We start from the raw sequence: 72089 nt of genomic DNA, 5'->3' as shown, positions 1-72089 counted from the left end.
TTCTTCCACCTCTTTGGCTCTCTCTCTCTCCCCCCTCCCCCCCCCTCACACACACACACACACACACACACATTAACACAGATAGACATACCAAAATCATATGATCATTTAGCCGAACCACACTCCCCCTATTGGTGGACATTCTGATTGCTTTGGGTTTTTCCTTATTTGTACACATGTCTTTATACACCTTGATAAATTAAAAAGCCCTTTCTCATGCCTACATCCTTTGTGGCCGCAGAGGGCAGCTGACAGAAACTGGAAGAGCTCTTTCCAAGTTGAATTCTTAGAGACTGGGGGCAGCAGCGACCTGCGGTCATGTGCCGTGCACAGCGGCACAAAGCGGCAAGAAGTTCTTTTCTCTACTGCTACCAGAACGCCCCGTAGCTTCAGGGCTCTGCCCCTGGGGACCATGCTTGCACGTTAGCCCTCTGAAGGTGAGCCCTGCAGCACCGTTAAGAGGGAGGGAGCAGTGACTTCTCGGTGGCAGGCATCTTCAAACCACCCCTCTGAGAGCAGAGGCTGGGGAGCACACTTGCTGAGAGGGAGAAGCACCACATGAAATATCCACCAGGGAGGGCAAAAGTAATCTAGACAATTATCTGAACTAGCAGGTGGAATAAGACCACTAAAATATGGGCAATCACTCTTAATGTAATAGTTTCCAGAGGCCAGTATTGATCTGGGGAAACATGAGCACTTATATATATTGCCTCATGGAAATCCCAAAACAACTTCACATAGTACAGCTTGTTAGTATCTTAATTTTAGGGGAGGCAGGTATCTGGAGCACGGAGGGGTTGAGTGGCTTGCCCATGGATTTGCACCCAGGTCTTGCTGGGCCAGGATTCTTGCTCTTCATCATGTTATGCTGCTTGCTGTCCAGTTAAACAACAATTCACTTGACGGGAAAACCAAGTAGAAACTGACCAATTTTATTATTAATTCTTTATTTTTGTTTTGTCTCCATTCTTCATTGAGCTAACGGGCTACATGCTTCCATTTACCCACTGGGTACCCATATGAACATTGGCTTTTTCTTCTTGAGTTTCTGAAGTATTTCACGCTGCTTTAGACCTCATATTTTGTTATATTTTTGGTTGATAATCTGTTGAGAAATAGCTTATTAGACAATTTCACCATCATTACTTGTGTTTAAGGAGTATCACTAACCCATTGTGGAAAAATTATGGTTACCTATAAAATAATAACTCTTAAGAAGGAATTTGACTTAGATTGGGGGATATCAGGAGCAATTCAATTTTGATTAACAGCTTCCAGGGAATTGTCTCTTGTGAGGATGAAATTTTCCCATGAAGTGTCACTGGATTCTTTTATCTTCTCTCAATGGCGTCTGTCTGTTCACTGGCTTTACCTCCCACATCTGTCTCTCCTGGAGAGACAGTTTGGTAAACATTCCTTCTCAGCTGCTGGACTTGTCTCTGAAGGCAGAAATACTTTGGAAACTTCACTGCTTTTTTTTTTTTTGTAAGGATGATCAGTCCTAAGCTACCATCTGTTGCCAATCCTCCTCTTTTTTTTGCCTAGGAAGACTGGCCCTGGGCTAACGTCCGTGCTCATCTTCCTCTGCTTTATAAAGGACGGTGCCACAGCATGGCTTGACAAGCGGTGCGTTGGTGCGCGCCTGGGATCTGAACCTGAGAACCCCTGGCTGCCGAAGTGGAACATGCGCCCCGAACCACTAGGCCACTGGGCCGGCCCCAGAACTTCATTACTTTCTAAAGGAGAGTCTTTGGGAATCATTCCTTGGGTAACTTCATCCTCACTGACCTCATTCTTTGATGCTGTGACTTTCATTTTTGTTTGCTGAGATATATTGTCGTTGTTAATCTTAGTCTGGAGTTATCTCCTGTGAAAACTTTTGAAAAGATTATTTTTGAAGCACTAAAGGTAAGCAAATTAAACTTTAAGTGGTGAAAATCTTCATGCCTTTATGGCTGGAGTGGGTCATGAAATACTGAAGGAAGACCTCCTTCTAAAGCTTTAGCCTGGGTGACACAGATGACAGAGCTCCCACGACACAAGGACATGGGTGGGAATACTTGCTTGGGCTTACTTGACCTTGGTTATCTGTTTTTCCTGGAAAGAGATTAATTGAGATCATGGAATTTCCCTCAGGAGAGGTAATTTCTGCCAGAGAGACACGCAGAGCACTTCTTCTGACGGGCTGCAGGCACATGGCCTTGTGAGCTCAGTGGTGGCCCAGCCTCGCTCCAGATTACTCTGATTCCTGATCCCATTTCTCTTGCCTCTCTTTCTCTAAAGCTTGTCTTCCTTGGGGTAGTGTTTGCCAGGAACTTCACTGGTTTGGATCCTCTCCGTAGATTTTCTGACAGCATTTGCTGGGGAGAATTGCCCTGGTTCAACCTATTCAGCATGTGTTCCTCTCCTCTAGAATTGCTTGGAAGATTTTTTATCCTGACTAATCTTATACTTGAATCTTTTTATCTCTAGATGGCAACATTTGACTGGATGTATATACTATTATTTGTGGTGATGTTTGTTGAGAAATTTGTTCTTTAGTTAGGGTTCTGTATTTAGTAGCTTTACCCATGACAATGATAATTCTTTTAATATTTTGTTTTGAAGGGATCTGGATCTGGATACGACTGTGCCTGAAGGCACATTCTCAGGATTATTACCTTGCAGAATCTCTTTGGTAAACCTGGCTACTCCTGAAGAGTAGTCCTAAGAAACTCTGCCCTGGGGCTTGCCCTTATATATTGATTTAATTCCTCCTGATTTCAAGATTTGCTTAGTTTTATCATTTCTCATTGAGTCAACAGACGTCCTTCAGAGTCTGCCTCTTCTGAGGTTTTGTTCTGAACATCTTGATCTTTGGGCATCATTTTTCTATATGAATTTTCTGGCCATCTTCTGTTCTGGCCAATCCTATTGGTAGAAGCTTCTCTTTCTAAGGCCATTTTTTTCTGGTCATTATGTTCTAAATGTAGTACTGGAAAGGCTTCCTTCCAGACCAGAATTTTGGGGGAATTTCTCTCTGGATTTCTCTGTCAATTTGACCCAAATGCTCCTGAATAGACTTGTGAGGAATCGTCTCTCGGTCAAAGTCTTTTTGACATGGTACCCCAATGGAGGAGCCACCTGGGGAATTGGGTCCCAGTCACATTTGTCCATTGATGAGATATCCATTGATGTCACTCGAGAAAATGTGCCCCAATCATCTTTTTTTTTTTAAATAAGTTATACATATATTTTTAAGCATTGCTTTTTGAAGAGCCTTGTCTTGAATATCTTTATTTTATTTTATTTTTTTGTGAGGAGATCAGCTCTGTGCTAACATCTGCCAATCCTCCCCTTTTTTTCCTGAGGAAGACTGGCCCTGGGCTAACATCCATGCCCATCTTCCTCCACTTTATATGGGACGCCGCCACAGCATGGCTTGCCAAGCAGTGTGTCGGTGTGCACCCAGGATCCAAACCAGCGAACCCCGGGCCGCCGCAGCAGAGCGCGTGAAATTAACCGTTTGCGCCACCGGGCCGGCCCCTTGAATATCTTTATCCAAGGATCTCTGTCCTCCAAGGGACCCTCCTGGGCTAGTTATTTTGTGGCTAATTTTATTCCTGGAATCTCTTTTTTCAGCAACTGATTTTTGAGGAGTCTCATAAACACTGATCTTATGCATTGATTGTGATAGTGATGAATATTGAGGAATTTTTCCCTGGCTAACTTTTCTCATAAAATTACTTTCTATTGGCCATTATTCATGAGAGTTTTGCCTTGGCCTGGCTCATCTGTAGGATCCATCTCCCCTGGTGATAATTCTTGCAAAGTCTCTCCTCAGCTAGTTGCATCTGTATAGTTTCTTCAGACAAATGATCTGGAGGTTTTTCATTCTGGCCCATGGTGGTCTTGGACTATGTCCTCAATGGTGACTCTGTGTGTGTGTGTGTGTGTGTGTGTGTGTGTGTGTGTGTAGAGGGGTTAATTGCAGTCTGGCTGAAAATAGCCATGGGTTTCATCATTAGGGGTGTGGGGGAAGAGGGAGAATGCCCCTCTGCCCTTTCCCTTAAGGTTCTTATGGCTGGCCAAATAATTAACAAGATAGGTTAGCAGGAGAAAATAATACCAAGTTTAATAACATGTATACATGGGAGAAACCAGGGACACTGCATTTCTCAACACAATAGTAGAAATTCTCGTCTTAAATACCATCTTCATCTAAAGACAAAGGAAGATGTTGGGGGTGGGGGGAGTCAGTTACAGGAGATTACCACCAAAGCACAGTAAACAAGAGTAAAGTTATTATGCAGATTTAAGGCCTCACTTTCCACATTGATAAGTTTCTAGAAATGAGGTCATCCCCCCTCTTCCCAATACAGAGAGGGAGATACCTCTACAAATGGAGATTTCCTTTACAAATGTAAATGTTTGTCTGGCAACTCCTCGCAGGGCCATCCAGAGAATGAGGCCAGAGACAGAATTTCCTATAAGATGGGCTTGTTGGTGCCTTTCCTACTGTAACATCTATTTTACATTATATTACAGCCATCAGACAGAAAATCTGTTCCAGGAAGGAGTTACTACATCAAATTCTTTAGGCAGTTAGTGGGGGAGGTCAAATGTCCGTCAGAGAAAACAATGAAGGTAAAGAGATATATTTCAGGGTGACCAAATCTTGATCTCCCACAGGGCAATGATTCTTCATCATTTTCTCCCTTCTTAGGATTATATGTGGGGTTTTTCTTTTCTGGTGCCTCTTGTGGAGCAAGTTTTGCACCAACAACCCCTATCTGTGAACTGTATTTCTCCTAATATTTTTGATTATTTCATTTCACTTTGGCTAAATTTATCTGCAAGTGTGATATTTTCAGACAATGATATCTTTGGATCCTGTCATTTTATTCCTGAATGTCATCCTTTTTGACAATGGCAACTGAAGAATTTTTTCTTTTCTAATAATTTCTTTGGACTAGGTATCTTTTGATCATGACTTTAGAGGATGGGAGATACAAGAAATCTAATCTAGTGCCAGCATGACTTCTGACTACAGCTTCCAAAGGGCTGCTTTCTGGGAGCACTTCCTAGGACTCTTCTATCTGTGACATTTGGACTTGCCTTTTGTTGAATTAAGTTTCTTACTTTTTGTTTTGTACATTCCTTCTTGATAGATAGAACTTGAACATGAAAGCAGAAAGATTCAGAGAACCTTCCTTCACTAACATGAGACGTGCAATGTGACTCAGCTGTGAGCCGTCTTTGAGGAACTCAAGCATTGAGCTGTCTTCATACAAATCATAAATTTTAATCCTATCAGGAAAGTTGCTCACCAGTTTTTCTTTGCTGATGAGCATCTTCTTACGGCCACATTTTTAGTTGATTTAAGCCATTTCATTCTCATATCTGAAAATACCTGGTTGTGACATCATAGTTTTGTATTTGTTCCCTTTCTAAAGATAGAAAAGGGGGATTTATTTCCCCAGAGGATATACTTCAACCTTTTGAAAAATATTTACAATCTACCTAAAAATATAAGAATGATATCACTCAGTACTAATTATTTATTTATTTATTTTTTTTAAAGATTTTATTTATTTTATTTTTTCCCCCCAAAGCCCCAGTGGATAGTTGTATGTCGTAGCTGCACATCCTTCTAGTTGCTGTATGCGGGACTCGGCCTCAGGTAGCTGCACATCCTTCTAGTTGCTGTATACGGGACTCGGCCTCAGGATGAACGGAGAAGTGGTGCCTCGATGCGCACCCGGGATCCGAACCCGGGCCACCAGCATCGCAGCACGCGCACTTAACCACCAAGCCACAGGGCCAGCCCTAGTACTAATTATTTAAAAGGATGTTTTCCCTAGACTATTACTCTGTCGCTGGGAAGAACTTTAATTTATGGACCTTATCACTTATATGGTTATAACAGTGTCTCTAAAGGATCTAACATGAATTTTTGAAGTATCCTGTTTGGGATTGTAAATGCGTAGAGCATTGGTTAGTTTTGGCTGACAATCAAGACAATAAAATATGCACGAGTGAGCTTAAATGCTTGTGGATAACAATGATCATTTGAAAGCTCTTTGAAGATTTAATTTCATCTAAGAGGTAAGAAAAAGACTGTAATTAACTTGGAGCAAAATGTCCATGGACAGAGGAATTAGATCTCCTTTATTAGAAAGCCTGAGGCTGCACAGCCTGGCAGTCAAATGTATGGACTCCTGAGGGACAGACCCGGGTGCCACCTCCTGACTGTCTGACCTTGGGCTGGCCTTTAACCTCTGACCTTTGGTTGTTTCCTCATCCGTAACATGGGGATTGTTAAAGTGTCCACTCATGGAGTGTTGTGAGAATTAAATGAGATACTGTAATTAAGCACTTAGCACGGTGCCTGATGTGTGTTAAACATCCAACAAAAGTCAGATATTACTATTGAAAACTAAGATAATGCTTTTTAACTATGTCAGTTTCTTTCCTTAAACGTGTGTGATGGAATGAACTTGAGGGTAATAGAAGAGTGTAGAAAGTCTGATGAGCACATACCTTGTGGAGGAAGATGTGCTCCATCCTAAAGTCTAGCTCTTTCAGAATGGTCCTGATGTTAGAGTCTCTTCAAAAGCAGGCATTATTTTGGGGTAAATTTACTTGTCCCCTTAATTTTCCCCTAAACAAATAAAAGCAGGGAGGCAGTCCAGACTTCTCCCTCCCACTCCCTGTGGATTCCTGCTCCCCAGCCTCTCTCAGATCCAGCCCTCCCCTCCACCCGAGCCTCTCCGGCAGTTCCTCCACACACAGCCTGCTTACGCCCTAGTGAGGACTCGCTCCTGCTTCCGTGCCTTTGCGTGTGCCCTTCTCCTGGTCTGAAATCGCTTTGTGGTGTCCCTCAGCTGCTGTCGTTTATGCCGTCATCTCTCCCTGCACGGGACTCTGGCCGTGGTCCTTGAACATCTCCCGTGTGCTCAGTACTGAATCCCTTACTGCTCCTGCCAGTCACAGTGCCTTTGACAGGTAGACAGGACAGGTGAGGAGAGCTGCCAGCCACAAGTAGGAGGTGAGGGAAATAAGATAGCCTTTCTTCAGTTGCTCAGCAAGAGCAAAGCAAGGTCGTAGGTGAGATACATAATGTCACCTGAGAGAGAGAGAGACAAGAAAGACTATATCCTGAGTGAAGGCAGTCGGCTGCCTTTAGAAAGAAGTGTCCATCTGAATGGGGCAGCACCAGCATTGGCAGTGACCTCCAAGCATTGCCCTGGGGAGGGAAGACGGACCTGGTCATTTTGCTTTGCCATTTTCAATCCCTGGGCAAGGCTAGCCCTCGGTAAAGCCTGTGAGAGTCTGGTAACCAGTCAGGACCTGGTTGTCCTGCGCAGCAGGGTAGGACCGTCTTGGCTGGGAGAAGGCTGAGTCACGCTGCCTGAGCCTGGTGTCCTCAGCCACTGATTCCTGAGGCTGCTCTTCTGAGGGCAGCACTGGTAAGTCAGTTCGAGCCCTTACTTTGGAACCAAACTGTTAGGATCTGAGCACCGGCTCCCCCCTTTCTAGCTACTGGGCTCAGGCAGGCTATCCACTGTCTTTGTGCCTCAGTTTCTTCATTGGTAAAATGGGGATAACAACAGTATGCATTTGCAAAACGTTTATCTGATAAGGGTTCAGTATCCGGAATATATATAAAGAACTCTAGTATTTTTCATATATTATTAGATTGGCAGAAAAAAAAGTAAAACCACTAGCTCAGTGTGTCAAGAGTCTAAAGAAATGACCATTTTCATGTGAAGGTGTAAATCAGTCTAGCCTTTACAGATGACATTTTGGCAAAATTGATGGCAATTAAAAATAAAATTTTCTTTTTAAAATAAATAATAATAAATAAAAACTAAAATGCATTATTGGGATAATTGAAGATGTTTGAAAATGGACTCTACATAAATATGGTAAGAATTTTTTCAACTTTTTAAAACTTAAACTTTTTGAGATAATTGTAGATTTACATGCAGTTGTATGAAATAATATAGACAGATCCCACATACCCTTTACCTAGTTTACCCAAATGGTAACATCTGGCAAAACTATACAACAACTATGATATTGACATTGATACAATCCACCAGTTGGATTCAGATTCTCCAGTTCACTTGTACTTATTTGTGTATGTGTGTGTATATTTACTCTAACAATTTTTTTTCAGATGTGTAGGTTTCTGTATCCACCACCACAATCAAAATATGAAACAGTTCCATCATCACAAGAATCCCTCTTGTTGCCCACTTATAACTGTCCATCTCCCTCCTTCCCCAGCCCCTGTCCCTAAGCCTTGGGAATCATAATCTAGTCTCTATCTCTGTAATTTTGTCATTTCAAGAATCTATAGAAATGGAATCATGTAGTATGTAACCTTTTAGGATTAGCTTTTTCCACTCAGCATTTCCTTCAGATTCATCCAAGTTGTTCCTGTATCAATAGTTCATTCTTTTTTATTACTAGGTAGCATTCCATGATATGGTTGTACCACAGTTTGACTATTCACCCATTGAAGAACATCTGGGTTATTTCCAGTTTTGCCTATTATGAGTAAAACTTTTGTAGACATTCTCATACAGGTTTATGTGTAAACATAAGTTTTAATTCCTCTGGGATAAGTGGCCCAGAGTATAATTGAGTTTTGTGGCAGTTGCATGTTTAGTTTTATAAGAAATGGCCAAACTATTTTCCAGAGTGACTGTACCATTTTACATCCCTACCAGCAAAGTATGAGTGATCCAGTCTCTCCATCCTTGCCAGTATTTGGTGTTATTATTTGTTTAACTTTAGTCATTCTGACAGGTATGTAGTGATGTATCATTGTGATTTTAATTTGGGTTTCCCTAATGGCTAATGATGTTGAGTATATTTTCATGTGCTTATTTGTCATCTGTATAGTCTTTGGGTAAATATCTGTTCACATCTTTTGCCCCCAAAATGCAAATATCTTTTGACTAGTCAGTCCATAGATATATCAGCAGAGATTTGCTAAGATACAGGTACAAGAAAGTTCACTGTAACAATTTTTTAGTCATAAAACAACGACAACAAAAAAGCCAACCCCGGAAGCAGTGTAAAGAACACTAGTAGGGATTGACTAAATTATCACTGCTCAGTGTTGAGATTGAACTGTGGGGCCAAATAACAGGACAAATGCAAAAGTGTGGAATCCTTTAAAATAGCAAAGGTTACAACTCATCTGACACGGACTGTGATGTCTGAGAGACAACAGCTTCCATGCAGAGGACAAGCTTCCTGAACTTCACCTTCTCACTGGGGTGCTGCAGACACCACCTCATCCACCCAGGATTCCACTGGGTCCTCTACAAAGCTCCCTTTGCTTCTGTGTGTGGGATGTTGGATCCCTTGGCCTGTACCAGCTTCTCTGGAAAGTCTGGTGGCACGCCTTCCTGCCAAGAGCAAATTTGAAGTGGAGACCTTAGCACATGCCTCGAGTGACTAACTGAAAGATTGAGTAGGTCAAGGCCACTCAAAGTTTCCCAGGTTTACCCTCTGTAATGGAATCTGACTCCATTTTTTTTTTTTTTTTTTTAAAGATTTTATTTATTTATTTTTTCCCCCCAAAGCCCAGTAGATAGTTGTGTGTCACAGCTGCACATCCTTCTAGTTGCTGTGTGTGGGACGCGGCCTCAGCATGGCCGGAGAAGCAGCGCGTCGGTGGGAGCCCGGGATCCGAACCCGGGCCGCCAGCAGTGGAGCGCGCTCACTTAACCACCAAGCCACGGGGCCGACCCTGACTCCATTTTTTGATGTTTGACTGCTGACAGCTTTGAGGCTTCTCCTCTCCTTCTTCCCCTTGTGCCCACATCTGGGCGAGCTGATAAGCTCAGGAGATCCCACCTGGGCACAGCAGCAGTTTCAAACCATGCAAGCCCCTTCCCATGTACAGTGACTCTACCTGGGCCCACCCCCTAACCACAGTACAAACCCCAAGCAGTCTGCTTTCCTTGCTCTCTCAAGCCATTTTCAAACTAGCTTGGGAAACCTGTCCTGTTCCTCACTGAAAGCCTCATTATGTAAGTAATAAACTTTTTCGTACCCTCTTGGTGTGTGCACAACACTCTCCCTAATAAGTCCATGCCTGAGGCCCTATTCCTATAATCCATAGCTGAGATCTGTTCCTATAACCCATCCCTGACCTAAGATTTAATACTTTTTCACTGGTAATCCAGTAGGCCTACTCTTTTTTTTTTTTTTTTTTTGCTGAGGAAGACTGGCGCTGGGCTAACATCCGTGCCCATCTTCCTCCACTTTATGTGGGACGCTGCCACAGCATGGCTTGTCAAGCGGTGTGTCGGTGTGCGCCCGGGATCCAAACGGGCAAAACTTCGGGCCACCAAAGCGGAACGTGCGCACTTAACCACTTGCGCCACCGGGCCGGCCCCAGGCCTACTCTTTTTTTAATTTATTTTTTTAAATAAAATGTTTTTACATCTCAGACAGAAAAAAACAAATTGCCTTTCCATTACCACAGTAACTATCTGAAGTAAATGAGGAATCAATTATACAAATCACAGTATTTCACATTTCTTTGCCAACAAATAGTTTGTTCCTCCCCGCCACCCCCCACCATGTTTTAATAAAAGAACATGGTTACTAAGTAACCCATGGTAAAAGATTTGACTTTTCTCTAGCAGAGTGATTCTCAAATGGAAGCTATTTTGTCCCTCAGGTAGGGTGACCAGTGGTCCCAGTTTGCCTAGGACTTTACTTATTTTAGCACTGAAAGTCTGTATCCTGGAAAACTCTCCAGTCCCAGGGAAATTGGGACAGTTGGTCACCCTACCCTCAAGGGATATGGGTAATGTCTGGAGATATTTTTGGTTGTTACAACTGGGGTGTGGGGGGTGTGTGTATGTACTACTGTATCTAGAGAGTAGAGGCCATGAATGCTACTAATCATCTTACAACCTACAGACAGTTCACCACAACAAAGAAGTGAGTGCCAGTCCCACAGGGAGTCTGCTGTCTCATGGCAGGCAGAGCTTGAAAATCATTTTAAGGTATGTTTGTAATGGCATTCTAACCCCAAGGTGGCCTTGTCCTATGACCAGGCAGTGTATATCCATTTTAATATTGGCTTTAAAACATAGCTAAGAAGCTAAATTTGCTTCTGGAAGAGAAATGAATTGATGCTTTTACAAGCTAAGCATTATTATCTTCTAATGTCCAAGAGTACCTCCCACAGGATGTCAAATATTTAAAATAGTTAAACTTGGAAATGAACACTGTTTGCCATTTTCAGAGTTGAAATTCAGACCTTCTGAAGCCCCTTCAGATGATGTACAGCAAATCTCATCCCCTTCTCTGCCATCTTGCAGAAAATCCAGGGCTGGGCTGGGGTCTTTGGACTTTCTTAGGGCTCAGAGGAAGGGGCAGTGGCTCTGGGCTACCCTCCCTTGTGACATCACCCTGTCAGTCCCTCTAACAGGCATTATATACTTAGTATGCCCACACGTGTTCTTCCTCCTGTGTCTTTATTGCAGGAAAAGCCACCGCCATCTACCCATGTGACCGACTCAAAAAAGAAATCTGGTGGCCATCTTGGATTTCCTCCACCTCCACCCTCTTCATCCTGTTTAGTGAACAAATTCTCTTGACTTTACTTTTAAATTATTTCTTACATTATGTGAGGGCAGTACAGTGTATTGGGTAAATGAATAGCATTCTAGACAGGCAATCCCCAACATTAAAATGAATTATTGTCTATAACATGCTTTACCTCTCTTGTCCTGGAACAAGAAAGCATTTTCCATAGAAACACCATTCTAAATGGTATTAGGTTACTAGGCTAGCCTACAGCAGCCTGTTCAGATCATAATGTCCATGAATGGTGTTTGGGACTTCTTTCACTCTCCGGGGCTCTGAGGAGAGCCCATTCCCATCTCTGACCTGGGTTAGCCAACCACACCCATGAGACAAAGAGGGGACACTGTGGGAGCAGTGGGTTGGTTCCAAAGCTCTGAGCATTTTCCTTATGCTTTGCATGTGTGGGACTGCCTGCGCTGCCTTGGATTGATGTGTGTGTGTGCCCTGGAAGGCCAGGGGAGATCTCGCCCACCCTTGAGTGTATAGTGGTGTGACCTAAGAGCTGCCCATCCTAAGTCCTGACCTCATGGTTGGGGAAGACAAGGCCCCATCATAGCTATTCCACATGGGCAGCAGCTCCGGCAGGAGCAGGGATGGCCTCATGAGTGTAGGACCTGTGCAGCTGCACAGGGCCTGCATTTGGAAGGGCAGCACACCTTGTTTAATGCTCTGCTGTCATCATAATGAAATACATAATAATTTTCGAACAAGGAAGCCTGCACTTGCATTTTGTCCTGGGCCCTGCATATCATGTAGCCAGTCCTGGACTGGAGGAAGGGGTCAGGCTGTGGAATTGCAAACTAATCCTTGTGCCAATCAAAAGTGGCTAGCTTGCCATTTTCACGTCTGCTATGAATTTCCAGCCCTTGTTCAACTCCTTCATTCACTTATTTAGCAAATATTTATTGGGTGCCTCTTGAGTGCCAGGCACTGTTTTAGGTGATGGGGATACCAAAGTAAACATAAAATTCCTGCCTTCATGGAAGGGAAGAAAGTATGAAATGTGGGTGGCAGTATACATAGGATGTGTATATATATATATATATAGGAAGTGTAGATAGGATGGCCAGAAAAGGCCTCACTGAAAAGGTGATTCTTGAATAAAGACCTGAAGGAAGAGAGAATCTGCAGAAATGGAGGGCTGTTGGGGGATGGGAGAATTCCAAGCAGAGAGAAGAGAAAGCAAAAGGTGTGAGGTGGGACCATGCTTGGTGTGTTTGAACAACAAGGGGTCAGTGCGGCTAGAGTGGAGAGGACAAGATGGAGAGTAAAAACGTGATGGGAATCAGATCTTATAGAGTCTGGGAGGTCATTCAAGGGCCTTGAATATTTCTGTGACTGAGACAGGAAGCCGCTCATTAGACGTGATCTGACTTATGTTTTACCAAGATCATCCTGGCTTTAGTGTTGAGACTGAATAAGGTCAAGGGCAGAAGAAGGGAGACCAGTTAACAGGCTAGTGTAATAATCTAGGCAAAAGATGACTGTGGCTTGGGCATTCAAGTGGTTGAATTCTGGCTTTATTTTAAATAGAAAGCCAACAGACCAGATGTAGGGTGACCAAAAGGAGAGTGGAGTTGAGGATGACACTAAGAGTTTTGACCTGAGCACACAGAATAATGGAGGGAAACTTGTTCAGAGAGGACATCCGGGATTCTATTTAGATCAGGTACGTTTGCGATGTCCACTGGTCATCCAACTAGAGACGTCAAGCAGGTAGGCAAGTTCAAGGAAATCTTTTTTTTAATTGAGGTATAATTGACATACATCATATTAGTTTCAGGTGTACAACATAATGCTTTGATATTTATATTTACTGCAAAATGATGACCACAATAAGTCTAGTTAACATCTGTCACCGTAGTTACAGAATGTTTTCTTCTTATGATGACAACTTTTAAGATTTACTCTAAGCAACTTTCAAATATGCAACACAGTACCATTAACTATAGTGATTTATTTATTTTATAACTGGAAGTTTGTACCTTTTGACCCCCTTCACCCATTTTGCCACTCTCCCACTCAAAGGAATCTTGATTATCAAGATATAAATCTGAAGCCATCAGCATACAGATGATATTTGAATGAATACAGATAGGAAATAATAGAAAAAATTTTTTTTCATACTTTTGAGTTTTACTGTCACTGGAGCTGTTTCAAAATAGATGTTTTCAGTGACACAGGTACACTCCAGAACATGTGTGAACACTCTGAGAGGTCTGACTGCAAAGTGCAGCTGAAGTTAAGACATGAACACGTGAGATGGATATATTTTCACGGTCTGGGTCTGGTCTCCAAAAAAATGATAAAACGAGGAAAAAGTCTCATCCATTTGGTTACTTATTTTAAATCCTTATTATTAGTTTATCTTATCCTATAACTAGTTCAAATCTTCACATGATTCAGGGTTTTCAAGCCTATCAGCACAGAACTTGGGCTGGAGAGTCACTGCAGACACCTCCTTCCATAGCCACTCAAACCTAGGTTTAATCTGCATAGTTATCATCTTCACGTAGGAACTCTTCTAGCTGGCCATTTCTTAGTTTGCAGCTTTGACAGAAGCATCAGTAAAATCATCCATATATATATTTTTTTTTTGTGAGGAAGATTAGCCCTGAGCTAACATCTGTTGCCAATGCTTCTCTTTTTGCTGAGGAAGATTGGCCCTGGGCTAACATCCATGCCCATCTTCCTCTACTTTATATGGGACACCGCTATATCACGGCTTGACAAGTGGTGCGTCAGTTCATGCCCGGAATCCAAACCTGCGAACCCCTGGCAGCCAGAAGTAAAGCGCGTGCACTTAACCGCTATGCCACCGGGCCGACCCCAGAATCATCCATCTTTTGATAACCTAAGAAGGAGACTTGGAGCCAGAATGCATTTGGGAGCAATTTCATCCTGAAAAGCCTAGTAATTTATTTCCTGTGGAGTTGTGACGTTCCAGTCAGTCTAGCCAAGATGGCTCTGAAGAAATCTGTTGATGCATTCCTGGAATCATATTGGAAGTACCTGGCAGGGATTCCTGCTTCAAGGCCTCCTTCTCAAGGGGTTTTGCATTCTCCTGCATGACTATGGTCTTCTCTGTGGAACTAGCTACAGAAATCAGTGACTAAACAGAAAACAAAAAAGCAAAAGAGCCATTAGCAGAGACTAAAACACACTCGATAAGGACACAATATTGACATTTTCATGCCCAAGACTAAGAACAAAACTGAAATATATCTGCTCTAGGAAAGCATAAAACAAAAAGCTGATAGGATCAGGATGAGTCACCAATAATGTCACTGTCTGCCAGAACAAAACTCAATGCCTTTTACAGGAAAACAGCAGCATCTAGACTCTTACAAAGTATCATCCACAATGTTCAGCATACAAATAATAATTACTAGACATTGACGAAGTAGGAAAATGTAAACCATAATCTAGAGAAAAAGTATTTAATAACTAGACACCCCAAAATGACAAAGATGATGAAATTGGCAGATAAGGACTCAAAATAGCTATTATAAATATTTTGAACAATTTAAACAAGAAAAATAGACATAATGAGTGAAAAGATAGGGCACATCAGCAAAGAAAATGGAAATTATAGAAAGGAACCAGGTAGAAACTCTAGAATTGAAAAGTATAACATCTGAAATGAAAAAATTCACTGAATCTCTAACTAGGATAGTGGGCACTGCAGGACAAAGGGTCAGTAAACTTGATGACAGAGCAATAGAAATTACCCAGACTGAAGCACAGAGGAAAAAAGATTGAAAAAATGAACCCAGCTTCAGTGACCTATGAGACACTGTCAAGCAGTCTAGCATCCATATAATGGCAGGCCCTGGTGGAGGTGGGATCCTTGCAGCTTAAGCTCTACTGGTCGCCTCTACTGCCATCTTTGCCCTGAAGTCCCAGAAGTCCATTCTACAGTGGACCCTGTGGGGCAGTGCAGACAGGTCTGTGAAGTACTTGTCCACGTGATCTCTAAGACCCTTCTAACTTCAAAGTGTTATGAGTCTATGCAGCAAATATATGTATTGATTCTATAAAAATATATTTCTATATGGCTCAGATCTTTATAAACAAAGAGATTGCTTTCACACTTAGAAACTGAATTATGGTTTACTTATTCAAAGCTGCCTCTGCTTAATGAAGAGAAAACAATACAAGCGCAACTTTTGTTAGCTTTCTTCCAGGTCTGACTCAAATGCCACCTCCTCTGTGAATCTCTTCTTGATTCCTGTAATTGGATATGCTCTCCGCCACACACAGTGCTCTGTTTCTAATCCTCTTTTGACACATCCACTGGACCAGTAGTATTCAATCTGGGTGCATTCAAAGACTTTCTTCAGGTATATGCAAGCAATGATGGCTTTAAGATATTAAGGAAAATCATGCAAAGCTCTGAGTATGTGCATATAAGCCCATCAGCTCAATCAGCAGGCCTGGGGAAATCTTATGCAACCCATCCTGGGCCTATTTGACACCAGGTTTTACAGCACTAGTGACACAAAATCTGGTGGTGACCAATAGCAAGGAGTAGTTTGCAATTCACCTTTAGCCAACAAGAAACCAGAATGCAGAATTGCATCTTATTTGACGTACCTCCACCTTTTTGCACTTACCTAGCTCTTTCAACTTGTACTAGGAGAGTAACTTGCACCTGAATGACATGGCTCTCCCTTGCCAGGTAAGCCATCAATTCAGCTTTGTTTTAGATCACTCTTGGGTTCTCTTTATTTCCTTCTAACAAAGGGAATCAATTTCCATCACCACAATGCACTTGTGAACTCTTTCCTAAAACTGAGAACTTGCACATAGCCCAGGTATCATGCTGGCTCTCGTTTCCCATCTTCCCTTACAATTACCTTTGTCTTACACTTGGCAAAAGAATAGCATACATTCTACTCATCTAGATCCTGCTAAGGAATATTGCTACAGGGTGTAAAACCTGAGTACAGCACAAAGCGACAATTCAAAATACTGATGCAAGCAAAGCTTTCTCTAATAAAGGTACCATAAACCAGGGTGGAGTTTTGGGAGTCTTTCCCTGCCTTACGCATTTCTATTTCTATTAACAGTGAAGCAGATGTTAGAAAAGGATTAGAGGGCAGCAAGGTGATGACAACTTTTGCTTAATGATCTTGCCTCTACCATCTCCAACTGTTCAAAGAAGGAATTATTCCTGAGCGAGAGTTCCTTTAGACTACTGTCGAACAGTGGTATGAAATGACCTTTCTTTAGATTTAATTTACTTATAAAACATACAGACTTAAAAAATAAATCTATTAATTATGAAGGAAGCTGAGCATTAGTATAGATGTACATAAGCTTAATATTTTCATGTCTTAACCAAAGCTGGCTTTGGAGACTAGCAAAAGCTGGTGAATTGTACAAGACTGCATTAAAGATTTTAATGCACAGGATATAGTGATAATTAAAAAGATGTCAGGTATCAAGCCCAGAAAGTCAATTCCCTATCCAGGTATCACATATTTTGTAGAAAGCACAAAATGACCTAAGACATTTTTCAGAAGATTGTAGCAAAAATTGTGGGAGATAAAAGATACGCTTGTCAAACTAATGAATACACAGTTGTTTCCAACTATCTCAAGTGAGTAATTCATGACCATATTACAACATCACACAGGAGGCCTCTGTGGCTTGATACATAAATAAATAGTATGTAATAAATAAAATAATATGCCTGAAGTACATACTGATAACCATATTTGGTTTCTGAAAAATATTGAATAATTTTTGAAAACAGCTCACAGGATCTTCTGTGAAAATATATTTGATCCAGGTGACAGATTTAAAAAAAAATCTGATTTTGTAAACCAGTAACATCTAAGGTATCTCCTAAAACCTAAAATGGAATTGCCTTTTTTTTTTTGTAAGGAAGATCAGCTCTGAGCTAACATCCATGCCAATCCACCTCTTTTTTGCTGAGGAAGATTGGCCCTGAGCTAACATCCGTGCCCATCTTCCTCCACTCTATGTGAGAGGCCATCGCAGCATGGCCTGACAAGCGGTGCATCAGTCCATGCCCAGGATTGGAACCCGGGCCACCAGCAGCAGAGTGCTCACACTTAACCGCTAGCCACAGGGCCGGCCACTGGAATTGCCTTTAAACATTTTCTTTTTTCATTGACAAGGACTGTCAATAGGATTGGTTTACATACAAACATATAACTACGAAGGGCAAAGGAGGCTCTGGGAGCTGCATGCGCTCTCCACCGCGGCCGGTGGGCCTGTGGATGTCCTGGTGTTCATCCTGGGATGCGTGTGCCCAGGGCTGAGCTCCTCCTTCCTACCTCGGGATACTTTTCACACCTCTGTGGAATCCAACACTCTTCTTGCTTTAGCATTTCTGTTACTTCTCTTTCTTTGGGGTGATTATCATCTTGTCCCTTCACCTGGATCTTCTCTTGCCTCTCCTGGGGTGATGCGACAGAGTCGCATCAGGTCAGCGGGAAGCATGACCTGATGACACGCTGGGAAGCATGTCCCTCACTGGGACAGACCTAGGCCCCAGGCCCTTCAGGCCTCCTGAGTTTGCTCCTGTAACCAGCTTTAGCCTGTTAGTAGCTCCAAACCCACCAACTCCACAAGTCCTCTGAGTTGGATTCCCTCTTCAGCCGCCAGACTCCCCACACCTCGGGGACATCTGGACCTGTGTAACGCTCGCAAGTTGAATAAAGCAAGAAACCCCACAGGCCAGCTCTGGAATCCTGCCTTGGATTTCAGATTACTCTGGGAAGGCAGGAAAGCCCTCCCCAAGCCGACCCAGTGCACACACACCTCTTCTTTTGCTTTAGCGGTTTTCCTGTAATGATAAAGCCAGTGAGCCAGGTACTCTATGGGGTCGCTGGGCCGAACTTTTGCCACCTCGGCGAGTGCCTGGGCCAGGCAGTTTCCAAAACACCTCTTCAGGTAATCAGTTTCCATCCTTGTAGGCCTGGGAAACGTCAAAACAGAGTCACACTATTTTAAAAATCTAGCTGATTTTAAAAAGACACATTCTAACCAATTCAGATTCATTTCAGGACACACATGAGATGCTTCTGGATCCCGTCCTTCCCAAAAGAACCAATAAATGCATACTTGCCAATAGCTCTTACATTTAAACAGACTGTTTTCTGAAGCTCTCCAGCTGTCCCAGCTGAGACCATAGATCCTAGGGGTTATCAGGCCTGAGAGCAGCTTGATATATTGGTGGTTAAGGGTGGCTGAGGCCTCCACTGACCCACACATTCCTACCCTTGAGTAAGGAGAAAACAGCAGCAAGCAGGAGGTCCAGCAAGCTGTACTATTGTGAGGGTGGAAGCTACAGTCATCTATGACACAGATAAGATCGGCTTATTTATTTCACAAGGCACTGCTGAGAGGCCCCAGGGAGGAGAGCGAGGGGAAATGGTGGCACTGCAGCTACTGCTGGTCAGGGGCTCTGCCAGCACTGAACACAACATTCTACCCTCTGTTGCTTAAGCAAGAAATTACTTTAGTTTGAGTTGATGAGTTGATGCCCTTGGATTTACTATTAATCAGATTTCAAGGGCTGGAGGCAATGCAGCCTGAGTCAGACCATAAGTCAGGAGTGCAGCGTGGTGCAGCAGTGTGGATGCAGACTCCAGGATCAGACAGACCAAGTTCCAGTGCTGGGGCTACCTTTATTAGCTGTGTGATCTTCAGCAAGTCACCCGGTCTCTCTGAGCCTCGGTTTTCTCACCTGTAGAACAGAACAACAAAAGTATGTACCTCATAATTGTGAAGATGAAAACAGATAATAAATACATGTAAAGCACTTAGCCTGGCACAGAGTAAGTGTCTAATAAACATTAGCTATCACAGTGGAAGACTGTGATGTGAAATGGCCTAGCACCGGGTCGTGCCTGACCAACTCCATATTCCTGAAGTTCATATATTTTAACCCCAAAAGAGCTAATAATAAAGTGAATAATAAAGGCTCAGATCCAGTCTTAACATTTTCTGGAGGCCTTTTTAAGTTTAAGGGAGGAAAGATAGATGGATAGATACGAATACAGAAAAAAATTTTCCTAGCTCAAAAAAGAAATTTCCTAGCTCTTTCCACTGCAAAGATCTAAGAGCAAAAACACCTGAGTAGCAACGAGCACCCTGCGTGCACAGAACTTGTTTTTAAGTAGCCTTCACTACTTAAGAGGACTCAAGGCTCCCTGGAGACAGGGGTAATTCCCAGGGTGGGGCAAGAAAAGTCCAATAAGCCTGGAACATTTTGTTGTCCCAGAAAGTATGACAATGCTGAAAAATAAAGTGGTGGGGGACACAGGAGACAGCTTGAAGGCGGCTGCTACCACCCAAGTCTGGGGCAATTTGACCATCAAAATAAATAATGCCTGTAATGGATAATAACTGATCGAATAAAATAAGAAACCAGGAGTCCATATAATAAATAAATGAATGGGAGAGAAGGAAAGTCCTTTCTTAAAGTAGACTGCCAAGTAATAGATGTGAGAAGAATAGTGGAGTTAAAAAAAAAAAATCACCATTTTGGGTACCAGCCCTGTGGCGTAATGGTTAAGTGCGCACGCTCCACTGCTGGTGGCCTGGGGTTCGGATCCCAGGCGTGCACCGATGCACCGCTTGTCAGGCCATGCTGTGGCGGCTTCCCATATAAAGTGGAGGAAGATGGGCACAGATGTTAGCCCAGGCCCAGTCTTCCTCAGCAAAAAGAGGAGGATTGGCATGGATGTTAGCTCAGGGCTGATCATCTTCACACACACACAAAAAAGCATCACAATTTTGTAACCATCATAGTATAACTGAACCAAGCCAGAGTCATCAATGAGTGCTAAAACTTGGAGAATATTTGACAAAGAGGATATTTATACAGTCTCAAAGTCTCTCCCCACAAATTATGTATTGCAGTAAGCCCCCCTTAACCACAGGTGATATGCTCCAAGACCCCAGTGGATGCCTGAAACCGAGGATAGTACCAACCCCCATATATACTATGTTTTTTCCTACGCATACATACCTATGATAAAGTTTAATTTATAAATTAGACACAGTAAGAGATTAACAACAATAACGAATAGTAAAATAGAACAATTATAATAATACTGTAATAAATGTTACCATAGATCTTAGTGTCCTCAGCATACGCTTTTTTTTTTCTTTCAAGTCAAGAACTTTCAACTTTTCACTTAAGGGAAGCACCTTATGGCTTCTCTTTGGCATATCTGAATTGCCAGCATCACTACTCTCGTGATTTGGGGCCATTGTTAAGTAAAATAAAAGTTACTTGAACACAAGCACTGCGATACCGAGGCAGTCAATCTGGTAACTGAGACGGATACTAAGTGACTGATGGGCAGGTCGCATACAGAGTGGATACACGGACAAAGTGATGATTCACGTCCCGGGCAGGACAGTGCGAGATGGCGGAAAATTTCATCACGCTACTCAGAACAAGCAGGCAATTTAAAACTTATTAATTATTTCTGGAATTTTCCATTTAATATTTTTGGACTGCGGTTGACTGTGAGCAACTGAAACCATGCAAAAGGAAACTGCAGATAAGGGGGGAACTGCTGCAATTTCAAAAGGAAATACAGAAACGTTACGGTGTTTTGTAAAACTTGGCCAACACAACCTTGACCAAGTGATCAGACTAAGCATCACTAGTAAAGGGACAAAGTGACATCACATGTCTCCTGATGGGAAGCACTTTTTAGTGGGACATGATACATTTCTGTGGATTCCCGCCCCAAATGCAAAACTTGAATCTAATTGAGGAAACATCAAATAAAGCCAAATTGAGAGACAGTCTGCAATTGGCCTGTGCTTTTAAAAATGTCAAGATCCTGAAAGACAAAAAGAGATGAGGAACCATTCCAGGTCCAAGGAGCCTAAACAGGCCTAACAACTACATGCAAAACCTCATCCTGGTTGGACCTGGACCAGAAAAAAAGAATTCTATAAAGGATGTTGCTGGGAAAACTGACTGTGAATTGTAGAGTACATAATAGAATTGCATCAAGGTTAAATTCCCTGGTTTTGGTAATTGAAATATGCCTAAGTGTGAATTTTTCCTAGGAAATACACAGTGTGGTAGGGCTGAATAAGGGCTCCCAAAGGTGTCTAAGTCCTAACACTTGGAACTCATGAAATATGTTAATTTATACGACACAACGGACTTTGCAGATGTGATTAAGGATTTTCATTTGAGGAGATTATACTGGACTATCCAGGTAGGAACAATGTAATCAATCACAAGGGTCTTTATAAGAGGGACACAGTAAAGTCAGACAGAGAAGAGGGAGATGTGATGACAGAAGAAGAGGGAGAAAAGGTGATGTGGTTCAGAGCCATGAGCCAAGGAGTGTGGTGGCCTCTAGAAGCTGGAAAAGGGAAGGAAATGGATTCTTCCCGAGAGCCTCCAGAAGGAACCAGCCCTGCTGACATTTTAGTTTTAGCCCTGTAAGACTCATTTTGGATTTCTGCCTTCAGAAATTGTAAGAGAATAAAAGTGTGTTTAAAGCCACTAAATTTGGGATAATGGTGGAGGATGGGGTTGGGGGTGCATGATGTCTCCTTCTGCCAATCTGTGGCCCAGCTGAACCAGTGTGCCCAGATAACCTTCTACACCCCTTTTACTTAAAGTGTGGTCCATGATCAGCAGCACCGCATCACCTAGGGGCTTGCTGAAACACAGATTCTCAGGTCCCACCACAGAGCTACAGATTCAGAGTCTGCATTTTAATAAAATCCACCCCCCGGGGGGGGGGGGGATTCACAGTTACAGATTCACTTTGCCTCTGTCACTGTAGAACTGCCCTTCCCAGGGGGTGCAATCCCCAACTCTGCATTCCAAGGAAGCCTCTCCACTTCCCAGTCCTTGGGCAGCTGCCACACTGTGTAGGTGTCACAAACCCTTCCTGGAAAAAGCATCTGCTCTAAATTGCATATTTCCAACAATGGCCTCCATGAAATATGCTGACCTAACAATTACTTAGAGGATGCAAAGACAGTAGAGCCAGAATAACAGAGCCACAACCTGCAACCTGGAGAGGGAGGGGGCAAAGGGATGCCTTTTACAGCCGCTCCCCACAAACTCAGGGCACATTCACAAGGGGAAGGGGCTATTTTTTGGAGTTTCCCAGACCTCCTCTGAAGGTCTGCTTACACTGGCCCTCCTTGTTCACAGGCTCGCACTCAGTAAGTAGGGCAATAAGCACGGTGATTGTCTTTGTCCACACCATATTCCAAGTGCCAGGCAGACCTAGGTGATCCATAAATATTCCTGATGTAATCAGAGGAGACTCTGCCACTCGTGAGCAGAGGCAAGAGCTCCTGCTCCTTTCCGCCTGTCTGTGCCCACTCTGGCGCTCACCACCTCAACCAATGTCTAGCTAGGCTTCTCCTGCCCAGCAGTGCCCCGCACATAAATTAAAACAGAACATGGGAGAGGCCCCCCCCAGTGGCTTAGCGGTTAAGCACGCTAGCTCGGCTGCTGGCGGTCTGGGGTTCAGATCCCAGGTGTGCACCAACACACCACTTCTCTGGCCATGCTGAGGCCACATCCCACATACAGCAACTAGAAGGATGTGCAGCTATGACATACAACTATCTGGGGGGGGTGGGGGGGGCACCTGAGTTGGTTCTAAAAGGAACCAAGCAGAGGTCGCCAGCAAGTGCAAAGGTGCGGAGTGGTGAAAATACCGGGCCATCCGGCAATCGGGGCAGTCTCCTCCGCCCCTGGCTGTGAGGGTGTCCCGCCCTTCACCGACTGTAGCTCTTTGACGTTGCTCCCAAGAGCCAGCTGCCCCTTTATCCTTCCCAGTGCGCACTCGCCTAACCATCCCATCAATTCCTCTTTTCCGTTGCCCCCTCCTCACAGACTCTAGGCTGCATGTCTCTGCTCACCCACCCTCTTGCTCCCTCCTCTCTGTCGCGACCCCTCCTCGCTGAGGCGCGTTCTCCCCTCGGCCCCCTCCGCTCATCCACTCACGTGCCCCCTCCTCTCTGGGGGCACGTTCTCTCCTCGGCTCCCTCCTCGGCGCCCTCCGCTCACCCACACGCGCACCCGCTCCCCTCTGCGGCTCGTTCTCTCCTCGGCTCCCTCCACGCCGCCCTCCGCTCACCCGCCCGCGCGCCCTCTCCTCTCTGGGGGCATCTCTGGCACCCGAGGTGCGCGTGCTCGTTGCCTAGCGACGGGACGCGGCTCGCGGGAGGAGGGCGCGTGCGCGCGTCGGGCGTGGCCTCCTGAACGCAGGCGCGGTTTGGGAAGAAGGGTTCCTAGCGCTCGGCTGGGCTCCGGCGGCGCAGGCCGGTTTGGCCGTTGGACCTGGTGAGTGGTGTGGCGCTCGGGCGACGTTCCGGAGCCGGCCGCGGTCAGTTCAGCGCCGGAGGCTCCGCGGGCGCGTCCGCGGTTCCTCTTCCTCCTCCTCGGGGGCGAGCGGCGCAGCGCCTGCTGGAGGGCCGGACGTCCTTCCGCGGACCCGGGATGGGAAAAGGAACCTGAGCGTCCCGAATCGAGGGTTGCCGGATAAAATACGGGACGCCCAGTTAAATTTGAGTTTCAGATAAGTAAGGAATAACTTTGTAGTACAAGTATAGTATAATACAGATCATTCGTTATTTATCTGAAATTCAAGTTTAACTGGGCGTCGTGTATTTTTATTTGCTAAATCTGGCAACCCTACCCAGATCCTCTCCTTTCCCACTCGGCTGGCCAGCTTTCTCCCAAGAATGGGCCAGGGACGTCTCTTTCTTGTGACAGCTTCTCCAGGCTTGTTTCTGTGAGAAGAGGCTTACTGATGTTGAGCCAAGATGCCTGTTGGTGTGTATGACAGATAACATTCCTTACAACAATCTTGTGAGATGGGTATTATTATCATTTCATGGACAGGAAACATGCTAGGTGAGATAAGGAGCCTCCCCGGGATCCCGCTGATAATGGGATGCAGCGTCTGAGACGGACCCTGGATGGGGCCCTATTCCTGGGCCAGAGGTTCCCCTTTCCTCTGTATTATCCCCTTGCTATGTGTTATCTTTCTGGAGCAGCAGGAGGCTATTTATTTTTTACGTTACTCGGCTTCTAATGACACTGAGATGTCAGTGTAGTTATTTTTGTCTTTAGAGCATATCCCAGTGAAGAAGTACAGTGAAGATAACTGTGTTGCAAACTCAGTTGTAATAATTCTTTTCTCTATGTCATTGAGACACCAATGCTAGCTTGATAGGGAATTAGCTTCATTTGTGCCAGCGTTCAGCTTTGAGAGTTTTTATGACTACATTTATGTGTACACACGTAGACATTGCTTTCCCCGCTGCTGTTGCTACCACGGAAGATGGCATCCTATGTACAGTTTCTGCACCTTGCTTTTTCCACTTCACACTATATCCTAGAGATCACCCCCTGTGTTAGAGATTCTCCTCATTCTCATTATTATATATCCGTGCAATAATCCATTGTGTTGCTGTATTTCATCAGTCCCCTAATGATGAACATTTGGATGGGGTTCCATTTTAGTTTTTCTAAACAATGGTGCAAAATAACCATTTGCATATATCACTTCATATTTTTTCAAGTTAGGAGCCCAGAAATGAGATTGATGGGTCAAAGGGTAAATCATATGTAATTTTCTAGATATTGTCAAATTTCCCTCCAAAGGAGTTATGCCATGTTGTACTCTCACCACCATTGTATGAGAGAGAGCAGTATTGGGGTCTATGGATGAACCTCAGGAGGTCATTGTTTCTGAACTTTTATGCAGAATGTTAGGTGCATTTGTCCAGGGACAGGTCTGGACACACTGGCATTGTATCCCCAATAATTGCTCATGCCTGACATACAGTAGGTACTCATTATATATTTGTTAATGATTGTATTTCATCGGAGTCTGGATTCCATAAGGGTAATTTGAGGGTGATCAGTTTTTTAAATCTGAGATATAGTGGTTGCTACATTTCTTTTTAAAAAAAGTCTGGTCTAAGATTATTCTTGTCCATCTTCATAACTGAATAGACTGGGACATTACTGGGAGAGTGGAGGAACTCTCTCACTTGCCACCATAAAGAGCCAGCTGTGTCAGCCTTGTGATTAAAACCCTCCTTGAGGGGCTAGAGGAGCTTGTCTTCTAGTGGGAGGACAGACGTGCGTACAGATGGTGCTCAGGTAGTGTGACAAGGGCTGTGTGAGCTGCTTGGGGAAGGAGGAACTTTTTTATGTTGCCTGAGAAAGCTCAGGGAATGAGAGATGATCTACATCTTGCAGGTGAGGAGATATTTCCCAACTTGAGAGATTGTGAGGGATCATCATGTGCAAAAGTCGTGGAGATGCAAATGTGCGAGGTGTGGTCAGCAGAATGGCAGAATTTTCAGGATTTTCAGTGTAATTAGAGCCCAGGATATGCTGGGGGCAGAAGAGATGCCTGGAGCTGAGCCTGGAGAGAAAACTGGAGCCAGAGTGTGAGGGGCTTTAGGTGCTGTTCTTGGAAGGTTGAATTTTTTTTGTTCTTTGGCCTTGCAGATTCAAGGACTTTTTTTTTTTTTTTTTTTTGAGGTGGACTATTGTGACATTTTCTAAAAATGACTCTCCTGACTTGGGTGGAGCATCTTAGTACAGTCATTAAGGTCATGACTCTGGAATCAGGAGTTGCATGTGAATCCTACCTCCACCGTGTGCCACCTGTGTGATCGTGGACTGTTCACCCGTGCTCTTTGTGCTGGGCTTCCTCACCTGCACAGAGGGATGATGACACCCATATTTCAGGTGTGTTGTGAGGCATTGTTGAGACAGGCATTGCTTGGCATATGGTCATCTTGCAATCAATAATGACAGTATTCTTTTTTTGACTCCTGGACTTGAGGGCCCATCAGGATTTGGAAACTGTTTTAGTTGTAGTGACTTCTCTGGAGCCTTTTTGGAAACCGTTAGAAGTTTCCTGGGGCCGTCGTGCTTGTGCCATCCCTGATTGGAGGTGCCCCTGACTGGTGACAGGATGTAATGCTTTGTTGGCCTCACCGGACTCTACTTTTATTGTGCCTTAATTGAAAATGTTCTGCATTAATTCACAAACATTTATCTTTAAAAGTTAGGAGTTAGAAATGGAGTCGATATATCTTCAGAAGTACGTGGGGACGTGTCTAACTCAAGGTCTTGCAGAAGTGGCAAGAATTCGCCCTGTGGATCCAATAGAATATTTAGCATTGTGGATTTGCAAGTATAAGGAAAACGTGGCCATGGAGCAACTGGTAAGTATAGATCTTCTTTTAGAAAATTAGAAGAGTAAAATAATTGGTTCAGTTTGTCTGCTTTTTAAAAAAGGTCAATATTGTTATTTCTTTCTGTTATAAAAATACTATGTTTATTATACAAAAACTTGGACAAGATGAAAAAGTAGAAGAAGGAAACAATACCGAAAGAAGACCTCTATTTAGATTTTTAGGTATTTTCTTCTACTCTATTTTCTACACATCTGTCTATAGATATTTTTACATAGTTGTGATCATATTCAATGGATAATTTTAATTTTGTGCTCTTTATTTGAATAAAACATGCATTTCCCCAAATTATTATACAATTTCCAAATGGATAGACTATAATTTACTTATCCCTTTCCCTATTGTTGATAATTAAAATGCTTTCAAAATTATTTTGTCTCGAATTAGTCACGTGATATTGTTTCTAAACAATGCTAGAGACAAAAGGAAATGGCCAACTTGGAGCGTGAAAGAGAACTAGCTCTGAGGGAGCAGGAAATGATGGAGAGGCTCAGAGCAGAGGAGCTCATGTTTCAGCAGGTGAGACAAGTAACAGAGTTCAGAGGTGACTGGAATTAGCAGTGTCAACCTCTGTTTGGTGTAACCCAAGTGCTGAAAAACTCCCCATCTCTGGTTACTTAGTGTATGGCTTTCTTATATCTTCATCTCTATGTATGTCTTCTTTGCTGGAAAAGCAGCAGCAGTGAGGTAGGAGGAAACCAAGGAGTGTGCCCTCGTGGAAGCCAAGGGGAGAGAGCGTCTCAGTGAGACCTTGGTGGTGAACCATGTCTATTGCTGGTTGAGTGAGAGCAGGACTGCACAGTACCCATTCAAGGCCACTGGTGACCTTGGCCAGTGTGGGTGGGGGGCGTATAGCAGGGGAGATGGTGAGTATAGATAATGCTTTCAAGGAGATTTTTAGGGAAGAAGTTTTTTTTGTTTTTTGTTTTTAGGAACAGAGTGGAAGTGGAGGGGGAGTTGATGTTAAGAAATAGAGGGGATGATTTCTAGAGTCAGCTGTCCATGGAGACAAAGCTTAATTGAGTCTGGAACATAGGTTAGGCAGGTAGAAGGGAATTTCTTTGATTCAAGGAAAGAGGAGAGGATGGTGTAGGTACATGTGGGTTATAGGTTTTGTGGCACAAAGTTGAAAGCAGTTTTCTGTGTGACTGTTCTTTATGAAGTAGGGACCATGATCACCTTCCAAGAATGAGGTGGTAGTGTAGGATGTGTGGGGAGAGTGGTGAAGGTATGAAGTGGTAGCTTTGGAGCATGACAGAGAGAGTTGGCCAGGGAACCTTAGCATTACTTGGTAGCAATGAGTACCCTGATATGGTTGGAGACCAAGCATTTAAAATGTTGCCATTTGGTTTGGCTTTGTGATGATGTGATTTTTCTCCACTTAGGCCTAGATATCTGCGTGAAGATGTGGAAGAGGCAGACCCTTGACTGAAGTAGGTTTAGGGTAGCAGGACTGGGGAGCTGAATGTGTTGGTAAGAGTGGTTGAAGGGCTAGGTCATGGAGTATAAACTAGATAGAGGAAAGTTCCAGAGTGGCTTCTGCACTAATCTAATTTATGGAGAGCTTCTGAACTAAATATAAGTCACCCCTCTAGTTCTACCATGTACTTAACTCTAGAGTCTCGACTCGAGTCTACATAGTTAAAAAGGGAAAGAAGCCTATTAGGCACCTTAGGTGGATGTGGCTGTTGAAAACTTGACTGCTTCTGAGTCTTCATTGTTCAGTCATTTGGCTTCTTCTTGTGGGAAGTTGCAAAGTGTGGAGTTGGATGTCAGTCATCTAAGTGGGCAAGTGTCTGCTGCAGTGGTCCCAACTTTGAGTGAGGAGCTGCCCTTCCTCTTGCAGCTCCTGTAGTTGGTGTGTGTCCCCCGTCTATCAGTTCTCCTTCCCCAAGACAATTACATCACAAAGGTGGAGATACTTAACTTTCTTTCACCCTTCTACTTTAACTTACTTAGATAAAATTTGACAGTACTGGAAATCACACATTTCTCTAACTGTATCATGTTGACCATATGAAGCAATCCACTGTGCATCGAACCCTAAGCATTGTATTGGGAGTGGAAGATACAATAATATTCTGCAAAAGATTTGGCCAGTAAAGAAGTGGATTGGTGGGCAGAAATAGATGAGAGAAGGAGAAGGGACATGTGGAGAGATGGACCAAGAGAGAAGAGCTTAGGGGAGAGCAAGGCTGAGATGAAGAGGAGCAGAGAGGCCTCTCCACGCCCCTGGGGTCAAGTGGGCTGGAGGTTCAGGACTCTGGCCGCCTCCCTGTTGGTTGCAAGAGCAGGTGTCCTTGTAGTCAGTACTGCTGACTTGAAGTTCCTTGACATTTTAGGCACTCTTTAGCAAGCCCTGGTCTTTGTGAACAGGCAAGTATTTTTATTGCTGTTTTCTACTTAAGAGCTTATTTTTTTTTTTTTTGTGAGGAAGAGCGGCCCTGAGCTAACATCTGCCAATCCTCCTCTTTTTGCTGAGGAAGACCGGCTCTGGGCCAACATCCATGCCCATCCTCTTCCACTTTACATGGGACGCTGCCACAGCATGGCTTGACAAGCAGTGCGCCGGTGCGCGCCCGGGATCCGAACCAGCGACCCCTGGGCCGCCGAAGCGGAGTGCGCGCACCCAACCGCTTGCGCCACTGGGCCGGCCCCTGTGCTTATTTTTGAAGTAAAAGCTTTTTTGTTTTGTATTTGTTTGTGTACCTTTCAAATGGTTTTACTCATGTGTGAAGAAAGGAATTGGGTTTTGAAAATTTCCTGAAAATGTTAAGAAACTGATTATGTTGACCAATGTGGTTGATATTTAGCGACTGCACTTTGCATTATTGTTGAGATGTTAGAGTTATTTCACTTCCTCTACCAGTGTCTGAAAGGCGATTGAAGGATCTGTTCCCGCATTTCTGCTACCTACTCCATCGCTTTTATCTTAGTGGGGATAATACGAGAATACCAAGAAATCACCTTTAACAGCCCTTTGTGAACAAATATTAATTACTGTTTATTATCTCTTTGTTTGTAAAAATGTATTATTTTAAAAATGTAGTTTCAAGATGGTCTTAATGGGGTGACCTTATTAGCTTGTTTGTGGAATGGTGGTGGACTGATGGTGAGAAATTATTTTCTAGTTTGTGTTGGCAAACTCTGTAGAGGTAGATATTTTATGATTTGCAGGCCAAGAGGCAAAGTTGAGGATCTTATATAGATATTATGGTATATTATGTACATATAGCAAGAGAGAAAGAAAATTTCCACAAATATTTTATTGATAAAATAAAAAGAATATGTGAGTGATAATATGTGAGTACAATTTTTTTGTTTGTAATACAGGCTTATTACTGAGAAGAATTAAATTCTAGTTTTAAAGATAACATTTCACTTAGTTGGAGTTCAAAGTTACCATTCTTTGGGGCCGGCCCCGTGGCGTAGCAGTTAAGTGCGTGCGCTCTGCTGCTGGCGGCCAGGATTTGGATCCCTGGCGTGCACCGACGCACTGCTTGTCAGGCCATGCTGTGGCGGCATCCTGTATAAAGTGGAGGAAGATGGGCACAGATGTTAGCCCACGGCCAGTCTTCCTCAGCAAAAAAGAGGAGGATTGACATGGATGTTAGCTCAGGGCTGATCTTCCTCACAAAAAAAAGAAAACAAAGTTAATGTTCTTTATCATCAAAATTAATTGGTTTATTAATTTATCTGTTAATGCTGATCCATAATGAGATTTTATGTATTTCATCTTTGAAAATATCTTTTCACACAGATAGGTCCTGCCAAATACTGGTATCAGTCCATGTGCATATAGTTTTTTTTTTTTTTTTTTTTAATTTTTTTATTTATTTTCCCCCAAAGCCCCAGCAGATAGTTGTATGTCGTAGTTGCACATCCTTCTAGTTGCTGTGTGTGGGACGCGACCTCAGCATGGCCGGAGAAGCGGTGCTTCGGTGCGCGCCCGGGATCCGAACCTGGGCCGCCAGCAGCGGAGCGCGCGCACTTAACCGCTAAGCCACCGTGCCGGCCCATGTGCATGTAGTTTTAATTGAGCATTTTCATCTTTTGGAAGGCATTTGTAGAATTCTATTAGATTTTTCTCTTGATATATGCCTTTTAGCATGTCATTGCCTTGTAGATAATCACTTCTAGTTGAGGGTTGGTGAAAGCTTCCAAATTACACAGTTAAATAGATTGTGAAATATGGAAATTTCCTTTGCTCTTACCTCGAGGCCTAAAAACACTTTGGAACTATAGTTTGGAGCTTGGGAAGAATATCCACTGCAAATTTGTGTAGGAATGGAAATCTAGTTTCTTGTTTTAGTTTTTGATCGCACTGGAAGTGTTTGAAGCAGCTTGACATTTTGATTCAAACATTAATTGTTGAAATGACTTTTCTTCAATGTAAGTTTTACATATAAGTGTTGTTTTGCCTTATAATTTTAGGTTGAATTGATTAAAAAGCATTATTAAGTCTGCAGCAACAGCTAATTTCCAAAGCCATTTATGTTTGATAAGTTTGATAATAGTGGTCGAGAATGGTTCTTCTCATTCAGAAAAATTTCAATCTTGGCCCTGAGCTCAAAAATTCACAATAAAACATTACCACTATTAAGCCATGGAACTGCTGTGTGGTAGGGCAAGTCAGGATATATATTCAGCTTCTGTTTCTGACAAAAATTCACAGAACTTATGGTCTTAAATTCATAAGAGTGAATGAAGGACACTGTTGACACTACTGGCTCAATAACATGTGATAGATTCAAATGTTTCCTGCAGAGTAGCTGCTATTGAATAATACAATGAATACTTACAGGCTTTAAACACTATATTTTCTCAAGCTTTGTAAATTTGTGCAACTAAGCCTTTTTCTGTTCCACACATATTTTTATCACCATTAGTTGTAACACATCTTAGCAGATTTCACTTCTGGTTGTACTGAATTAATGTTTCCCAGCTTCTTCGAAAATATTCCCTATAGTTGTCCCATGAAGACCATTCATAGAGGCTGATTTTTCAGTCACTTCCAACTCAGTATTGACTCCTTGAATAAACAACAACAACTGAGCAGTGTTGGGAACTTGGTCTACTTCTCAAGAGCCAAGGAAAACCACTCAAAATCATTTGCCTTTTTTTAAAAAAACTTTTTCAATTTCATTTATTTATTTTTTATTGAGATATAACTGACATAATGTTGTGTAAGTTTAAAGTAAATCATACAACTTGTTGATTTAATACATTTGTATATTGTGATATGATTACCACTGTACCATTAGCTACCACCTGTATCATGTCACATAATTATTTCTTTTTTGTGGTGAGAAGAATTAAGATCTAGTCTCTTGGTAACTTTGAAGTTTGTGATACAGTATTGTCGACTATAATCACTATGCTGTGTATTAGATTTCTAGAACTTATTTATCTACTGGTTGCAAATTTGTACCCTTTAACAACATCTCCCCAATTCCCCCACCCCAATATATTAACATAAATTCTTCTGCAAAGAAGAAATCAATATACATCTGGAATTTTCCTGCATTGTATTTGAAGAAACTGTCCCTGCCTTCTACAAAAGAAATTTGATTTATGGCTTTGTTGAATTATCTGGAAGGACAATTATTGGTTTGAGAATAACAGACTATATGAATGAATGCATTTAAAACAATGGCTTCCTCATGAGCTGATATTCAGTAATAAAGAAATTAGAGATATTAAAAGGAAGGCCTTAGAGAAATAACTGAAAAAAATTATCACAGCTCCCAAAGATTGGGAATACCTAGTCTTCCTAATTATCTCGCTTGTGCTGAAGCTTCCTATTTCTAATTTAAAAACAAAATATGAAAGAGAATTAAAGCAAGTTGTTTTAAAACAAATGAATAAAGTATTTGCAAAGATAAATAGCTAAAGTGAAAGAAAATCCAATTGACAGGAGACAAGGTTGAAATTTGAAGAATAAGATAGATAAGACACATGATATTTTCACATTTATCTTAATCCTGTAAACAAATGGAAACCAATTGGAGATTTCACTTTCTCTCTTCATTGTCTTTGTTTTAAAAAAATGATAAAAGAAATTCATTCTCGTTGTTAAGTTAAAAGAACACAGTGAAGTATATATAATAAAGTATGAACGGTTTCTTTCACTTTCCTCATGACTCACTCTAGTTAAGACAAGAGTAGTAAATTGTTTGGTTTGAATTATTCCAGAATTTTTTTGCTATAAATCCATACGTAATATGTTTGGCATGTGCATGGAATTATACACATTACTCTCCAAATATTTTTTTTATTTGAACAGAATTTCAGCACCATCTTTTCATGTCTGTACATATGGGTCTCCTATAGTCTTTCTTTTCTTTTTTTTTTTTTTTTTCTTCCATGGTCATTTTATTTGGCCTCCACAGGCTTGTTTTTTTTTTTTTTTTTTTTTATTGCAGTAACATATGTTTATAACATTGTATAAATTTCAGGTGTACATCATTATTCTTCTAGTTCTGCACAGATTATATCATGTTCACCACCCAAATACTAATCCATCACCACATACATGTGCCTAATCATCCCTTTCACCCTCCGGCCTCCCCCCTTCTCCTCTGGTAACCACCAATCCAATCTCTGTCTCTATGTGTTTGTTTGTTGTTGTTATTATCTACTACTTAATGAGTGAGATCATACAGTATTTAACCTTCTCCCTCTGACTTATTTCACTTTGCATAATACCCTCAATGTCCATCCATGTTGTTACAAATGGTTGGATTTCATCATTTCCTATGGCTGAGTAGTGTTCCATTGTGTATATATACCACATCTTGTTTATCCATTCGTCCGTTGATGGGCACTTAGGTTGCTTCCAAGTCTTGGCTGTCGTGAATAATGTTGCAGTGAACACAGGGGTGCGTGAATCTTTCTTTGGATAAATACCCAGCAGTGGAATAGCTGGATCATATGGTAGTTCTATTCTTAATTTTTTGAGGAATCTCTATACTGTTTTGCATAGTGGCCACACCAGTGGCCAGCAGTGTATGCGAGTTCCCTTCTCTCCACATCCTCTCCAACACTTGTTGTTTCCTGTCTTGTTAATTAGCCATTCTGACGGGAGTGAGGTGATATCTCATTTTAGTTTTGATTTGCATTTCCCTGATAGTTAATGATGTTGAACATCTTTTCATGTGCCTGTTGGCCATCTGAATATCTTCTTTGGAGAAATGTCTGTTCATGTCTTTTGCCCACTTTTTAATTGGGTTGTTAGTTTTTCTGTTGTTGAGATGCATGAGTTCTTTGTGTATTTTGGAGATTAACCCCTTATCAGATACATGGTTTGCAAATATCTTCTCCCAATCATTAGGTTGTCTTTTCATTTTGCTGATTGTTTCCTTTGCTATGCAGAAGCTTTTTAGTTTGATGGAGTCCCATTTGTTTGTTTTTTCTGTTGCCAGGTCAGACATGGTGCTTGATAATATGTTGCTAAGACCAATGTCGAAGAGCATACTTCGTATATTTTCTTCTAGAAGTTTCATGGTTTCAGGTCTTACATTCAAGTCTGTAATCCTTTCCCAACACCATTTGTTGAAGAGACATTCCTTTCTCCATTGTATGTTCTTGGCTCCTTTGTTGAAAATTAGCTGTCTATAGATGTGTGGGTTTATTTCTGGGCTCTCAATTCTGTTCCATTGATCTGTGTGTCTGTTTTTGTGCCAGTACCATGCTGTTTTGGTTACTATAGCTTTGTAGTATATTTTGAAATCAGGGAGTATGATACCTCCTGCTTTGTTCTTTTGTCTCAGGATTCCTTTAGCATTTGGGGGTCTTTTGTTATTCCATATAAATTTTAGGATTCTTTGTCCTATTTCTGTGAAAAATGTTGTTGCAACTTTGATAGGGATTGCATTGAATCTATAGATTGCTTTAGGAAGCATGGACATCTGAACTATGTTAATTCTTCCACTCCAAGAGCATGGAATGTCTTTCCATTTCTTTGTGTCGTCTTCAATTTCTTTCAGCAATTTTTTATAGTTTTCACTGTACAGATCTTTCACCTCTTTGCTTAAGTTTCTTCCTAGGTATTTTATTCTTTTTGTTGTAATTGTAAATGGGATTGTATTCTTAATTTCTCTTTCTGCTGCTTTGTTGTTAACGTATAGAAATGCAACTGATTTTTGTATGTTGATTTTGTATCCTGCAATTTTACTGTATTCATTTATTACTTCTAAAAGTTTTTTGGTGGATTCTTTAGGGTTTTCTATATATAAAATCATGTCATCTGCAAATAGTGACAGTTTTGCTTCTTCCTTTCCACTTTGGATCCCTTTATTTCTTTTTCTTGCCTGATTGCTCTGGCTAGGACTTCCAGTACTATGTTAAATAGGAGTGGTGACAGTGGGTATCCTTATCTTAGAGGGATAGCTTTCAGTTTTTCACCATTGAGGATGATATTAGCTGTGGGTTTGTCATATATGGCCTTTATTATGTTGGGGTGCTTTCCTTCTATACCCATTTTGTCCAGAGTTTTTATCATAAATGGATGCTGTTTCTTGTCAGATGCTTTCTCTATGTTTGTTGAGATGATCATGTGATTTTTATTCCTCATTTTATTAATGTGGTGTATCACGTTGACTGATTTGTGGATGTTGAATCATCCCTGCATCCTTGGAATAAATCCCACCTGAACATGGTGTATAATCTTTTTAATGTATTGTTGTATGCAATTTGCTAGTATTTTATTGAGGATTTTTGCATTGATGTTCATCAGTGATGTTGGCCTATAATTTTCTCTTTTTGTTTCATCATTGTCTGGTTTTGGTATCCCTAACTCATTCTATGAGTTAGGGAGCTTCACCTCCTCTTCAATTTTTTGGAAGCGTTTGAGAAGGATAGGTATTAAATCTTCTTTGAATGTTTGGTAGAATTCACCAGGGAAGCTGTCTGGTCCTGGACTTTTATTATTGGGGAAGTTTTTGATTACTGTTTTGATCTCCTTACTGGTGATTGGTCTATTCAAATTCTCTATTTCTTCTTGAGTCAGTTTTGGAAGGTTGTATGATTCTAAGAATTTATCCATTTCTTCTAGATTATCCAATTTGTTGGTATATAGCTTTTCATAGTATTCTCTTATAATCTTTTGTATTTCTGAGGTGTCTGTTGTAACTTCTCCTCTTTCATTTCTGACTTTACTTATTTGGGCGTTTTCTCTTTTTTTCTTGGTGAGTCTAGCTAAATGTTTGTCAATTTTGTTTATCTTTTCAAAGAACCAGCTCTTGGTTTTATTAATTTTTCTATTTTTTTAGTCTCTATTTCATTTATTTCTGCTCTGATTTTTATTATTTCCCTTCTGATACTGATTTTGAGCTTTGTTTGTTCTTCTGTTTCCAGTTCCTTTAGGTGCACTGTTAGATTGTTTATTTGAGATTTTTCTTGTTTGTTGAGACAGGCTTGCATTGCACTATAAACTTCCCTCTTAGGACCACTTTTGCTGTATCCCATAAATTCCGGCATGTTGTATTTTCATTTTCATTTGTCTCCAGGTATTTTGTATTTCTTCTTCGATTTCTTTATTGACCCAATTGTTGTTTGGTAGCATTTTGTTTAATCACCACATGTTTGTGGCTTTTCTGATTTTCTTCCTATAGTTGATTTCTAGTTTCATACCGTTGTGGTCAGAAAAGATGCTGGGTATTATTTCAGTCTTCTTAAATTTATGGAGACTTGTTTTGTGGCCTAATAGGTGATCCATCCTGGAGAATGTTCCATGTGCATTTGAAAAGAGTGTGTATTCTGTGGTTTTTGGATGGACTGTTCTGTATATATCTACTAGGTCCATCTGGTCTAGTGTGTTGTTTAAGGCCAATTTTTCCTTATTGATCTTCTGTTTTGATGATCTATCCATTGGTGTAAGTGGAGTGTTAAAGTCTCCTACTATTATTGTGTTACTGTGTATTTCTCCTTTTATGCCTGTTAATAATTGCTTTATATATTTAGGTGCTCCTACGTTGGGTTCTTAGATATTTACAAGTGTTATATCCTCTTGTTGGATTGTTCCCTTGATCACTATGTAGTGCCCTTCTTTGTCTTTTGTTACAGTTTTTGTTTTAAAGTCTGTTTTGTCTGATATAACTATTGCTACCCCAGCTTTCTTTTCATTGCCATTTGCATGGAGTATCTTTTTCCATCCCTTCACTTTCAGTTTGTGAGTGTCTTTAGGTCTGAAGTGTGTCTCTTGTATGCAGCATATATATGGGTCTTGTTTTTTTAATCCAATCAGCCACCCTATGCCTTTTAATTGGAGCATTTAGTCCATTGATGTTTAAAGTAGCAATTGGTAGGTATGTACTTACTGCCATTTTTTAACTTTTTTTGTCTTGGTATTTTAGTAGTTCTTCTCTGTTCCTTTCTTCTTCTCTTGCTCTCTTCCCTTGTGATTTGATGACTTTCTTTAGTAATATGTTTGGGTTCCTTTCTCTTAGGTTTTTGTGTATTTATTGTAGGTTTCTGGTTTGTGATTACCATGGGGTTCACGTATAGTAACCTACGTATATAGCAATCTATATTAAGTTGATGGTCTCTTCAGTTTGATCTCTCTCTGAAAGCTCCACTCTTTATCTCCCCTCCTACCACATTTTGTGTTTTTGATATCATATGTAACCTCTTTTTGGGCATTTGTATCCATTACCCTCTTATCATGGAAATAGATAATTTTTCTTATTTGTGGTCTTCTCTTTCCCCCTTACATAAGTCCCTTTAGCATTTCTTCTTTTTTTTTTTTGGTAAGGAAGATCGGCCCTGAGCTAACATCTGCCAATCCTCCTCTTTTTGCTGAGAAAGACCGGCCCTGGGCTAACATCCATGCGCATCTTCCTCCACTTTATATGGGACGCCACCACAGTGTGGCTTGACAAGCAGTGTGTTGATACGTGCCTGGGATCCGAACCGTCAAACCCCAGGCCGCAATAGCAGAGTGTGCACACTTAACTGCTTGCGCCACCGGGCTGGCCCCTCTTTAGCATTTCTTGTGGGACTGGTTTCTTGGTGACAAAGTCCTTTAATTTTTGCTTGTCTGGGAAACTCTTTATCTCTCCTTCCATTCTGAATGATAAGCTTGCTGGGTAGAGTATTCTTGGTTGTAGGTTTTTTCGCTTTAGAACTTTAAATATATTGTGCCATTCTTTTCTAGACTGTAAGGTTTCTGGTGAGAAGTCAGCTGATAGACTTATGGGATTTCCTTTGTATGTAACTTGTTACCTTTCTCTTGTGGCTTTTAGGATTCTCTCTTTATCTTTAATTCTGGGCATTTTAATTATGATGTGTCTTGGTGTGGGCCTCTTTGGGTTTCTCTTGTTTGGTGCTCTCTCTGCTTCCTGTACCTGGATGTCTGTTTCCTTCCTTAGATTAGGGAAGTTTTCAGCTATTATTTCTTCAAATAGATTCTCTGCCCCTTTGTCTCACTCTTCTCCTTATGGGACACCTATAACATGGATGTTAGTGCACTTGATGTTGTCCCAGAGGTCCCTTACACTGTCCTCACTCTTTTTAATTCTTTTTCCTTTTATCTGTTCAGCTTGGGTGATTTCCTCTAGTCTTTCCTCCAGCTAGCAGATCTGTTCTGTATCCTCTACTCTGCTTTCGAGACCCTCTAGTCAATTTTTCATTTCCAGTATTGTAGTCTTCATTTCTGCTTGGTTCTTTTTTATATCTTCCATTTCCTTGTTGACGTTCTCCCGGAGTTCATCCATTCGTCTCCCAAGATCAGTGAGCATCCTTAACACTCTTTGTTTGAACTCTCTGTCGGGTAGGTTGCTCATTTCTTTTTCATTTAGTTCCTTTTCTGGGGTTTTGTCCTGTTCCCTTACTTGGAATGTATTTTGCTTCCTCATTTTGCCTCTTTCCCTGTGTTTGTGTCTATGTATTAGGTAGGTCAGCTACGTCTCTTGATCCTGGAGAGGTGACCTTCTATAAGTGATGCCTTATGAGGCCTTGCAGTGTGCTTCCCTCTTGTCACCAGCTCCAAATGTTCCAGGAGTGACCCCTGTGTGGGCTACGTGTGTCCTTCTGTTGTGGTGCGGTCGTTCTTGCCGGAGGTGCCCAGGGATGCTGAGCTGTCCCCCTGGCCAGCTGGTGGTAATGCTCAGCTGTGTGTAGTTGTTGTCGGCCCTTCAGTCTCTTTATCAAGTGTGGGGAGCCCCAGCACAATTGGCTGCAACATCTAATAGCACATTCCTGTTGCAGTTTTTTCATTAAGTGGGTAGGCCCCCTGTGTGGCTGCTTGTTGGGCTCAGGAGCTTACAATTGGTGTAAGCCTCTGGCCTATAAGGCTCTTGTCAGCTCTCTGAGGATTGCAGCTCCAGTGCCTCAGGCACTGGAGCACCCAATTGTTTCAGGCTTTGGAAGGTGGGGCCAATCCCCTTGTGGCTCTTTGAGAAGCACAAGTCTTCAGCAGCTGGCAAGCCCCATGGCCCATAGGTCCACACACAGTCAACATGGTCCTGCCCCATGTGCACATCCCAACTGCCTGAAGTAGACTCAGTATCTCCAAGGCAGGAGCCTCACACGCTCCACCATCACCTTGCAGTCTCCACCCGCTCCTTGTGCACGCCCTGCCCCACAGAGGTGGACCCACTCACCCGGCTGCAGAGAATCCAGGCAGCTCACTTAGCAGGTCCACAAGTTGCCCGAGGGCTTGTTGTTGGGTGGGCCCAGTCCCTAGGGTGGGCTACCTGCCCTGGCTGAGCTGGATTAAATTGGTGCTTTAGTGGGTAAGGCAGACTTTGGGCTAGCAGGCCACAGGAACAACTCCAATGGTGTCTGCCAGTGTCTGTGTCAGCATGCCCACACTAGGTCACAACAATGGCCACCGCCAATGTCCCAGTGCCTGGAGAGGTGTCACCTCTCACCGAGATGCACTCAGAGCCTATCAGGTGAGTCTCTTTTCACCAAAGGACTGTACACCTTTCTTTCTGGTGATTTTAGGTTGCTTTTCAAAATGGGTGAGTTTGTGCATGAGCCCTTTAAGAGCCGGCTTTAATTTCTTTGTGTCCTAGCTTTTCTAGGGGTATTCCCCAATATTGTTAGTAGCCAGCAAAGCCAGATATTATAACACCTCAGTTGTGCTGGGTCCCCAAAATTTCTATAACGGTCGAGCTCCCCAGCTCAGGGCCCCCACTCCTCCAAGGGGGGCTGCTCCTAGGCAGCTGTGAAGCCTTGTGGCTTGTGAAGGTGGCATTTTTTTCTTTCCAGAAGGGAATTTCTGCCTCTTCCTCCTCAATTAGGATTGTCATTTGTTGCAGGAGTTCCCCTTATCCAGTTTTCAGTTCTCAGGGGTAATTTTTTCAGGAGTAGTTGTAAATCGGCTGTGTCTGTGGGAGGAGGTGAGTTCAGAGTCCACCTACGCTGCCATCTTGACTTTTCTCTATCCGTTTGCCTTTTTTTAGTTGACTATGGACGTTGCTCCCACTGTCCTCAACTATTTGAGCAACTGTTCTTGCCAAAAGACTAATAATCTTAAATCAGTTAATTTTTTTTTGGACACTGAAATCAAACACATGTTAATTAAATCACCATTGATAAGTGTATTTCCTTGCTATGCTGAAAAATGAGCCACTTGGAAACTTACTTTCATTGTAGCCTCATTTTCATTTTTAATTTTTGTGAAGAAATTCTGCTCTGATGAAATAAGTCTGTTTTAAATTTTCTAATATTTTTGACCTTTGCTTTCATGTGAGTTGAGAGTATTGTGATGAGTGCGTCATGTGGCAATGTTGATATTTGTTGTGTTCATTTAGTACAGTGTCATCACGTCATAAACACCATGCTTTGCCATGTAATTTAATAATAAAATAACGCACACTCCAAAAGAGCAACATTCCAAATCCCCTTCTCTTCTTGTTTTGACATACGTATGCACTGATAAAAAAGGCCACAGGACAGTGGGACCGTGGCTGCACAAGCTGTCGAGTTAGAGTGACGTCGCTGTGGTTTGTGGTGTGCTGAGCAGCCTGCGCAGCGATGAGGGTGCCACGTGGTCTGTGGTGACTGCTCAACTGTGCTGTTGTAGCGCAGAAGCAGCCGTAGACAAACAAGGACGTGAACGAGCACGGCAACGTCTCAGTAAAACTTCATTTACAGGCGGAGATTTGAATTTCATAGAATTTTCATGTGTCATGAAGTATCATTATTCTTTTGATATTTTTCAACCATTTAAAAATGCATAAAAACTGTTTTTAGCTCGTGAGCTGCACCAAAACAGAAGTTGGGTCAGTTTGGGCCTGCAGAATTTAGTTTGCTGGCCTCTATCCTAGTGTGGCATATGTGTTGGGACCAAATATATTGTTAATTATCTATAGTTTCGGATAATATACTTAAGATTTTCTCATCTACTGTTCTGCAACCAAGGTTTGGCTATTTGAAGATCTGTCTATACTTAAAGAGATTGTATCTGAAAAAAATTACTGCATTCTCATTTGTAGCTTCAAGAAGAAGAGAGAAAATAACTTGATTTTGTAAATGGTGCTTTTCCAAAATTACAATTAGGGAAGTTTCCTTTTGTATTTTGTACTTCAGGAAATATTTGTAAAAGCTAAAATACTGGGTGTCAGTGACCATTTATTTGTGTAAGTTTCTGAAATTTCAGTGGGCGTAAACTTATAATTTTTATTTATTTATTTTTTTCCCCCAAAGCCCCAGTAGATAGTTGTATGTCATAGTTTCACATCCTTCTAGTTGCTGTATGTGGGACGCGGCCGCAGCATGGCTGGAGAAGCGGTGCGTCGGTGCACGCCCGGGATCCAAACCTGGGCCGCCAGCAGCAGAGCGCGCGCACTTAACTGCTAAGCCACGGGGCTGGCCCTAGGTGGGCATAAACTTAATTATCCTGGCGCACTTCAGAGTGATAGAGTTAATTCCTTGCAATTGATCTGAGTCTAATATGACTTATTTATTTCTGAATATTCAGCAACAGCTGGCATTCCAGCTGGAGTTGGAAATGCAAGAAAAAGAGAGACAGAGAATAGAAGAACTACAGAGAGCTCAAGAACAATTAGAGAAGGTAATTTGGACTTTTATAAATGTCTGTTTTATTTTTAAAACCTCTTAGAGTCCTCAGACTGTTTCCTCCTGCTGTTATAGCATGGGATTCATGGTCTAAAGACCTGCCACACATGAGCTGTGGGACTTAAGTTTTCAAACCTTTCTAGTCTCAGTTCATCTTTTTGAAAAACAGGGATAACAGTATCATATTATTAGCAATGTCTCACTGGGTTGTTGTAAGGATCAAATAAGATCGTGTATGTGAAACTGCTTTGTGAGCAGTAGAGCTCTTGAATAGTGATATTGCCAACATTTTAGTCAGCCGATAGTTGTTCCTAATTATGGTAGCTGATGTTGAAGGTCAAGTTCTTTATGATATTGGGAATATTCTGATCTCTGAGACAGTAGTGTGTTTCTTTTCTTCATGTTAGATATATTATCAACAATAATTTACATTTTTAAAAACATGTTTTTGTATGTATTTTTCATGTCTTTCATTAAATAAACTATTCACCACTTCTATCAAAACAGTCAATCTCTGTGGACTGTGTCCATGTCATGTGCTGCCTCTAGTTTGACCAGTGTTTCCTTGTAGCCAAAATATATGTTCCGTATAGACTAAACTTTTCAATGACTGAGCTATACTTTTCAACTGGATCTTACATATTGTATACTTAGAGCTAGTATCTGTCACTCAAATGTTACTCCCCCATTTATTCCATAATTAAAATTTAAAACAGAAGCAGGTTTCCTACGATTGCTTATTAATATCTTAGATGACAGCTTCATTATTAAAGCAATTAAACAAATTTGGAAGGGTGAATTGAATAAAAAAGATGAGTTTTTTTTTATTGCGGTAACATTGGTTTATAACATTATATAAATTTCAGGTGTACATCATTATATTTTGATTTCTGTGTAGACTACATCATGTTCATTACTGAGAGACTAATTACCATCCATCATCACACACATGTGCCCTGTCACCTCTTTCACCCTCCCTCTCTGCTTTCCCTGTGGTAACCAGCAATCCAATCTCTGTCTTTATGTGTTTGTTGTTGTTGTTTTTATCTTCTATTTATGAGTGAGATCATACTGTATTTTACTTTCTCCCTCTGACTTATTTCACTTAGCGTTAATACCCTCAGTGTCTATCCATGTTGTCACAAATGGCTGGATTTCATCTTTTTTGTGGCTGAGTAGTATTTCATTGTATATATATACGACATCTTTTTTATCCATTCATCCCTTGCTGGGCATCTAGGTTGCTTCGAAGTCTTGGCTATTGTGAATAATGGTGCAGTGAACACAGGGGTGCATGTATCTTTATGCATATGTTCTTTGGATAAATACCCAGCAGTGGAATAGCTGGATTGTATGGTAGTTCTATTCTTAATTTTTCAAGGAATCTCCATACTGTTTTCCGTAGTGGCCACACCAGTTTGCACTCCCACCAGTAGTGTATGAGAGTTCCCTTCTCTCCACATCCTCTCCAACTTGTTGTTTCTTGTCTTGTTAATTATAGCCATTGGGATGGGAGTGGGGTGATATCTCACTGTAGTTTTGATTTGCATTTCCCTGATAGTTAATGATGTTGAACATCAAAAAGATGAGATTTTAAAAGGATAAATCAAAAGCCCTATACATAGTGTTAAAAAAAACTGACGTTATCTTAGTCTGAGTGCAGTAGGACACATGGATACACATGTGTATGCGCGCACGCACACACACACACACGTAAATACATACCCCCTTTCTCTTCAGTTAAGATTCAGAATCTAAAATGAAAGAAGAAAAACCAGAATACATTAAGAAGACAGATCAAGATGATAAGAGAATTGAAAGTATTTTTCATCAAGATGCCCTGAGAGTTATAGCTGAGTTCCAGAAAGTCTATGGTTTGTAGGAGGGACTGGGCTCTGTTTTGTGGCTCCAGAGGGTCCCCCCATGTTATTCACTATCTGGAGGCATCATCAGACTGTGGGACCAGAGCCACAATAACTTTAATCATCCATGTTCCTACTGGCTTATCACCCCTCAACTCTCTCCTGCAGAGTACCGCTGCCTCACACATTGCTCAGAGACGAGCCCATTCGTGTCCTTTCGCCCTGGCCTTCTTGTGGCTGCAGAGACACAACTTAAACTATCATTTGCAAAAGGAAATTTATTGGAAGGATCCTGGGTTTGAAGAAAGGCTTTTACAACTAAACTGTGAAGGGCTCTGGTACAGTTGGGCCTTCCAGAGCTTTGGGAGCAAGAGAATGCAATGCTACCAGGGCTCTCACCTCTGCTGTTCTCTGGCCGTTAGTGTCAGTTTCTCACTATGACCTGGTTTGCTGCACGTGGGTGAGGAACATGGTCCTTAATGGCTCTAGGGTCTCATAGTGTTGTGGCTCCTCCTGACTGAGAGGATTGGGTTCCTTTTTTTGGTTTCAGTTAAGAAAAAAATCTTGGGGAAGGATTCTGACTGGCTTAATTTGTGTTCCCCCTTGGCTGGGGGACAGGGTACTATGAGAACATAGACTTTCCCACTACAGCCGTGTGATTGTGAGATAAGACATTCTCAGGAGAATGGAATGGTCTTGAGAAAACAGTACAATATATGTCCCCTATAATTAACAAACAGCCAAAATGAGTCAGCTCATGGTCAGTTAGGTCACCTTGCTGTCATAAAATGAAAAGATAGAGGCCATAGCAAGGCTTGCCTTGGTTAGAAGAACGTTTTCACATTCAGAAAGAGGCCTTCTGTGTGTTCAGAGATTCTAGAGGGCATTGCTCAGGCACCATAAAGAGGATTTGCCCATTGGATAGGGACTTGGGCCAGATTAATTCTTTCAGAAATATTTTCTTTTTTCTTATTATGTTAAAATTCTACTTAACTGCGAGTTCTCTTTAAAATCTCTTATTTTAAGAGTTTATTAAAATTTTTGTTTTGTTACTTTTCATATTTGGTAATAATTTGGCTTCAGGTTTAATGTTTTAGCCCCTTTCATTTTTTAATAAGCTGTATTTAATTATAAGCAAAACATGGTCATCTTCTATTGGTATAAAGTATTAAATGAGACTGTGATCTGCAGTTTTACATTGAATGTATTCAGATCACTCCTTTAAGAGTGACAACATTTTTGCTGTTAAATTGATCATAGCATTGTATAAAAATAAAAATGCTTGAAAATTAAACATGGAATCAAAAGTGTATTCAAAGCATTTTTCTTCATTTTTATGTATTATAGGAGATGAGAATGAATATGGAAAATATAGCTAAGAGTGAAGATACTTCACATTCAGAGGTAAGAAGAAGTTATTCTGTGTTATGTGAAATGAAGGGGTATCCTGGAATGTAAAGGTTAATTCTGCTGCATTAGTAGCTATATTTTTAATAAGAAGATTATCAAAACTGATAGTCCAAATATGTATTCTGGAAAGAACAAGTCACAAATATGATGTGGTTTAAAGAAAAATCTCAAAGTGGATAAAAATTGGACGTTCAGTTTGTGTTTATATTTTCAAAAATCAGAATATTGTGAGATATTGACCACATGATTACTTAGAATGATATATTTTAAATTTTTGACTATATTTTTTTAACAAGTTTTAGCATTTATTTCTAGAATTCCTTGGTCATTAACGAGTATTGGTTCATTTCATTAACTAACAATGTTGAATTTTGATGTTGTAATTCAGAAATTTATTATCAAAGTTGAAAGAAAACTAATGTATTAATTTTGAAGTCATTTAAAAGTAAAAATGAATTTTATGATTGTAGGATACAGCAGCAGGCTCAGGCAAAACACTCGCTGAAATTAGTGACCGATATGGGGCACCTAACCTGAGCAGAGTGGAGGAACTTGATGAACCGATGCTGTCTGATGTAAGTGTCTTTAGGAAAGTGGTGAAAGCCTAGTGCATTGGAGGCCAGGCTTGGTTGGCAAATGGGTCTTTGGCTTCGTAGAAAGAAAACTGGTTCCCTGGTTGCTGACCGTATCCCTAATTGGCCTTCTGCCCTTTTGTGAACATGTGCTGCTGGCCTCAAGGGTGAGGATGGGCACACGTCTGGCTCCTCACAAGTGTGTCAGTGCTGATGGGAAGGTAGCTGGAAGTGATGTTGAGATAATAGTGTGCCCTTTTGTGCAGAGAGTGGTATATGTATTTTGGAGTTAGGCTTTGAAGATTTCAAAATCTCTTCAAAATATGTATTTAAAATCATTTGATGAAATACATAATCTTTATTTTATTTTTTTAAATTTTTTGTTTATTGCAGTAACATTGGTTTATAAGATGTATAAGTTTCAGGTGTACATCATTACACTTCTATTTCTGCATGGATTACATCATGTTCACCACCCAAATACTAACTACAACCCATCACCACACACATGTGCCGAATTATCCCTTTCGCCCTCCTCTCTCCCCCCTTCCCCTCTGGTAACCACCAATCCAATCTCTGTCTCTATGTGTTTATTTGTTGTTGTTATTATCTACTACTTAATGAGTGAGATCATACAGTATTTGACCTTCTCCCTCTGACTTATTTCACTTTGCATAATACCCTCAATGTCCATCCATGTTGTCACAAATGGCTGGATTTCATCGTTTCTTATGGCTGAATAGTATTCCATTGTGTATATATACCACAGCTTCTTTATCCATTCGTCCGTTGATGGGCACTTAGGTTGCTTCCAAGTCTTGGCTATTGTGAATAACGCTGCAGTGAACACAGGGGTGCATGTATCTTTACGCATTGGTGTTTTCAAGTTCTTTGGGTAAAAACCCAGCAGTGGAATAGCTGGATCATGTGGTAGTTCTATCCTTGATTTTTTGAGGAATCTCCATACTGTTTTCCATAGTGGCTGCACCAGTTTGCACTCTACCAGCAGTGTGTGAGAGTTCCCTTCTCTCCACATCCTCTCCAACACATGTTGTTTCCTGTCTTGTTAATTATAGCCATTCTGACGGGCGTGAGGTGATATCTCATTGTAGTTTTGATTTGCATTTCCCTGATAGTTAGTGATTTTGAACATCTTTTCATGTGTCTGTTGGCCATCTGTATATCTTCTTTGGAGAAATGTCTGTTCAGGTCTTTTGCCCATTTTTTAATTGAGTTGGTAGTTTTTTTGTTGTTGAGATGCATGAGTTCTTTATATATTTTGGAGATTAAGCCCTTATCAGATGTATGGTTTGCAAATATCTTCTCCCAATTGTTAGGTTGTCTTTTCGTTTTGTTGATGGTTTCCTTTGCTGTGCAGAAGCTTTTTAGTTTGATGTAGTCCCATTTGTTTATTTTTTCTATTGTTTCTCTTGCCCGGTCAGACATGGTGCTTGAAAATATGTTGCTAAGCCCGATGTCGAAGAGCATACTGCCTATGTTTTCTTCTAGAAGTGTCATAGTTTCAGGTCTTACATTCAAGTCTTTAATCCATTTGGAGTTAATTTTTGTGTATGGTGTAAGGTAAGGGTCTACTTTCATTTTTTTGCAGTGGCTATCCAGTTTTCCCAACACCATTTGTTGAAGAGACTTTCTTTTCCCCATTGTATGTTCTTGGCTCCTTTGTCAAAGATTAGCTGTCCATAGATGTGTGGGTTTATTTCTGGGCTTTCGATTCTATTCCATTGATCTGTGTGTCTGTTTTGTGCCAGTACCGTGCTGTTTTGGTTACTATAGCTTTGTAGTATATTTTGAAATCAGGGAGTGTGATACCTCCAGCTTTGTTCTTTTTTCTCAGGATTCCTTTAGCTATTCGGGGTCTTTTGTTGTTCCATATAAATTTTAGGATTCTTTGTTCTATTTCTGTGAAAAATGTTGTTGGAACTTTGATAGGGAGTGCATTGAATCTATAGATGGCTTTAGGAAGTATGGACATCTTAACTATGTTAATTCTTCCAATCCAAGAGCACAGAACATCTTTCCATTTCTTTGCGTCTTCTTCAATTTCTTTCAGCAATGTTTCATAGTTTTCTGTGTACAGCTCTTTCACCTCTTTGGTTAAGTTTCTTCCTAGGTATTTTATTCTTTTTGTTGCAATTGTAAATGGGATGGTATTCTTAATTTCTCTTTCTGCTACTTCGTTGTTAGTGTATAGAAATGCAACTGATTTTTGTATGTTGATTTTGTATCCTGCAACTTTACCATATTTGTTTATTACTTCTAAAAGTTTTCTGGTGGATTCTTTAGGGTTTTCTATATATAAAATCATGTCATCTGCAAATAGTGAGAGTTTCACTTCTTCCTTTCCAATTTGGATCCCTTTTATTTCTTTCTCTTGCCTGATTGCTCTGGCTAGGACTTCCAGTAGTATGTTAAATAGGAGTGGTGACAGTGGGCATCCTTGTCTGGTTCCTGTTCTTAGAGGGATAGCTTTCAGTTTTTCACCATTGAGGATGATATTAGCTGTGGGTTTCTCATATATGGTCTTTATTATGTTGAGGTACTTTCCTTCTATACCCATTTTATTCAGAGTTTTTATCATAAATGGATGCTGTATCTTGTCAAATGCTTTCTCTGCATCTATTGAGATGATCATGTGATTTTTATTCTTCATTTTATTAATGTGGTGTATCACGTTGATTGATTTGCGAATGTTAAACCATCCCTGCATACCTGGAATAAATCCCACTTGATCATGGTGTGTAATCTTTTTAACGTATTGTTGTATGCAATTTGCTAGTATTTTGTTGAGGATTTTTCATCGATGTTCCTCAGTGATATTGGCCTGTAATTTTCTTTTTTTTGTTGTTCTTGTCTGGTTTTGGTATCAGGGTAATGTTGGCTTCGTAGAATGAGTTAGGGAGCTTCCCCCACTCCTCAAGTTTTTGGAAGAGTTTGAGAAGGATAGGTATTAAGTCTTCTTTGAATGTTTGGTAGAATTCACCAGGGAAGCCGTCTGGTCCTGGACTTTTATTTTTGCGCAGGTTTGTGATTACTGTTTCGATCTCCTTACTGGTGATTGGTCTATTCAAATTCTCTACTTCTTCTTGATCCAGTTTTGGAAGGTTGTATGATTCTAAGAATTTATCCATTTCTTCCAGATTGTCGAATTGGTTGGCATATAGCTTTTCATAGTATTCTCTTATAATCTTTTGTATTTCTGAGGTGTCTGTTGTAATTTCTCCTCTTTCATTTCTGATTTTACTTATTTGTGCCTTCTCTCTTTTTTTCTTGGTGAGTCTAGCTAAAGGTTTGTCAATTTTGTTGATCTTTTCAAAGAACCAGCTCTTGGTTTTATTAATTTTTTCTACTTTTTTTTGGTCTCTATTTCATTTAGTTCTGCTCTGATGTTTTTTTTTTCCTTTCTTCTACTGTTTTTGGGTTTTGTTTGTTCTTCTTTTTCCAGTTCCTTTAGGTGCATTGTTAGATTGTTTATTTGAGATTTTTCTTGTTTGTTGAGATAGGCCTGTATTGCTATAACCTTCCCTCTTAGAACTGCTTTTGCTGTATCCCATAAATTCTGGCATGTCATATTTTCATTTTCATTTGTCTCCAGGTATTTTTTGATTTCTTCGTTGATTTGTTCGTTGACCCAGTCGTTGTTCAGTAGCATTTTGTTTAATCTCCACATATTTGTGGCTTTTCTGATTTTCTTCCTATAGTTGATTTCTAGTTTCATACCATTGTGGTCAGAAAAGATGCTTGGTATTGTGAAATACATAATCTTTAAATTAAATTTTTGGGGCCAATATTTTGTTTCTCAGTAGCAAACCCTGGAACAAAAAAGTATCCTAATGAAAGTGCATGCTTTTGCAGGATGTAAGTACATTTGTTTATGTCATAAACACACAGTGTTTTGTGTGGCCAGGCACAATGCCTGATGCTGTTGTGAATAAAACAGTTTTTGACCTCATCTATGGGGGAAACAGATAATTGGACAAGCAATTAATAGTCATTGATAGAGTGGCCAGTGTGCTTTGAGAGTAAAAGGAGGAGCTGTGGATAGTGAAGCCAGATCAGCAGGTGTAGACTGGGACTGTCTGCAGAGGGTGCATTTAGTCACAGGTGGGAGAGCCAGCCCCATTGAGGAACCTTGGTCAGGGGTGGCTTCCTGAAGGAGGTCAGTTGTTTGTCCCTCAGTGATGGGGTGGGGAGAACGTGTGAAGACCCAGCTGGGGGAGAATATGGAGAGTGTGAGAGGCCTGAGGGACAAGAGGTAAGGCAGGGGAGGAAGCAGGGGCCAGGTTATGAAAGACTTGTAGTTCGTGCTCAGACGTTTAGTTTGTATCCTCAAGGCAGTGGAGGCCGATATGATCAGAACTGCATTTTAGAAAGGCCATCTGGCTACAGCATGTGAAGAAAATGGAGTAATAGATTTGAGGAGGCCCGTTAGGAGGTTATCATAGTAATCTAGAGAAAGATGACATTGATGGCCTGAAGTAGTAAATGGTGTTTTTAAGAGCTGTTCAGAAAGTAGAGCTGAAAGGACTTGGTGCTAATCATAGTCAGTTGATAAATTGTTAAGTGTCTGCTATGTTTTGGTACTACGCAGGGAGCTAGAAAATACCAGTGAGCAAAACACATTGGTTCCTGCCCTTTGGGGGCCATAGGCCAGAGGGGAAGGTGTCTGAGAGGACCGGAGGAGGGAAACCTGACCAAGTCTGGATGAGTCTTCTGGAGGAAGTGATTTTTAAGGAATTAGCCTGAGATAAGCCCAGTGGATGGAGAGAGCAAGATGCTTTCAAGGAACTGAAATAGTCTAGTATTCTGGTGGGTTGCATGAGGCTAGGAGAATGGTGTGATTTGAAGCTGGTGAGGTGGATAAAGGCCAGCTCACACAGGGCTCTTTATGCTGTGTTAGGGATTTTGGACGTTAGTGGGGGTCATTGAAAGGGTTTATGTAAGGATTAGATATGTGTTTTTAGAAGGTGGAGAGAGGATTCGAATGGACAGGAGAGGAAATGGAAGACCAATAAGGAGGTTATTACAGTCATCCAGATGCAAGATGACCAGGACTAAGACCAGGGTGCAGACAGCAGAAATGGGGAGAACTGGAGTGGATTCGATATTGGCTGGGAGGATAAGGAAGAGAAACAAATCAAAGATGATGCCCAGGTTTCTGCCTTGGGAAACTGGAATCTTTACCATTTTTTGAGCTTTACCATTTGTTGAACATAAGAAGAGGAAGTAGGTTTTGTGAAAATGATGGCTTCAGTTGTGGGCATGTTGAGTTTCCGGTGACTCTGAGATATGCAGGTAAAGATGGTTAAAGACCAGTTGAGGTATGATACGGTTCTGAAGGACAGGAGGGAGGTCCAGGCAGGAGATAGGAATTCAGCAGTCATTGGCATATATGCAAGTGAAGCTAGGACAGCGTGTAAGGTGCCTAGGAGAGCTTGCAGAATGTGAAAGAAGGGGCTCAGGGTGAAACCATTAGAAATTCCAACATTTGAGGGGTGGGTACAGGAAGAGGACCCCTGCAAGAAGGATAAGGATAACAATAAGAGAGTATAGCAAGAGAAGTAGAAGAAAGGATGGGTTAATAAATACACTGAGAATGCACTTGTTGTTATATTGAATTTGGATTTTATTTGAAATAATTTGAAACTATCAAAAAGTTTCATTTATGTAGTCACATAGAAATTACCTAAACTCTATTTTCTTTGGCTTGTACGTTTTCACAGTTCTAATTGTATTAAAGCATATTTACTTTTTATTTTGCTTTTAGGTTGCATTAAACATTGATCAAGATTTATAGGATCAACCAACCTAAGAGCAATAAATTTTTCTTCTTGTTTCAAGTTTCAAAATATGAGGTTCCCAACTGTTATTTTTTCTTCCAAAGCTGAACTCTACTTTTTTTTTCTCTGAAGACAGATTTATAAATGGGCTTCAAGGGTGGCTTAAATGGGCTTAAAATAGCCCATTTTGTTTTGGATTCCCCAATGCAACTGGTTGTTTGTATGATTCTATTGAGAGAACAGGAGAGAGAGTTTCCCAAAGCAACCAAAAAGCGCAAATGGGAGATGTGCTGAAAAGAATGTGTGTATCTCGGTGAGAAAAAGATTGCCTGACATGCAATTTACTGGTCTGTGAGAAGTGAAGGAGGCCACCACTGTGGAGGGCTCAGGAATATTCAACATGCTTTAGATATGGCATTTCGTCCTGGGAGTGAACTGCAAAACTTTCCCCAGTTTGCTGGGAAGTGCTTATAATCCGTGCTTATTGATGGGACTGGAATGGGGAAGGATACAAAGTTCTGGGTATGGAAAGGCATCATTTCTTCTGGGACAACCAGTGGGCAAGAGTACTGGGCTACTGTTGAAGGGAAGATCTCCCCTGGAAGTAGGCCATGCAGGTGCTTCCTGATTGCACTCTTGGCCCCTTGGAAATTTCAGCTCTAGCCTTGAACTTTAGGGAGTACTTTGCTTCCTTTATAAAATTCTTCCAAATCTCAATCTATGTTGTGAATCCTTTCTGTTCCTTAAGGAAGGGTATAGGCATGGAAACATAAATGCCAGGAAGAGGCTCCTTTTTTAAAAAAAAAAAATTATGGTTTTGGTTATAACACCTTTCCTGAGGCAATGAGAACAGAACAGCCTAGTGACTTAAATGGGAAGAGAAAAAGGGAAAAAATAATGGGAAAAATATTGGTTTCATTAAAAAGAAATGTTATCTTGTCATATCAGAGTTTTGTACATTTTTGAGTAAAAAGTCCTAGGTGTCTTGGAACCATGACTTGTGTGTCAGGCAGGTGACTAGGCACTGTGCCCCCAGCATGGATGACCTGCATTCACACCACCCAGGCAGGAGTGTCTAAGGGAGCAAGAGAGCATAGTGTCCTTCTGGGCCTTGGCATCAGCCTATGCAGGCACCGTCATGGAGGGCTGGGGCCTTAGGGCAGGCCCAGAGGGATCTTGGGCTCAGCACAGCCCGTGCAACTCTCCAAAGGGTGCAGTCTGCTGCTGGGATTTGACAGCAAGAGTCTTCGACTGTTGGCTCATCACGAGGTGAAGCGTTGGGTTCTGGGGCAGGGGTAGTCTTGTTTGAAGAGCTCCAAGTCAGAGCTGGGCATAAGAGGTAAGAGGTAGAATGGGGTAAAAGAGGAGATGAAATAGGTTCAATCTCTTGGTAGAGAGCCTCATGAAGATTCAGCAGGTGATCCGGGAGCAGGCAAATGGGCTGATGTATGGGAAGAGGCTCCTGTGCCCACAGGGAGATGACTCATGGGTAGAGCAGATGCCCACTGCCCCTGGGGGCCTGAGGCAAGGCTGTAGTCTGCCGACAGATGGCTACGCTGCCTCTGTATCTAGGTCTTAGAGTTGCCAATGGCAGTAAGATTTATTTTAGACCCACCCCATGATAGGGGTAGGGATGGCTCCTGTTCTGGCATCCTGGGGTTGGTTGAAGCGGTCTAGATTTTCTTGCTGATCTGGTCTCTTGGTAAGCAAGGATAACAGAAGAGGAGGAGGAAATGGATGAAAGAATAGGGAGATATAAAGGATCTAAACATAGATGATTAAACTAGATTTTCTCACTGCAGAAGGTGAGATATACATATGTGGAAGATAAAAAAACAAAGACATGGATAAGGAGAACAGATTAGTGGGTACCAGAGGGGAAGGGGGTGGGGAGTAGGTAAAGGGGCACATACGTATGGTGACAGATGGAAACTAGAATGTTGGTGGTGAACACAATGTGGTCTATACAGAAGCTGAAATATAATAATGTACACCTGAAATTTATACAATGTTATAAACCAATGTGACCTCAATAAAATAATTAAAAAAAAAGATGAGATATAACAGATCATCAAAATACAGGTGCACTAAATACACCTTTTGGCTGAATCTCAAATCACTGAGTGTTAATCTTACTATTCAGCCAGTCAAGGCTGAAGATATATATTAATTTCTGAGATACAGCAATAAAGAAAACTACACTTTTATTAAAATTTTAGTAGTTCAATGTTATAGTGCTGGTGCAGTAATTTCTCAACATTTTTAACTGCAATGTGACTTTTGTGGTCACTGTGCCACACATTTGTGATACTGTGTAAATGTTTATTTTCAAATAAACAAATGGGACTACATCAAATTGAAAAGCTTCTGCACAGCAAAGGAAACCATCAACAAAACAAAAAGACAACCTAACAATTGGGAGAAGATAATTGCAAACCATGTGTCTGATGAGTTAATCTCCAAAATGTATAAAGAACTCATACAACTCAACAACAGAAAAACTACAACCCAATTAAAAAATGGGCAAAAGACATGAACAGACATTTCTCCAGAGAAGATATACAGATGGCCAATAGGCACATGAAAAGATGTTCAATATTATTAACTATCAGGGAAATGCAAATCAAAACTACAATGAGATATCGCTTCACTCCCATCAGAATGACTATAATGAACAAGACAGGAAACAGTAAGTGTTGGAGAGGATGTGGAGAGAAGCAAACTCTCATACACTGCTGGTGGGAGTGCAAACTGGTGCAGCCACTATGGAAAACAGTATGGAGATTCCTCAAAAAATTAAGAATGGAACTACCATACAATCCAGCTATTCCACTGCTAGGTATTTATCCAAAGAACATGAAAACATCAATGCGTAAAGATACGTACACCCCTGTGTTCATTGCAGCATTATTCACAATAGCCAAGACTTGGAAGCAACCTAAGTGCCTATCAAGGGCTGAATGGATGAAGAAGATGTGGTATATATATACACAATGGAATACTGCTCAGCCATAAGAAGCGATGAAATCCAGCCATTTGTGACAACGTGGATGAACATTGAAGGTATTATGTTAAGTGAAATAAGTCGGAGGGAGAAAGTCAAATACCATATGATCTCACTCAGAAGTAGAAGATAAAAACAACAAAAAACAAACACATAGAGACAGACATTGGATTGGTGGTTACCAGAGGGGAAGTGGGGAGGGAGGAGGGTGAAAGGGATGATTAGGCACATGTGTGTGGTGATGGATTGTAATTAGTGTTTGGGTGGTGAACATGATGTCATTTATACAGAAATACAAGTACAATGATGTACACCAGAAATTTATACAATGTTATAAACCAATGTTACCATAATAAAAAATAAAATAAAAATATAAAAACCAAAAAAGAGTTTCTTTTCAGCTAAAATAGAGGAAGAAGATATTTTTGAGTACCTTATTTTTCTCTAATATGTTTTTTTCTTGAGACTCTGTATTTGTTTTTAATAGTTTTTGAGTACCTAATTTTTCTCTAATCCCCTTTTCTTTAGATGATATATTCTTTATTTTGTTTGTATTGAAGGTGACTTATCTTGGATATAGCCATATATGATTTTTTGGGGGTAACAGCTTTATTGAGATATAGTTTACGTGACTAATTCACCCATTTAAAGTTTACAGTTCATTGGTTTTTGGTACATTCAGAGAGTTGTACAACTATCACCACAATCAATTTTAGAACATTTTCATCACCCCAAGAAAAAACTCTGTACCCTTTAGCTGTCACCCCCCCCACCCTCCTTTCCCCTAAATCCTAGGCAACCACTAATCTAGTTTTTCTGTAGTACATCAGAAGGCATGATGTCTGACCCAGACTTCTCAGCCTCCAGAACTGTGAGAAATAAATGTTTGTTGTTTAAACTACCCAGTCTATGATATTTTTGTTACAGAAGCTTGAATGGACTAAGGCAATGCATTTGCAGCTATAAAGTTTCCTCTGAGCACTGCTTTCATTGCATATTATTAGTTTTGGTATACTATGTTTTCATTTCCATTTATCCAATGTATTTTCTAATTCCCCTATTTCTTCTTTGACCCATTGGTTATTTGCAAATGTGTTATTTAATTTCCTTATATTTGTAAATTTCCCGAATTTCCTTCTGTTACTGATTTCTAGTTTCCTTCTGTTATAATGTGCTTTGCATTATCTCGGTAAATTTAAAATTTATCGAGAGTTGTTGTATGGCCTAGCATATGGTCTCTTGAGAGAGAATGTTCTGTGTGCACTTGAGAAGAATCTGTGTTCTGCTGTTGTTGGGTGCAATGTTCTATGGATTTGTAGGTCTAGTGTTATTCAAGTCCTCTATTTTCTTTGTGATTCTCTGTCTAGTTCTATCTATTATTGAAAATAAAATAGAAGTTTCCAACTCTTGTTGTCTTATTGTCTATTTCTCACTTTAATTCTGTCTGTTTTTGCTTCATAAGTTTTTGGATCTCTATTGTTAAGTGCACATGTTTATAATTGTTATGTTTTCTTGATGGATTGATCCTTTTATCATTATAAAATGTTCTTCTTTGTCTCTAATAATTTTTGTCTTAAAGTCTATTTTCTCTGACTTTAATACAACTAATATAGCTCTATTTTGATTATTCGTTTCATGATATACCTTTCTCCATCCTTTTACTTTCAGCCTACTTGTGTCTTTGGATGCAAAGTGTAAACTTGTGGATCATAGTTTGTCATTCATTCTACCAATCTATAACTTTTGATTTGATATTTAATCCATTTATATTTAATATAATTACTAAGTTAGGATTTACATCTGCTGTTTTGTTATTTTTTCTATATGTCTTATGTCTTTTTGTTCCTTTATTCCTCCATCAGAGTCTCCTTTTGTGTTAAATAAATATTATACTGTACTGTTTTAATTCTGTTGTTTCTTTTATTATTTTTCTTTGTTATTTTATTAGAGATTACAAGTAATATTAATTTTTTATTGAGGTATAATTCACATATAACATTATATTAGTTTCAGGTATACAACATAATGATTCAATATTTTTATATATTGCAAAATGATCACCACAATAAGTCTGGTAGAAATCTGTCACCATACATAGTTATGAAGTTTTTTTCTTGTGATGAGAACTTTTAAGATTTACTCTCTTAGTGACTGTCAGATATGCAATACAGTATTATTAACTGTAGTCACCTTGCTGTGTATTACATCCCTATGACTTAGTTATTTTATAACTTGAAGTTTGTACCTTTTGACCTCTTTTACCCGTTTTGCCACTCCCCACCCCCTGCCTCTGACAACCACCAATCTGTTCTCTGTATCTATCAGCTCATTTTTGTTTTGTTTTGTTTTTTGAGATTCCACATATAAATGAGATCATATAGTATTTGTCTTTCTCTGTCTGACTTATTTCATTTAGCATAATGCCCTCAAGGTCCATCCATGTTGTCGCAAATGGCAAGATTTCCTTCATTTTTATGACTGAATAATATTCCATTATATATATACCACATTTTCTTTGTCCATTTATCCATCGATGGACACTTAGGTTGCTTCCATGTCTTAGCTATTGTAAATAATGCTGCAATGAATATGTGGTGCATATATCATTTTGAGTTAGTATATTCATTTACTTTGGATAAATAGCCGGAAGTGGAATTGCTGCATCATCTGGTAGCTCTATTTTTAATTTTTTGAAGAACCTCCATACTGTTTTACATAATGGCTGCACCAATTTACATTCCCTCCAATAGTACACAGGGGTTTCCTTTTCTCCACATCCTCACCAGCACTTGTTATTTCTTGTATTTTTGATAATAGCCATTCTGACAGGTGTGAGGTGATATCTTACTGTGGTTTTGATTTGCATTTCCCTGACAATTAGTGATGTTGAGCACCTTTCACGTACCTATTAGACATCTGTATATCTTCTTTGGAAAAATGTCTATTCAGATCCTCTGCCCACTTTTTAATCAGATTGTTTTTCCGCTATTGAGTTATACCTGTTGTTTATATATTTTGGATATTAACTCCTTATCAGATATATGATTTGGAAATATTTTCTCCCATTTAGTTTATTGGCTTTTAATTTTGGTGATGGTTTCTTTCACTGTGCAGAAGTGTTTTGTTTGATGTAGTTCTGCTTGTTTATTTTTGCATTTGTTGCCTTTGATTTTGATGTCAAATCCAAAAAATCATCACCAAGACTGATATCAAAGAGCTTATCACCTATGTTTTCTTCTAGGAGTTTTATGGTTTTGAGTCTTACATTCAAGTCTAATCTATTTTGAGTTAATTTTTGTGAGTAGTTTAAGTTAGTGGTCTAGTTTCATTGTTTTGCATGTGGCTGTCCAGCTTTCCCAATACCATTTATTGAAGAGACTGTCCTTTCCAAATAACATGTTAATATATAACAGTATGGTTTAGATTAATACCAACTTAATTTCACTTCTTTACAAAAACTTTGCTGCTGTCTATTTCTTCCCTCCTCTTTTGTGCTATTATTGTCATACAGATCACATCTCATAATTTGTATGCCCATCAACACAGAGTTATAATTGTTGCTTTTAAATCATATAGGAGAAAAAAAGTTAACAAAAATACATTTGTGTTGTCTTTTTTATTTACCTACATAATTAAGTTTACCAGTGCTCTTCATCTCTTCATGTGAATTCAAGTTACTGTCTGGTATCCTTTCATTTAAGCTTGAAGAATTCTCTTTAGCATTTCTTGCAGGGCAAGTCTGCTAGTGGTGAATTTTGTCAGTTTTATTTATCTAGGAATGCCTTAATTTCTCATTCATTTTTGAAGGATAGTTTTGCTGGATATAGAATTATTATCAGTGTTTACTTCCAGTGCTTTGAATATGTCATTCCACTGCCTTCTAGCTTCCACTAACTCCTCTAGTTTCTGATGAGGAGTTAGCTATTAATCTTATTGAGGATCCCTTGTATGTAATGAGTTGCTTCTCTCTTGCTCTCAGGATTCACTCTTTATCGTTGGATAGATTGATTATGATTTGTCTTAGTTTGCATCTCTTTGAGTTTATTCTACTTGGAGTTCACTGAGCTTCTTGGATATGTAGATTAATGTTTTCCATCAAATTTGGGAAGTTTTGGGCCATTATTTCCTCAAATATTTTTTTAGCTCCTTTCTCTTTCTCCTTCTCCTCCATTATGCATATGTAGGGATACTTGATGGTGTCTGGTTGGTCTCTGAGACTCTGTTATTTTATCTCTATTCTTTTTTTCCCCCTGTTTCTCAAGAGTGGATAATCTCAATTAACTTATCTTCATAATCACTGATTCATTTTTCTGTCAGCTCAAATCTGTTGTTGAGCTCCTCTTGCGAGTTTTTCATTCCAGTTATTGTATTTTAAACTCCAGAATTTCTATTTGTTTCCTTTACATCTTTATACATGGTTTATTTTAGCTCTTTGAACATATTTGAAATAGTTGATTTAAGCTCTTTGTCTAATAAGCCCCATGCCTGGCCTTCTTCAGGGACAATTTCTATTATTCTCTCTTTTCCTATGAATGGTCCCTACTTTCTTGTTTCTTGGCATGCCTTATAATTTTTGAAAACTAGATATTTTAAAAAATATATATTGGTGATTTGGGAAATCAGATTCTACACCTCTTCTCAGGATTTCTTGTTATTGCTGTTTGTTCTTGTTGTTATTTGTTTAGTAACTTTTCTGAACTTATTTTGTGAGGTCTGTATTCTTTGTCGTGTGTGGTCATTGAAGTCTGCTTGGTTTGCTTAGTGGTCAGCTAGTGATTTCCTTAGATGTCTGGAACCAATCAGTATCCCAGGCTTTGTCATGTTGTGGCATACCTTCAATGCTTAGGCATGTAGTTTACAACTCTGCTTTAACCTTTACTTTCTGATTGTGCTGTGCCTTCAGGTCAGCAAGAGGTGAGAGCTTACGTCATTCTTGTGTCTTTCCCAACTGTGCACATAGCCTTGGGCATGTGCATAACCCTACATGTATGTGTGGTCTTCTTGATTCCTAGTAATATGCCAAAGCTTTTTAAAGCCCCCTATGCAATCTCATTCCCAAGCTTTTCCACTTAAGTTTTTGGTCATCTTGTCATTTGCCCCAACTGTTATCACTGCCTCAGGCAGCCATGATGTTAAACAATTGCTGATGATTGTTGTTGACAAATATCCCTGGGAAAAAGGCTGTTTGCAATGGGTAAACTCTAAGTCATGTCAAATAAAAATAGTTTTTCAAGTGGGATTTTCCAGGGAACTTCCAGACAAGTCAAATAATGACTATTTTCAGGGAATTGGGCCTTGGGAGAGTTCCATCCTGGTTCTGCTTTCTTCAGTGGCTCATAGGTCACTGATTTTCATCATGATTGTGGCCCTGTGGCTTTTCAAGGCTGTTTTGGAGTTAGGAGTAGGGAGATTGAAATAGGGAAAGGTATATAGCCACAAAACACATGCTGTTATTGAGATTCAGCTGTGTTTCTTGAATAAATGATCCCTGGGTTCTTGTAAGCCTTTGGTCAATTTCCAGAGTTCTAAAAAAGTTTATTTTGATAATCTATGCAAGTATTATTATTGTTTTTATGCAGGAGAAGATTTTTGGAGGTCCTTACTCTATGATTCTTACTGATATTATTTTACCTTTTTTTTTATTATTTATTTTTATTCATTTTTATTCTTAGGCGTCCTAGTGATAGAAGGCCAAGTGGTCCATCCCTTGCTAACATTAAATTAAATCTATAGTCATCTATCATGTAATGATATAAGACATAAGTTTTTGAATTTTGTATAGTTTTTGAATTTTGTGTATAGATATATTTTCTGGATTTCTACCTTTATTTTTGAAAGATATTTCCACTGGTTATGGAATTGTAGGTTAACAGTTTTTTCTCTTTCAGTATTTTAAAGATGATTTGTTGCTGTCTTCTCATTTGCATTGGTTTTTTTTTTTAATTTTTTGTTTATTGCAGTAACATTGGTTTATAACATTTTAAAAATTTCAGGTGTACATCATTGTACTTCTATTTCTGCATAGATTACATCATGTTCACCACCAAAATACTAATTACAACCCATCACCACACACATGTACCGAATTATCCCTTTCACCCTCCTCCCTCCCACCTTCCCCTTTGGTAACCACCAATCCAATCTCTGTCCCTATGTGTTTGTTTATTGTTGTTATTATCTACTACTTAATGAAGGAAATCATACGGTATTTGACCTTCTCCTTCTGACTTATTTCACTTTGCATTATACCCTCAATGTCCTTGTTTTTGATGAGAAATCTAATGTCATCCTTAACTGTTCCTATGTAATATGTCTGTTTTCTCTGTCTGATATTAATATTTTCTTTTTATCACTGGTTTTAGGCAATTTGATTATGATGTGCCTTGGTATAGTTTCCTTCAGTCTCTTATGCCTGAGGTTTGTTGAGTTTCTTGGCTTACAGATTTTTATTAAATTTGAAAAAAATTTTAGTCATTATTTCTTCAAGTGCCTTTTCACTCTGTCTTCTCTCCGTTGAGTGAACTGAGCTCACTGATGCTTAGTTCTTTTCTGTCTTTTTTTTCTCTCTGTTTCATTTTTGAAAGTTTCTATTGCTGTCTGTTCAAGTGAACTTATTTTTTTTTCTGCGATGTCTAATCTGCTGTTAATCCTATTTGGTATATTTAGCATTTATATTGATTTGCTGCTTTTTAAAATATCATCCATCCTGTACTTAACATGTCCATTCTTTCCTCTACCTTCTAAAATATATGGCAGACAATTAGAATTACTGTTTTAATGTCTTTGTCTGCTAATTCTATCATTGTGTTATTTCTGGGGAAGTTTTGATTGATTTAGTTGTTTTTTCTCATTATAGGTCATTTGTTTTTCTCTACTTCTTTCTATGCCTAGTAATTTTTGATTAGATGTGAATTTTATCTTTTTGAGTGCTGGATATTTTTATTCCTATAAATATTTTTGAGCTTTGTTCTTAGGTACAATTAAGTTATTTGGAAATAGTTTGATCCTTTCTGGTCTTGCTTTTAAGAAGTTTTGTTAGGTGGAACCAGGGGAGCATTTAGTCTAAGGCTAATTTGGCCTTACTATTAAGCGGACACACTACCCAATGCTGAGTGAATTATGAGAATTTTCCTTTGGCTGAGGGAAAATAAATTATTTTATTGTATTTTTTAAACCACTTTATTGAGGTGTGATTGACAGGAAGAGAAATTATTCCTGGCTCTCTTTGAGCCATGGGTATACCCTCTACTCATTTCAGAGGGTTCTTTCCTTGGCTTCTTGTCATTTTCTCACACACATGCATTTATTACAGCTGAAGACTCAAAGAGGACCCTCTTAGATATCTCTGGACTCCCAGCTCCTTCTCCTTAACTCAGGGACACCACTAGTCTTCGTATAAGTTCCCCCTCCCTGCACTGTAGCTTCTCAACACTCTAAAGCAGTACACTGGGGCAACTGTAGGGAACATTTTGTTTCCCATTTCTCAGAGATTACTGGCCTTTGTTGCCTTATGTTCACTGTCTTGACAACTGTTGTTTCGTGTATTTTGTCCTGGTTTTTAGTTGTTTCATGTGATAGGGTAAGTCTTGTCCATGTTAGACCATCTTGGCTTGAAGCTAAAGATCAAATGCTACAGACTTTCTCATGGAAAACTGTTCCTTTGCGATACTCATCTTCCCTAATTTAATGAGGTTTGGTGTGATTACTTTCTGAGAAGAATTTTGGGGGTTTTGGAGGTGCCTAGTGACTTACGTCTCTGATCCTGTTTGGAACCAGGCAGAAGGGGCCAAATGGGAGTCATAGAATCAACTTTACAAATGCTAGGACTACATCAGAGAGTACACTTTGGACACCATGCCAACACTGAGTACCCTGTTCCTTTTGGTGAGTCTCAAGAAAAGCTTGGAGAACTGCAGTGCTCTCTATATCAGGTGGAAAGCCAAGTCTGATCTTCTCACATGGGAGACAGAAGCATAGAGGGGCTGTGGTCAGTTCTGATTCCTGGGGCATGCAGGAGCAAGAGCCCGAAGGCCAGGATGAACCCGAAGGCCAGGGTCTTTACTCCAGACCTACTCATCCTTCTCTTGGGAGAAGCAAGAGAAGAGGGTGCATAAATAGCCTGGCTTCCTCTTCTGCCACACTATTCTCTCCTGGTAAATGACATTGTATCAGTCTTACCTTGGCTGAAATAACTGAAAACCCCGACTCAGCTGGCTCAATAGATCAAATGAGTTATTGTCTCCACAAGAAGTGCAGAGAATGGGCAGGCCACACACACGATGGATCAGGGCTCTAGCTCCCCCTCTCTTGGCTTTCTCTTGGCTCTGTATTTCTTCTCTAATGATTTCATTCTTGTGTTGTTCCCAGTATGGCTGCAGTAAATAATTCCAGATGTTATATTCAGACACAACAGCATCTTGTGGAAGAAGCGGAGAGAGTCTTCTTGGATGTTGTTACTTACGTTCCTAGAAACTGCCCAGCAGGATTCCCTGCCTGTCTCACTGATTCTGATTGCATTATATGCCTATTATCTCCAATCTCATTTCCAACAAAGATAAGTAATCATCACCCAAAGTACTTATACTATTGTCATCTCTTATTGATTCATTGGTTTATAGATTCATTCATTCTCAATCTTTGTCAAAGGGACATCACTAGTTACCAGGGCTGGGCCAGGGTGAGGCAAATGAGGTACAAAATTTAAGTACTGACTTTGTAATTACATGAACCTAAGAATGAGTCCCTCTTTAATTTTGCTCCCTGGGCACTCTGTTTACCTTGCCCTGGTCCTGGCCCTGCTAGTTACTGTGGAAAATGAGACTTAGGCATGACTTTTGCCCTTACAGAGCTTATATGTAGTTGAAAAGTGTAACTTTTGTGCACATGTAACATGACGCAGTGTGTATGAAAAACTATTAACTGGTACAAATAGGAGCTAAGATTTAGAGGAGGGTGTGATTTGAGCAAGCTTCATGAAAGGGAGAGCCTTTAAAAGAACTATAAAGAAGAGGTAAATTTTGAACATGTGGAACCCATGGGGATGTGAAGGAAACTAGCCAAAGAAAGGGTTAGAGGGACCATTAGGAACCAGATCATGGAGGGTCTGGACACTAGCCTCAAAGATCTGGACTTGAGACATGGGAGTGATGTGTGGGAAGACCCGTGATAGCCTTTGAGGACTTTTTAAAACTTTCATTAAGGATGTGGAGGTGAAATTCAGATCATGTGGTTAAGGGCATGTTTTTTGGTAAATAAAGGAAAGAGATTGTACAGCTATTCCTTGGAGAAATTTGGTGATGAAGAGAGAGTGACTTGAGGATGTAGCAAGTTTGAGAAGGGATTCTCTTTGTGGGGAGAAATGAGGTTTTGTTTGTGTTTTGGTTATAGGAAACTTGGCGAGTTGAGAAGTAGAGACTGAAGGTGTGGCTTGGGATGGTTAGAGCAAGGTTCCAGAAGGATTCGTTGTGGAACAAAATCACAGAGGGAGGAAAGCACTTTGGGAATTACTTTTTTCTGTTTTCCTGGAGGGGGAAGATATAAAGATATTTTGAGTGAAGTGGACAAACATTTGGGATAGTGGTGCATTGCAGAGTTTGCAGTATATACCTGTGATACTCTTGGTAAAGGAGAGAAGGGCAGAGGTTGGTCAGGTACTTGAGTGAGGATGAATTTTAAAATATCTGCTGGGGGAATGGATGAATAAAATGATTGTTGGATAGCTCTGTGGGCCCACTTGAAGTTTATTCATCCAAAAAACGCTTTATGAATGCCTACTCTGCCTCAATTTCCTCATCTGTATAATAAGTAAAGTAATAGTGCCTACCTCTTAGGGTTGTTGTGAAGAGTAAATGAGTTAAGTCATGTGGAGCTCTTACAGCACTGCCCAGCACTCAGTAAGCACTCAACACGTAGTGAAGTTGTTACTACCTACTGCTATTACATGCTAGGTACTGTGCTAGGTAAGTAAAGACCTCATCAGAGTTCTTAAATTGTATTCTCCAATAGCCTATAACAAACTCAGAGGTAGGACAGGGTCAATGAATAGTGGAGGTGCCCTGGAATTGAGGGTTGGTGGACTGTCACAAAACCACATGGGTCTAGAGTCAAGTGAGAGCAGCACTGGAGTGTGTGGCTCCCATGTTCATTATCAGCTGGGTGTCAGCACTGTGGCTCTAGGGAAGGAGGTGAGTGGCCTTGTTTAAAGAAGATTCCCCACCAGGAACAGAGCAATGGTGGGGAGACGGAGAGGTCAGGGTAGGAGAGGAGACTGTGAAGGGCATAGCTCATGGGAGAGGATTTTGCAAGGATTTGGCCCAGCCAAGCAGTCAGTGTTTAGGAAGGGCTGTGGCCCTACCAAAGAGCTTGACTATAAATTAGGGGCAGACCAATGCCCATTGTCCATCTTAAACACACACTATAAGGACTGGGGCAAGACAGAAGGGGGCTTGTGGCTGGGTGGGAAGGGGTCAGGCATGAAGTTGGTGAAGGAGAGAGAAGGGGACTAACATTGAGCACTTAATGCCAAAGGCTGTACTGGGAGTTGAATGTATGGAGAAATGAATAAAGTAACTGTTCAGAGTTGTTTAGCTAATGAATGTTGGAGCTAGCCTTGTTGCCCAGTTCTGTCTGACATATTTGAACTACTGAGTGTGTTTGGGTATACTAAGAGTATTAAAAAGTGGCTATGTCTAAAACAGAGTTAACTTTATTTCCTAGAAGCTTTTTCCTCTCCTCACCTCTTTAGTGTCATAGGTGGCGTCATTGTTGTCCAGGTGCCCAGTTCATAGTGCGGAGTCATCCGTGACCCTCATGTGGTTGTCGTACTTCTAGTCCAGTACACTGAGTCTAGTACTCGCTCCTCTTTCTCTCATGTTCCAAAGCCACACGTGGTGGGTTTCTTAGCTAGTCACTTTCTTTGTGTCACTGTCTCCAGTCCCCTGTGAAAATATGGAAGATCAGCATGTTTCACACATTATTCAGAATCATGTGCCAGCTACCTCCAGATGAAAGATTATTATAAGGGTTTATCCCAATTGCAATCAATGGCCTTCCACCCTTTATCTAATCTTCCTCATTTCAAGAAATCTCTCTTGGTTGGCTCTGCTCTGAGGTCCTAGCTGGTTTCCGTGTGCACACACTGTTGTGAGATGGGGTCAGTGCCATTGCAAAGACTCTTCCAGATGGTGAGCAAGGGCACAGGAGAGAAGGTGAAGATGGATGCAGGCTTCAAATGGCCAGCTGTTAGTGGTTAGTGCTGTTAACTTTTTACATGGAGAGAAATCACTTAGAGCTTTGTGGAAGTGACAGACCAAAACAAAACAAAACAGAAACTCAAAGAGCAAAGGTACAGAATTGATTGTGGGTGGGTAGGAGGAGAAACGTGAGCAGAGGATTGAAAGTGGGAATGCCTGCAGGATGCTTGAAGAAAAGCAGATCCAAGCAGGGATGTAGTAAGAGGAAAGTTCAGGAAAGTTGATCTGGACCAGATTGTGAAGCATATAAATTCCGTGTAAAGAAGTTTAGACGGTATCTGCTGACAGTGGGATGGAAATGAGAATTGTACATTGGAAAACTTTATTGGGAATGGAGTATGAGAAAGTGGTGTTATGTTGCAAAGAGATGTTGTAAGTTGCTTAATTGGTGGTGTTTAGAATGGTTTTGGCTTAGGATGCTATTGCCATAGTCTAGGCTTCAGATAATGAAGATCTGAACCTGGGTTGTGGCAGTGGAAATTCATTCAATGAACATTTATTGTGTACCTACGATGTGCCAAGAACTGTTCTCATGGGGAACATATGTGCAAGACATGATTCCTGCTCTCAAGTCATGCGCAGTTTAGTAGGGAGTGTAAAGAAAACAAGTGATGGGTGTGAGACATTCCATTGGTGGACTTGGGAGCTGATTGTGTGGATGTGAAGCACGTAGGAAGAGCCTGGGACCTGGACCAATGTGGGGCCATTGAAGGCTTAGAGAGATGATGCAGAGGTGCAGCTGTGGGGCAGGGAGCGACGTCTGGCCGGCTGGGTGTGTAGCAGGGTGTAAGGGAGGAGCTCAGCGCCTTTCCCTGCTGCTTGCACTGACCCAGAGAGGAGGTGGCAGAGGGCTGTTGTTTGGGGGACATTAGAACTGACATAATTGGTACAGTTTTCAGGAGACCAGTGGCTGAGCCACATAATTAATGTATATAAGATACAAACCTTATTCCAAAGCGTCATCGCCATTAAAAATATTCAAGTATAGATCACTGAAAACACAAATAAAAACAAAAGCATGAGGTTTTAAAATTTTGTGAAAATTTAATTAAACCAAGAATTCAGATGTTAATAATATATTGAATCAAGTTTGTTTCTAATTGTGTATTAAATTGTAACTATTTCTGCTACCGCTAGATGTCACAAAGATTCGGTTTTTAAAAGCCCTACCTCTTGAGGCTGTGGCTTTGAAAGATTTCTTTTTGTACAGAAATAAGATTTTCTAATATTCACAAGTATAATGAAATACTACTTTTAAATTTTAAAATTATTATTATGAAATACTCCAAATATGCACCAAAGTACACAGAATAATCTAGGCAATATCTTTTACCCTAACCCAGATTTAATGAATATCAACCTTTTACCATGTGTTTGACAGCTTTTTAAAAAACCAGAATCCTACAAGTGATGTTCTCTTTGTACTCCTCCATCCCATTCCTCTCATTTCTTGCCCACAGATAACCATTATCTGGAGATCAGTAGATGTACTTCCCAGGTATACATCCCTTGTGTTTTCATGCAAATGTTTATTTATCCAAAAATAACATTGATTTTTTTGGTGAGATTTTAACTTAATGTTAAATGGTATCATACTACAGGTGTCATTCTGCAACTTACTTTTTTCATTCGGCATTATATTTTCTAGATTTATCTCTGCTCATTCATGTATATCTACTTCATTTATTTTATCTGCTGTGTAATGTACCCATTCTTCTATTGGCAGCTGTTTATGCTGTTTTAAATGCTTTATTTTTATACTTGCCTCCTTGTATGTACCTCTTGGCGTGAACGTGTACGTTTGAGGTGATAATCATATCTGCGCACTGTCCGTTGACTCTCAGTGACACTCTGTCCTAGCGAACCAAGGTCTGTCAAACCACCTTCCTAGAGAACATATCAAGGACCAAGTCCCTAGTATTCTGACACAATGTCCTGTTGAAACAGGTGAGAACCGATGTGTGAGAGTATCTCTGGGGCAGTGGTTCTGAAACTTAAGCATGCATCAGAATCTGCCAGAAAGCTTCTTAAAATGCACCCCCAGTAAGGCAGCAAGTCTGGGCTCTGGCTTGAGGCTCTGAAGGTTTAACAAGCTCCCAGGTGCTGCTGATGCTTAGCAATCACACGTTGGGAAGTGCTGCTCTAGATAGATAAGGCCAGCTGTGCGATTCCTGGTGCTAAGCTCACGCTACCAGACGATGCCGAATAGCTTTCCACAGTGGTCGTGTGCATTTCGTAGACAATCCCAACAGCAGGGTATGGCGGTTCCTGCGGTGTCATTTCCTTTCCAGGACTTGGTAATGTCACACGTCACCATTTTCGCCCATCACAGAAGTGTGATGCGGTAGCTTCTTCGTTGTTTACTTGGCACTTTCCCTGGTCCTTAGTGAGGTTGCGCATCTGTCCGTGTGTGTTGGACATGGGCTTGCTCTTCCGGGAATTGCATGCTCATGCTGTTTGCTTGTATTCGTCATTGATTTGTTTGTCTTTTCCTTATTGACTTTCTCTGTTGGTGATATGTGTTGGGAAACCTCTCAGGTGATGGGTTGACTTTTAACTTGGGTTATGGTGTTTATTATTTGGCAAAAATGTTACGTATTATTTTAGTTAAATGCACCTTTTTTCCCCATTCATGTTTTGTGCTTTTTTTGTCTTTGGTTTAATAAATTAATGAAACATTATTACTTCTGAAAAACTTATAAGATATCCAGTCTGATTTAAGGGTTATGTTTAAAAATTATTTTCATGTGTTTTAATTAGATTTTTCAAATTAATTTTCTTCAAGTATAGTCAGTAATCAAGTTGACAACTTAAAAATCAGATAATGCATAATTTTACCAGTTATATTGGATAATAAAAGCAATTGTAGTTCATAACTTGTACGTTGATAATATTGCTAAAATGATATTTTAAGTGCAAAAAATGAACCTATTGCAGTTTAAACATCTCAACTTACTTCTACCACTGCTAATATTTTTGGCCTTTTAGTATGATGATTAAACACTTCAAGGAGAAAGAAAAAAGAGCTTTTGAATCGGAGGACTCTAGAGTGTAAGTCAGTGCAGAAGTTACCAGGTGGGGGGTGTGCAGCGACTGACTTCCAGTGTAGCTAGGCTGATGGTGGTTGGCAGACGTGATTTTATGTCACAAGAAATGCTCACGTACTCCAAAATGTCTCCTGTGTGGCCACAGTGGCTGGAGCAACACCAACTAGATATTTATTTGCATTAACACTATTTTGAAATTCAACTCTCTCTGATGTTATGATTCATTCATTCAAAAGGAAGAGAAAGCACTTACCATGTCCCAGGCCTGGTATGCAGTGTACTTTGTGGTGTGTCTACTCCCTTTGTAAGGTAGATATTATCCCCATTTTACAGAGGCAGAAAGGGAAGTTCAGAGAGTTATTTAAACTTCTGAGATTCTGACAGCTTATCATTGAGGGAGCTGAGATGCAAACCCAGATTTTTCTGGCTTTAAAACTTTTTTGCTACCACTGTGCTCTCTCAGTAACATTTCATCAGAGCCTACTATTTGTAGGGATTATTAGTTATTCATACTTTAGTGTAAAGTAGCCCAAGCTGTTTTGCTAAACCATGAAGCTTAGCTGAATTGGATGTCCTAGGGGAATAGGTGAGCAGGTGGGCTGGTACTGGAGGGTTTGAACTTGGCTGTAACACCTTCAGAGAGCCTGAAGAACTGGTACCCGAAGACAGCGTGGGGTGACAACCAGACAGGAGGAAGTTCACTTGCTTTGTCCTTTCTCTTAGAGTAGTGCTTCTCAAATTTTAATTTCTTATAAATTACTGGGGGATTTTGTTCAAGTGTAGATTCTAATTCCTGAGTCTAGGGTGGAGTCCCAGATTCTGCATTTCTAACAAGTGGGCAGGTGATGCTGAGGCTGCTAGTTTGGGGACCGCACTGAATAACAAGGGCCCAAGGAATACTCAGAAGGTGTGTGTGGTGGAGAATGGACTGGAGAGGAAAGAAAAAGTGTTTGATAGACACTTGAGTCTCTGGAGGAGTTTGAGGGCCTAGCAGCAGTGCAGCAGTTCTAAGGAAGGTGGTGGAGGGCTGCCTGGGTGGTGGTGGTGGAGGAGGTGGGTGGTGGGCCCAGTGCTGGCGGTGCCTTTGGCTCATGCTGTAGGTTCAGAGCCCAGGCTGAACACAGTGTCACTTTCTCCTTCAAGGTGTCTGTTGATTCATTGGACGAGGTACTGCAGCACAAGTGATCCTTATGGCTCAAAAGCCGGTGGAAGCAGATCACACTGAATGGTGGAATTAGAGACGCCTTTGCGTTGTTGTCCAAGAACCCTTTGGGTATAGTTCTAGAGCATCCATTGCCAAGCTTTCTGCAAATGAAGCTCTGAAAGGCTTTTTTGTAAGCTGTGGTAGCAGAATGCATTAGAGTAGCTGGCAGCAGATAAATAAGTAACCATAATTTTGTGGGCAATTACTTTTTATTATTTGAATTACGAAAACAATCGAAGCAGTTTTAGTAGGCAGCACAGGGTGGGAAAGGAGAGGAACTTGGAGTTGGAGGAGCTGAGTGTGAGTGTTGTGTCACTTACCACTTGTGTGATCCAGAATACGTCACCAGATCGCCCTGGGCCTCAGCTTCCTCCTGCGTTACGTGGGGACAGTCCCCTGCCTCAGAGTCACTGTGAGAGCTGAGTGAGCGGACACTGTAGGAGTGCTTTGTAAACCGCCAGACTGTCTGCACACGTTCACTAACGTGGAAAATGACTGTCATAGGCAGAGTAGAGATGAGAGGCTGCTTCCACACAGGCTGTTAAAATCGGCCCTCAAACCCCCAAATGGGACAATTATGTAGACATTTCCAAACATGGAACACTTCTGACCAAATTTTGTTTATTTTTGGAATAAAAGCTTAGATGGGAGGGTCAGTTTGGCTTAAATTATCTAAATAATTATTTTAGCTTCTTGGTTCATTTAAAATATTTAGAACTCAACAACACCATTTATATAAAAATATTTTCTAGGGTAAATAAAGGAAAGACAAAATATCAAGAGAAAACTAAAGCCAGATTACTTCATGACTGTAATTGTTTTCTCTACAATTTTTACCTCTAACTCCCTGTTTAGTTGTTTGGGATGGGGATTTGTTTAGTGAAGAAATTGTATTCTGGGAAAAAGGTGACTCAACTTCTGTCTCTGCAATAGCCTTCGGCTGTGTTGTGCAACCTTGGGTCAGTGACTTAAGCCCGTTCAGTGGTTCTCTGTCTGCGCACTTTCCAGATTTCTCACCTGTGTTGTTGAGTTTATGGTGAGTTGACTTAGAGGCAAGGACATGATATTTTAAATTTCTATATATTTAATGAGGTCAGTTGAGATAATCTTGTTTTTTTTTTTTTTTTTTTTTTTTGGTGAGGAGATCAGCCCTGTGCTAACATCTGCCAATCCTCCTCTTTTTTTTTTTTTCCTGAGGAAGACTGGCCCTGAGCTAACATCCATGCCCATCTTCCTCCACTTTATATGGGACGCTGTCACAGCATGGCTTGCCGAGCAGTGCGTCAGTGCGCGCCGGGATCCGAACCGGAGAACCCTGGGCCGCTGCAGCGGAGCGCGCTCACTTAACCGCTTGCGCCATGGAGCTGGCCCCAAGATAATCTTGTTTTTAAAATAAAACTGGTTTATACTGACTGGCTATGGCTGTGATTTTATTTCAGAATGGAAGTTTTGTGTGTACACGTGGTATTTAGGAGTGCTGACAGATGTCTGAATACAGCCCAGCCTCCTCCTAAGTGAGGAGGGTTGGAGTTGAGAGGTGATGGCTAATTCCTCGAAACCGTGGATAGTATATTTAACATTCCTATCAATTGCTAGGAATTGATTCATTGATTTGACTCAATATTTTTTCTGCTTTAAAAATATTAAAAGTGGTTCTATAGCAGAGCTATTAGCTGAGTAGAGCATTCCATAGAAGCGCTCAACAATTTGTGATTCTCCGGCTAACCACACTTGGGCCTGTGTAATCCCCCCTCCCTTCCCTCCACCGAGGTTGACCTGTGTTGGGAGATCGACTGGCCCATCACCTGCTGCTCTTCCCTCCCACCCAACTTCCTGCTTTTTCCTCTGAAATTACTGGCTAATTTTAAACACACCTGGCTTGGCTCCATTTTTACTTCAGTTGGATATTTACCTTGGTGAGTGTGTTTGCTTATGTAAAATGAGTACTCTTTATTTAATGATAACAACAACCCTCAGAATATTGCTTATTTAATGTAGAATCACATGTTTATAAAAATCCTTGTAGAAATTGCTTTTCT

The 72089-nt window shown here is 40.7% G+C and overlaps 2 protein-coding genes across 4 annotated transcripts; one reads left to right on the top strand and one right to left on the bottom strand.

The window, feature by feature from the left end:
- Nucleotides 1-13343: 13343 nt before the first annotated feature.
- DYDC2 (DPY30 domain containing 2) lies at nt 13344-18884 on the bottom strand. Its single transcript, XM_087432937.1, is given in 6 exon segments — nt 13344-14499; nt 14502-14569; nt 14571-14722; nt 17856-18041; nt 18406-18562; nt 18726-18884. Coding segments are annotated over 6 exon segments (600 nt in total). The 5' UTR covers nt 18728-18884; the 3' UTR covers nt 13344-14464.
- Nucleotides 18885-23907: 5023 nt separating this feature from the next.
- DYDC1 (DPY30 domain containing 1) lies at nt 23908-53406 on the top strand. Of its 3 annotated transcripts, XM_087431763.1 has the most exons (7): nt 23908-23935; nt 26685-26844; nt 27292-27393; nt 41804-41896; nt 45111-45167; nt 45644-45748; nt 51531-53406. In XM_087431763.1, the coding sequence occupies exons 2-7, from the start codon at nt 26698-26700 to the stop codon at nt 51558-51560; spliced, it is 534 nt and encodes a 177-aa protein (XP_087287889.1). In that variant the 5' UTR covers nt 23908-23935; nt 26685-26697; the 3' UTR covers nt 51561-53406. The 3 variants fall into 3 exon arrangements, with proteins under 3 accessions (XP_087287889.1, XP_087287890.1, XP_004432552.1); XM_087431764.1 differs by lacking the exon at nt 41804-41896; XM_004432495.3 differs by lacking the exon at nt 23908-23935 and having other exon boundaries at nt 26566-26844.
- The last annotated feature ends 18683 nt before the right edge of the window (nt 53407-72089 follow it).

The sequence above is a fragment of the Ceratotherium simum genome, chromosome 6 (assembly GCF_057802395.1).
Source record: "Ceratotherium simum simum isolate JZ-2026a chromosome 6, ASM5780239v1, whole genome shotgun sequence".
Taxonomy (NCBI): Eukaryota; Metazoa; Chordata; class Mammalia; order Perissodactyla; family Rhinocerotidae; genus Ceratotherium; species Ceratotherium simum.
This window is presented reverse-complemented; position numbering and strand designations above follow the sequence as displayed.

Excerpts from the sequence above, each read along its gene's own strand:
- DYDC1 (XM_087431763.1), top strand. The coding sequence starts at position 26,698 with ATGGAGTCGATATATCTTCAGAAGTACGTGGGGACGTGTCTAACTCAA. Across the intron at positions 41,897-45,110 it reads CTCAAGAACAATTAGAGAAG|GAGATGAGAATGAATATGGA; the intron begins GTAATTTGGACT and ends TATGTATTATAG. Across the intron at positions 45,749-51,530 it reads ATGAACCGATGCTGTCTGAT|GTTGCATTAAACATTGATCA; the intron begins GTAAGTGTCTTT and ends TTTTGCTTTTAG.